Here is a 72,089-nt window from a genome sequence, read left to right as displayed (position 1 = left end):
ATTTTTATGTTTCTTTGTATGATTTGTTGTTTGGCTACCATGTCTATGTGGAACTAAACTTCACGTTCTAGGGTTGTGGTTCTTTCATGACTATTGTTATTTGGATATTGATTTTGGTTTCTTGATTATCATATTGGTTTATTTATTCAATCTTACGCTTAATTATTTAATTGCTTGATCACCAGTTGAATACTACTTACGAATCTTGGGTTGAACTCGAAAGTGGGAATTCTAGATTGCATATAGGATTGAGTAGTGCAAGTTCTTGAACCTGGACGTCGGGGAATGGATTCGCGAATAGGATAGACATATACCTAATTGCCTTGCTTGATTGATGTACAGGAATTATAAATGCGTTCTTGTTAATTCTAACTCCATAGACATATAGGCGTTAGGTTAACTTGAATAGGCGAGTAAGAACTCGACAAATTCTTATGAGCAATATTAACCGTGTCAACCAATAAGCTAGATAAATTAGTTAGTCAATTCAATTGAAGAATACAATAGAAATGTTAGATAGACCATAACCTCGGATTGTTTTCATTACATTGATAACATAAAAATTTATTATTCCTTTGTTCAGAGTTCATTATTTATTTTCTTTTTAGTTTAATTACTTTAGGATCATAATCTTTTGGTTTAATCCTTATTTAGATAATTAGAATAGTCTGATCTAGTTAATAGTTGATAACAAGTCCTGGTGGGTTCGACATCCGACTTCTAGTCACTTTATTACTTGGCGACCGCGTGTACTTGCATGTGCGTTTGGCCGCAATAGTAGATTCAAAGAATTGATTTTGAAAATTACCTACATAGTTATTTTTTTATATGTTAATTTTGAAAAATAAATAATCTGAAAGTATAAGGTAAATATAAAGTTATGGAAATAAACCTAACTAAAAATAAAATATTTAAGGTACCTAACAATCTAAAAATTTGTAGAGTAATTTATATGAAGTTAGTTGTCACAAAGTTGAATTGGTCGACATCTTCACTTTTGTAGCTTTAAAAAACTAAACTATTCCTTCAACAAATAATTCTATGTTAATAATTTATATTAACATTTAAAATTTTGAATCCAACTAATTAGATTTCATCATAATTTTGATGGAATATAATTTAAAGATCAATGGTCACACGAAAAACTTTTCGATAGACGAGTCTAATCTATCTATCTATATTCACACAATATATCATAAAAATATGAAATATTAACATGAAATGTTGATCAACTTTTATCCTCCATAAGTGCCATTCAAGTTGAACAAAAATCGTAATTATAATTAATAATATATTTTTAGTAGAACTAATATTTAATATTTTAAGGACTTCCATGAGGTAGAACTTCTTTCTTTATTGAGTTAATTAAATAGGATCGACATTAATCATCATTTTCATGATTTTACACTTTCTTCTTTTAAATTTATTATATAACTCAAACATAATTCTTAAATTAATATTTATATGACATTTTTTAAAAATTAATACTTATTGAGACAAGGTATATGGGCAAAAGCGCGTACTCTAAGACTAGTCTAATTAAAAAGTTAAAACGTTGTAATAAATTGCATTTGTGAATTTTCTAAAAGTAATTGTAACTTTTTAAAATAAGTACTAAAAACATTGTATTCTTTATAAAATTCTCAACAAAAAAAAAAACGAAACATATTCGGCTACTGGTCTCTTTTAAGTGTATTATCACTTTTGGCCAAGTTGTTTTTGAGCCAAAAGTGCTTTTTTTTGGTCAAAACTCTTGTTTGGCCAAGCTTTTAGATGAGAAAAAGTACTTTTGAGGAGAAGCAGAAACAGTTTTTGAGAAATATAAAAAAGTGGTTTTTCTCCAAAAGCACTTTTCTGATAAGTACTTTTAAGAAAAATACACTTAAAACAGTTTTCAAAATCTTGGTCAAACACTAATTACTGTTCAAAAGTGATTTTTAAATTAATTAGTCAAATACAAACTGCTTCTAATCAAAAATATTTTCTTAAAAAATACTTTTATGAAAAATATTTTTCAAAATAAACTGATTTTAGAAGCTTGTCCAAACAGCACATAACCCAAGAATTTCATGAAAACTTGGCGCAAATAATGGTTCATTTTCTGCAAGTGAAGGTATGAGTACTCTCCTAAACACATCCAATAGGTGGTGATCAATAGGGAAAGAAACTGGTCTTTTGAAAGGAAGGCAGTCAAAAGCGTCAGAAAAGAATCAAATCTACAATCGTACAGTTAAAAAACACTTCCCACAGTTGCACTGCCCCAGAGGTCAGGTCAGTGCAGCCCTCAGTTACTCATTTCTATATTTGGCCCTATGGTTAAACTTGATCAGTTATGGAACTTCAATTAAATTGATCATTTAAAAATAAATACTACTACCTAAGTAGGAGATTTTCTCAAAAATGTTTCACATCTTGGGTGTTTCTTCACTGATTCTATCAATGTTCTTTTTGTGGTCGCTGCTTAGTGTGTGCAAATGGAGGTTACTTCTGGGTGGCTATTGATGAGAGAAGTGGGGGTTGCTTCTGGGTGAAGTACTACTGAGTGGAAGCGAGAATTTGCCGCAGCAACTGGACCTCTTAACAATGTGTTAAAGCATATTGGGAACGCAGTTTTTGATTATGTGACCTTGTTTCTTCAGTAGGAACAATTTGTCTCACAGTTTCCAAAGTTTCCATTTTAACAATTGATCTCCAAATTCCAATCTCACTTGTTATAAATTTGTCTGCTACTCGCGTTTGATGTGATCTTATTATAAATTTTGCCAAGATATAAATCGATAAATTTATGTAGATAAAATTCAGATAATAGTAGTAGTAGAATTGAGGTAGTGCATTCCATAGATGAGACTCCATTTAACTCCAAAACTCTCAATTTAAGACTAAAATTTTTAAATCCGAAAGAAAGCAAATATTCTCTAACAGCTGATAATGAAATTTTTTCCATGATTATTTACTTTGCTAATCCAACACCCTTCCACGCTAAAAATCACTTTCTTTAGAGTTACAGGGAAAAAAAAGAATCTGAATTAATTTCATTTAAATCCCTAAAATAAAAATATGGTCATCATCTAATCCACGACTTATGAGAAAGTGATTAACGCATGTTGACCAAGATCGGCAGTATGAAACTTAGCCTCAATTTCTTCAGAGAAGTTTTAATCTCGTATATAAAGGTGTGAGGAGTAGTAATACATCCTTCTCAAGTCCATTTGTTTCTTTCAAATTCCATTTGCCAACTTTCTACTAACCTTTTCATGAAAATATTACTAATTGTCATACTTTTTTTTTTTTTTTTTGCAATTGTTTGTCAATTTTGACTACAGCTATATTAATCTTTTAGATGAATAATTAAAACTATATAATTCAATTAATAGAAGAGCAATCATGTGACGTTCAGTTATATACTTTGCAAAATGTATATAAAGTTGTTCTTGATGAAATAAATGTCTATGTACAATGAAAAATGCAATACTGCTTTGGAGAAAAAATTAAAGAAAAATACAATATGACCAGGCTAGCTACCCATATGCGGCACCATGAAAAATAATCCTCCATAGGTACACCATGTTACATTTCAAAACTCAACCTTTCTGCACTTAATGTTGGGAATTTTGAGCCTTCAGCCAAATTCACATATACAGAGACAATCTCAAACCTTGCACTTAAACTGGAATTCCTAGTCCCAGTATCTTGCTTGATGTTTGATACAAAGGTTTGAACTTCGAACCTTCAGCCAAATTCACATCCACAGAGACAATTCTTGCACTTAAACTGAAATTTCTAATCCTAGTATCTTGCTTGATGTTTGATACAAAGGTTTGACCACATCGTCCTTGTATACCTGTAACAATACTCGACGATGGAAATAATGGTTTGGCACGAAGCATTAATGCTTCTTCATAACTATAGTACTTGCAATTCTATGAGCAAAATGAGTTGCAACAACAAATATTTTACGATAAACGCAAAGGCCAGTTCATAGTTCGACTTTGTAAATGTTAGCCGTGATAAATACACTTGAATAGGGTAAAATATGTTCATATTAAATGCTCACTTAATAGAGCGACACGTGGAGCCGGAGATAGATGAAGAGCAAGACAAGTGGAAACCTAGTCCAGGGGCAGCAATCTCGGTTGTCTCCGAAGGGAATGATGCTCATAAAGACAAATAAATGCCTATCACCCGGTAGCATTCAATGGAGAATATTCTGCAATATTAAATACGTAGTCCGTTATAGAGAACATGGCATTCATAGCCCGCCATTCTTCAATGGCCCCCATAATTGTCATTTAAGAGAGGCTTGATCCTAGGACCTTATTCCCTAGGTGCAACTATAAATAGTGAGTTCAACAACCATTGTAGGAGACGAATTTTCTGACAAGTTTATGCTATATACTGTTCAAAGCTCAATAACATTTTATTTATTAATATCGTTATTACTGCCTTAGGAAGCTCTGCTCCCGGAACCAAACTCTCTGCTGTCTTATCTCGATTTCAACCCCGAGTCTTGCATTCTTTTTTAATTTATTTATCATTTTGAGATCAAATCGATTCGCTTGTCTATAAACCACGTATAAATTCAGTTGTATCGTTTTACGGGTAAATAGTTTGGCGCCCACTGTGGGGCTTAGACAATTGCGTAATTGAGTTGGTCCTTGCATCTATTACAAACCTATTTTGGTTCTTTGTTTCTTAGCAAAAAATCATAAAAATGGCAGATAACGATGTCAACGTCGCACATAATGTTGAGGCCCAATGAAATCAGCCTCAACACGAAGAGTCGATCAGTGATACCCGCAACAAAGGGGATGAGGCCACGCCGGTCCATGGAGGGCAATATCCACGATATGTTCGAGAGGCAACTCCTGATGATGCTGAAGACGAGCACGTAGTGAAAACAGTAAGAATTCTGAGGGAGGAACAAAAGGCTATTATGGGCCACCTCTCAGGACAAGATCAAGCAATGACGGAGTTGAGGCAGGCGTTGTCGGGTGCTTCCAACAATGCGAATGGATGAGGTCTCGTTCCTCCTGGTCCTCCTGCAAACCAAACAATACAGAGGGTTGATAACAATACCCCGAGAGGTGAGGTCGGCTTCGACAGGGCCGAGGGGAACGGTAGCGCATCCGATAACAACAATAGTCATGATCATCTTCAGGACTGACTAAAACTCTCTTGCTTCTCGTGACAAGAGAAAAGACACCTTCGCGAGCTTCAGGGAATACATATGAAGTATGTGCTGAAAAGTGAGAGGGGCTAAAACTAAGTTTGATAAATAACGAACGCAAGCTACTACCCTCTATATTATCGGGCCTATTTGACCAAGACACACATCGAAGTAACGACAAAACTCAATGACCACTTTGTCAATAGGTGGCTTGAATCCTAAGGTGAAAGAATAAGTTTAAGGAAACGAATAACCTTCACGATAAGAGGTTATTCATATCAGTACTAGGAACTACAACAGAAAAATTAGATTTCCAGTGGCATTCACGGCGAACTAGAGGAAGAAGGCCAGCGATGATTAAAGTAGGATAACGAGTGGCGGGATTAAGTATTGCAATAGAAGAAACATGTTTTCTCATTGCTTCACAGTCTGATTGAAAAGAGAAATCTTGAGGAACAATTTCAGAAATAGCAGGCTCATGTATCGATTTGTTATGGTCTTACTCCTAGAGGAAGATCTAGGGGCCGATCGACTTCTAGCTTCGGAAGAAGAAGGCTCTGAAATATTCTTCTGGGAAGGAGTAGAGCTATGACTTGATAAAGAACCTAGGCTACAGAGCCTACCACCTATCCTACTCCTAACTAGGGCAGAAGAAGGGGGAAGCTCATCAACAATGATTGTTTTACGAGGCTCAGATGATGAAGAAGGGTACGAAGAATGAGAAGTCATTTTTAATGGTGAAAGCACGAAGAAAGGGGAAAAGTTGCAGAAGAAGTTTGAGTATGAATGCAAGAAAGAAGAAGAATTTTTTGGGTGGTATGTAATGTTGTATTTATAAGGAAGGACCGTCATTATGAACCGTCATCATGGAACCATCACTTTGAACTGACGCAGTCGCAGAAAACCCTAAAAAGATACTATAAACTGCGAAGCCAATCATAATAGGACACGTGTCCCGAGCATTAAATGGAAAGGATGTACGTCTCTTGGCTTCTGAAGAAAGCTTAATAATGTTGGGAAGAGGCGGCAAGACATTACCGCCATAATTAAACTTACCACTTCCCAAATATTCAGTCGAGAATATTTAGAAAGTGGGAGGGCTATCTGTATTGGTGAAAAAATAAGCGTGACACGTGGACTAATGATATGATGACAAGTGGCATTTGTAGCAAGTTAACAAAGAAGAATAATGAAGCACGGTTAAAATACCCACGGGATTTACTGAAGAAGGTATCGTACCTAACAACTGGAAGAGAAGAAATAGACACGAGATGCATGAATGACATAAATAAGGAAGATTTATGAACAATTATGAATATGGAAAGAGAATCGGCATTATCCCTGATTATGCGTGATCACCTATTATTACTATAATCGTCATGAGTAATTTCAGTAATGGATAATAAATGCAGAAAATGTCAGTAACGGGTAGGAATTAAGTAAGAGGGAACTGTTACATCTTTTATATCTTTATATAAGAGTCCTTACCTTATTTTGTACTATCATCAGAAGACCTTATTTTGTACCATCATTAGAAGACTCACAAATATATGCAATCCGTCTTTTACTTTATCCCTATTTGATTGAAGATTCTTGTCCACAATTCTTGGGAGAAAACGATGTTCTTCAATAGGATTTCTTTCCCTCGTTTACTGAATATAGAATTTCAATTGCTTTTTACTCTCTTATTTTATTTTCTTATTTTTGAAAAAGTGAAGTAAACTTAGTTTTAGAAATATGATTTTCTTTAATATTGACTTTGACCACAAAAAATATTTTTTGGTTAAACAAATGTATATAATAAAGAGATAAATGTGAAATAGTGGAAAAAAGGCAAAAAAAAAAAAAGTAAGGCAAAATGCTAGATAGCAATCTTGATTAATGAAAGGTGCCACATCACTTCTTCTTGTCCCTCCTTGATATAAATATATAGATTTGTTTTGAGAGTTTTGAAGGAGGTCACCAATATACCTATCTAATCTTAACTATATTCATTTGCACGATTCTAATGATATGACTTTGATTGGACTTGGAATGGTGGCAAGATGAAGAATGAAATTAGAGGATGATTTAGTATGTGCATTCTAATGGTATCATTGGGGGTAGGGGTGGTAAATGGGCTAGTTTATTCTTTAGTCACGTGGCTTAACCTGATGCTAGATATTGTGATTGGAGATTAATTAGTAACTATTCATTTTTTATCTATGAATAAGGATATATATGCACCACTGTTGTAACAACGTTGGTATATGTGACCCCAACCATTAATGAAAGATAAAGTTAGACATTTCATCTATGTACAAAGGCAAATTTGGATCTTTTTCCAAATAAAATTGATAAATGTTTTCTTCACCTTATGATAAGTTATGTTATTTTGTATTTTGATAATTTGCCAAACAGACTCGAGGAACCAGTTGTGATCAGTTCCTTTGGGATAGTTTCTCAGGGGAATATGGTTGATTCGTAAGAGGAACAATGTGGAGATTTGGTTCTCAGGAAATTCTAAGTTTGTCATCATCAAAAAGGGGGGAAATTGATAAGTTATGCGTCTTTTATTTTGATAATTTGACAAACTTCATGAGAGAACCAGATAAGGAGCCTGATACAATTAGTTCCCTTGTGTTTAGAGTAACTAGTCAGATATTTGGTTCTATTCAATGAAATCAGATAAGGAAACAACAGAGGGAACATATAGGGATCAGTTCCTCCAGTCACAGTACAAGTCAACTAGATAAGGAACCTGATACAATTAGTTCCCTTGCATTGAGAGTGACTAGTCAGATGTCTGGTTCAATTCTCAATGAAATCAGATAAGAGAACATTAGAGGGAACAAATAGAAATCAGTTCTTATGGTCGTCGTGCAGTCAAATCTACAACTGTAAAAGTTGTTGCACTGTATCATCTGGCACCAGTACAACAACACAGTTGTAGCTTGCTAAGGCCAAACTAAAGGACACTTTATTGCATCATCTTTGATGACCTAACACACACATATTATCAATATGAGGCAGAAGATTTCATTTCCGCAACACTTGCAAATCCAAAAATCATATTCTCTCAAGTGCTAGCCACCACCTCTGTCAAGAACAATGTTGTTGCAACCTCAAGGACCAGATCCAAAGATTGAAGACATCTTAAGTACTTTGGTTTGTTGAGTCTTTGTTATTTTGTTCTTCATTTGTAATCCTACACTTCTTTCAAGATGTGTCTATGTAGGACAGATTTAAACTACTGTTTGGTTTAGTTTCTTGACTAGAGTTAGTCAAGGTTTGTTGCTTTGTAATAGAGTTATTGCAAAGGGCTAATAATAGAGTTATTGTAAAGGGTGAGAGATTAAGAGTTTAATTCCTAGGTTGCAATAGGTTGTAATTTGAAGTTTGCTCGGTTTAGTGGAGTTGAAATCCTACTAGGGTAGGTCGTGATTTTAATCGCTTGAACAAGGTGTTTTCCACGTAAATATCGCGTGATCTTTATTTACAGATAATTTACTGTGGGAACAGATAGAGAACCGGGTTCCTATACTATTTGGTTTTACAGTCTGTTGCTTAACGTGGGAAATAATAGAGAACCTGGTTTTCTTTACAATTTGGTGGGCTTTTAGTTTCTATCAATTAGTATCGGAACAGATTCTTTTTAAAAGGTTAACACCTAGAAAAGATCTACATAGTTGCTTCACCAAACTTCGAGGAAGGACAATCAACGTACAAACCACTAAGATTCAATGGCCAATACTATGGTTGGTAGAAAATAAGAATGCATGACTTCATCATGGCTGATGACACAGAGTTGTGGGATATAATCTATGGTGGACCTTTTGTTCCCATGAAAACTGTTAGTGAGGGAACAGTTACAATCCCAAAAAAAAAAAAAGAAATAAGTACAACGATGCTGATAGAAAGGCTATTGAGAAGAATTTCAGAGAAAAAAAGATTCTTGTTTGTGGAATCGGACTAGATGAATACAACTGCATCTCAGTTTGTCAGTCTGCTAAGGAGATCTGGAAAGTTCTTTAAACTGCCCATGAGGGAACTACTCAAGTTAGCAGTCCAAAATTGATATACTTACTACTGAGTATGAGCTTTTCAAGATGAAGGAGGATGAGTCTATCCAAGATATGCACACACGTTTCACCTCCATTATCAATGAGCTTCACTCCCTTAAAGAAGTCATCCCAAGAAATAAGTTGGTCCGAAAAATACTTAGTGTTTTACCAAGTTCCTAGGAAAGTAAAGTGAATGTTATCACTGAAGCCAAGGATATGTAGAAGATGACCATTGATGAACTCATTGGGAATCTCAAAACCTATGAGATGAAGAGAAAGAAAGATCTTGAAGGAAGAGAGCCCAAGAAGGAGAATAACCTAGTTCTCAAAGCTGCCTACATCCACTCAAGTAGTGATGAATCTGACATGACTTATCTCACTCGAAGATTTCAAAAGACGATTCGTAGAAATAGTGGGATCCCAAAGAAAAGAAGTTCCAGCAGGAACTTCAAATAAAATGATTGATGTCATAAGTGTGGAAAGCCTAGACACTTCATTAAATACTGTCCTCTTCATAAGTAGGATCATTACAAAACTAACACTGAAAAGGCGGTTAAGAGGAACCAGGTCCCTGACAGAAAGTTCAAAAGAATAGATGTTGCTGATAACATGGTGAAGCAAGCCCTGGCTGCCTGGGGAGATTCCTCCAGTGAATCTGAAGGTGAAGATGACTAAGGAGATACATCTGTGATGGTTGTTGACAATAGATCTTCATAATATGAGTCAATCTTTGCACTCATGGCCAAATCTGATGATGATGAGGACAAGGAGGAAGATAAGGTATATTTTCTTGATTTTTAAAGAAATTTGAAAACTTACTCTAAGAAAAAATTGATGTCCTTAGCAAATGTGTTGATTGATGCCTATCATGTCCTCATTAATGAGAAAAATGCTTTAATTAAAGAAATTGGTGACATAGAACAAGAGATGGATGACATGGTAGTTTCCATTGTAGACTTGAAGGAACAAGTGGAAGAAGTAACTAGAGAAAATACCTTGTTGAAAAACCAAACAAAAAAATGGATGGGCATCCCTAAGGGTAAAGAAGTGGCTAATGAGGCTCAACTTGAGCTTGAGAGTGAGCTTAAGAAAGTTAAAACAAGTCTTGTTGTTGAGCTTGAAAAGAATAGACAACTTCAGGAGGATCTGAAAAGGGTTAAAAATGATCTTGATAAGTCACTTAAATGGACCCGTGTCAAGCCCCGAAATTAAGGAGCACGACCGGTACTCAACCGAGTAAACCCAGTCGAGAAAGCCTAGTTTGCATTAACCTCTCATCATTACTCATGCATGATTTACCATAACATAATAAGATTTTGACTTTCATATTAAATACATTTGGCTCAATGGCCCATATTTTCTTTCTCGTAGTGGTTACACAACTCTATAAATAGTTGTTAATACTGTGAACATAAATACATGACAACACTCAAATCTTTAATTACATAACCCACAGTGTACATGGATCTTCATGACAATAGATACCTATATACATAAAATTAACTAGACCCAAACACCCACTAGAATTGTAGTGGGCTCACCATAAGCTGAGTAGTGAAGAAGATCCCTATCAAAGGTCCATATCATCCTGTAGAAGTATACCTACATCCATTAAAAGATGCAGCGCCCCCGGCAAAAGGGACGTGAGTACATGTGAAATAGTACTCGTATGTAAGGCAATCAAAACAACATATGAAAATATGATAACTCAAATAAGAGGCAAATAAAATACATCAAGAAACTACGAAACATTCCATAGAATCACATTTCAAATCTTATTATACTTGCATCATTCTAAACTTCTTTTAGGATGAACTGATCCATATGAACTATACGTGGAATACATAATATAATGTAATTGTAACAACATGTACAAACAAGTCCAATGAAAGTGGCACCTTCCTCCCTTATTTTACACATATACATTTCATAGATTGTCCTTAGTGCTCACATATCATATTATACACATATGCATCCCATAGACCGTTCACAACGTTCACTTACACAATACAAATACGCCTATTCAAGGGATTGAAAATACAACATGGATATGATGAATCATGATAACAATAAATGGGCTAAGATAGCCGTTAACGTCAAGCAAATTTATTAAGGGCCTCTACTCAAATTTATAGATATTAAGTCGGGGATCCTTTATAACCACCCTCACACAAAGCGGCCCTGCCGCCTCACCCCAACATATACGGGTGGAGGTGTATTCCATAATACCAGAATCCCTACACAAAGCAGTTCTACCGCCTCACCCCAATATACATAGGTGAAGGTGTATCACAATACCACAATCCTTACACAAAGCGCTCCTACGGCCTCACCCCAATATATGCGGGTGGAGGTGTATCACAATACCATAATCCCTACACAAAGCGGTCCTGCCGCCTCACCCCAATATATGTGGGTGGAGGTGTATCACAATACCACAATCCCTACACAAAGTGCTCCTACCGCCTCACCCCAATATATGCGGGTGAAGGTGTATCACAATACCATAATCCCTACACAAAGCGGTCCTACCGCCACACCCCAATATATGCGGGTGGAGGTGTATCACAATACCACAATCCCTACACAAAGCTGTCCTACCACCTCACCCCAATATATGCGGGTGGAGGTGTATACCACAATACCAAAACTCAAGATAAAGCGGCCTTGCCACCTCACCCCAATGTATTCGGGTGGAGGTGTATCACAATACCATAATCCCTACACAAAGCGGTCCTACTGCCTCACCCCAATATATGCGGGTGGAGGTATATCACAATACCACAATCCCTACACAAAGCGGTCCTACCGCCTCACCCTAATATATGCGGGTGGAGGTGTATCCCACAATATCAAAACTCAACACAAAGCGGCATTGCCTCCTCACCCCAATATATGCGGGTAGAGGTGTATCACAACACCACAATCCCTGCACAAAGTGGTCCTACCGCCTCATCCCAATATATGTGGGTAGAGGTGTATCACAATACCGCAATCCCTACACAAAGCGGTCCTACCTCCTCACCCCAATATATGCGGGTGGAGGTGTATCCCACAATAGAAAACTTCAACACAAAGCGGCCTTGTCGCCTCACCCCAATGTAGGCAGGTATAGGTGTATTCCACAATAATAAAACTCTACACAAAGTGGCCTTGCCGCCTCACCCCAATGTATGCGGGTGGAGTTGTATCACAATATCACAATATTTACACAAAGTGGCCTTGCCACCTCACCCCAATATATGCGGGTAGAGGTGTAATCCCAATCACAATACCATATATAAACTCAAAGCGACATAGTTTGTTATTACATTTAAGGTCGTAATTACTCATATCATTGGAATACTTCATGTTCATGATCATCATGGAGAAACACAACTCATTACATTAGCACATGCATGGTAAATCAATAAGTCGATTTCAATGGTACATGGGCCCAATTCCTTTTCTTATGGTTCATCATCATTTAACAAAGGATATCTCCCTTCTATCTCATTATTCACTCCCTTGACCTCTTGAGGTAATTATCTAGGTTCATGACTCTTGGAGACTTAATAATCGAAGTCATTTATATACATTATTTCAAAAGCATTCAACTATAGTTGAAACCATTGGGACATACAACACTTCATAATTCTCATTTAGGCAACGACCACATTTCGTGTTTATACTATCACTTACTTGTACTTTCCAGGGGTGATCATAGAACATTAAGAGCATTTAGAATATTTAGGAACATCACAGTCTTTACTCGCAAAAACATAGGGGCTTATAACACATTGGAAACCAAAGTACAAATACGTATATCTCATAACCTTTCACACCATATATCACTTAATCCGTACTTTCAACCACTTACATTATTATTATTTTATTGGCTCTCTTGGCCATACATATGATTCTTCTTTAATGGCATAATGGCTGTATTTCATATTCCACACTTTCATATCTTTCCTTTCATGGATCATCGTCATAAATATCAACATATACAATATTCTGAAAATCACAACTTTAGGTTTATTAGTAATGAAGACTTTAAACACAATGGATTTCTTTTCAAGAAATGGAGTAAAATGATTGGCAATCAAAGCACAAGTTAAAATCATAAACAAGTAACATATCATTTATTCTTGAAATACTTTTTTCCAAAAAGGACAATACACAATTTTCACTCACGAATATGTAAGAATGCAAAACACATTGAAAATACTCACTAAACATAGCATTAGCTAAAACAGTCACATATGGACATCACTTGAGTTCATAAGCTTTTAGGCAATTCTATTTTCAAAGTCAATTTTAGAATAGTTGAATCAAAGCTCATTTCATAATCTTTCTCACATCATCTCATTTCATTGGCACCATTGGCCACAAGTATAACTTTTACTCTTGGCATGTTGGCCACATTTTATATCCCCAATTCACTTATTTCACTTCCAACCATCTTTATAGGTTATCAACAATAAGACATTTTTAATCAAGACTTTAGGTACACATATGAGCAATTAAGAGTCTTAAGCATATTGAGTTTTCTCACGCAATTTGACATCATAACCTTCATTTGGAACACTACTCAAAGACATAGCATTTTAATACACATATCATTCTTTAACACATTCCCAAAAGATAACATAATGTGATAGGAACATTCGGAATACATTTTGAATACATAATTCTCGACACTTTATTTATTCGGGACATTCGAATTTATTGGGAACAACCCGGAACATAGAATAAGGAACTTGAGACATCCATACTTAAATCTTACAGGAACATCACTGAATTCAATTCTAAGAAGGAAGTTTAGCCAATATACCTTGCTTTGAGCTTTCCTTAAATTATTACAACATTCCAGAAATTCTAGCAATTCCAATCTATTTTGAAACATAACAAAATTGAACACAAATTAGGAAGGTATTCATGGTTTCAGCTCATTTGAGCATTTGATCAAACACTAGGTGTGCAAATTTGGCCACAAGGTTCTTCTACAAGATTTCCTTCATTCTACAACCCAATCTTTACTTATTTGAGCTCAACAATCTTTCCACAAAACTTATTAGTACATACATGTATAAATAATACTCTCATACCCAAGAATCATACTCCTAATCAACCATCTTCTACCCAAATCCGAAATTGAAAACTAGGGTATGAAACCTTACCTCTTAGATGAAGAACTTGTGAGATTTTCTTGTTGGATTTCAAAGCTTGGACAAGATCTTGATGAAAAAAATACTTCATCTACTTCCTCTCTCTATAACACTCTCACTTCTCTCTAAAAAACCTCAGATAATTTCCCCAAAATAAACCCCAAAGCCTATATATCAAAATGAGATTGGGTTATGAAAATAGAAAAATTAACCCTCTGAAAGCAGGTCTGCAGTCACATAATGGACCGCAGAATAGCTATGCGGGTTGCAAAATGTACTGTAAAATTAGTGCCAAAAAATGGGTTGTACTGGTCCATTCTGCGACCAGTTTGCGGTCGCAGAAGCACTTTCACGATCGCAGAATTGGTCGCAGAATCTCATTTTTTCAGCCTTTGGTAATTTGGTCATAACTTCTTGTAGGAGTGTTTAAATGATGAACGGTTTGAAGAGTTGAAAACTAGACTCTAAGAAATTTACTTTTATAGGTAGATCATCTCCTAAGTAGTTATAGTTTGGTAGCATCATGCGTTTGAAATAGAATCTTGTGCGAACTCACTTGAAACTTTATCCCTTCATAAAATTTTCAACTTGACTTAGCCTTGGGGCTCTTCTTAGACCATAAACCATTCTTAATGTACATCATACATATATTATCATGATCAATTGATATCGTTCATATAATAGTCCTTGTCTACACATAAAATAATATAATTAGCGCACATCAACTTTCTTAATAACATTGAAGTACTTCAAAATTTTCCAGGGTGTTACAACCAGGTATCTCCAAAAGGCACAGAAGAACCTGGTCCCTCTATCACCTCGACTGAATCTGAACATAGGGTTGCTGATGTTGCACCAGGTACTCCTGATGCAGGACAAAAAAGTGGAAGTTATAATTCTGTTGATGTCAATGATGTTTCAAATATGGAGGAACCTGGTCCTTCAAATTCTGGAGTTTAAGTACTTCAAGGAGTTGTTGAAAGGATTTGAGATGGAGAATGCTAGGACCATTGATACGCCTATTGCCACTACTACTCATTTAAACATGGTCGAACCTGGATCTCCTATCAATGAAACTATGTATAGGGGTATCATTGGATTTCTTTTGTACTTGACTGTTATCAAATCTGATATTGTTTTTAGTGTTAGGTTGTGTTCTAGGTTCCAATCAAGCCCAAATAATCTCACTTGAAGGCATCCAAAAGAATTTTGAGATATCCTAAGGGAACGTAGGACCTGGTCCTCTTTTATCCTTCACTAGATAATTTTGACTTGGTTGGATATGCTGATGTTGATCATGTTGGATATCTGGTGGATCGAAAGAGAACATCTAGAATGGTACATTTTCTGGGGTCATGCTTGATCTCTTAGGGTACAAAGAAATAAAACCTTGTGACTCTTTCTTCTATTGAAGCTGAATATGTGGATGTTGCCTCTTGTTGTGCTCAACTGCTATAGATCAAGCAACAACTAGAAGATTTGGTGTGTTTACATATTGTGTTCCATTGTTGTGTGAGAACACAAGTGTTCTAAACATGGAAAAGAACCTGGTACATCACAAGGGGACAAAGCACATTGATATGCGATATTACTTTTTGAGGGACAATGTTTAAAAAAGGCTTATTTGTATGAAGGCTTGCAAGACAGAGGATCAGGTAGCAGATTTGTTCACCAGAGAACTGAGGAGAGAACACTTTGAAAGAGATCGTATGGAGTTGGGGTTGATCAAGCTCAACTAAGGACCTAGTCCCTCGATAATTTGCTATGTAAAGAAGGAAAGGTACAATGCTAAAAAGTATTTTTCTCGTGGCATCTAACTCAATTATATACCGTTACAGGTATACACATATGGTCGTTTCAGGAGAAAACAAGTATGAGTGACATTTCACTTCTAGGAGTTTTTGCTCAAATTTTCAAAAACCGTCAAGGAACCCTGGTCCCTGTGACTCAGGTTAGTAGTCTTTTCAATACTTATATGCCTTTTTAAACTATTGAAGTGTCATGTAATTAATTTATTCCCGTCTCTCTCCTAATTTTTGAAGTCCAAAATGTTAAACATTTCTGAACTGACCCGTTGCCCCAAAAAACCATTTCCTTCTCTCACACCCAACCAAAACCGATTCTTTTCTTCAAAATCAAAATCAACCTTGTCTTAAAAAGAATCCTTCTCTCCAAATATGCCAGAAGTGAACCCAACTCTGTCACCTTCCAAAATCCTAATTCCATCTAAATCAAAACTTCAAGAAGTCTTTGGTAGATTTTGATGGGACTTTAACATAAAGGGAGGTAGATCTAATATTCTAGAGAGTGAGGCTGAAATTGTTATTGGGCTTATAAAAGCCTTGAAGGATGGAGGAATTAGTGAATATGCTGGAAAAGGGGGAACTGAATGAGTGACTTGGTCCCTCAAATCCTTCTTAGGATGTTAATTCTGATGATGATCTTTTTCTCTTGAGTTCTGTGCTTAAACGAACCTCTGATCCAGCAAAAATGATTGATGAAACATAGGCTGATTGATGATGAAGTGGCGTGACCTGCTGATGTAGTGATTGTGGAAGAGAGAATGAAGTAGAAAAATCTTCACTTGTGAGAAAGAATTCAAAAAAAAAAAAGCAAAATGGAGAAAAGAAAGTTGGCTGAGAAAGATGAAGCAGATGATAAGGATGAACAGATTGAGAAGAAAAAGAGGGAGACCTGACCGCTCAGAAAAAGAAAGGGTAGTGTGAGTGAGGAGCCTGGTTCCTTACAGAAGCAAAAGGTTAAGTTATCGGGTTTGGAGAGGAAGAAGACTCTGAAGTCTCAAAAAGTGCTGGTAGGCTGAGTTTTTTACTCTGATATTGCTGAAAAATGAAGGAACTTCTTGACATTGTTGAGTTCCAAAATAAAAAATAAAATAGAATCACCTCTTTGTTCCTCCAAGTCCCAACGTTTATGAAGAAGAAGTAAACACTTCTATGTTGTATGTGATACTCTGATGCTATATGTGCATCAGACTGAGTTTGTTCTTGATGAGGAGAAGTTTGGGGAGATTCTTAGTGATATGATTGATGGTTCAGCCTGCACAGATAGGTAGAGAACCAGGTCCCAGACGTCCCTTGGCAGAAGAGAATGCTCAGTTGAAGGCTGAGAATGAAAGATTGAGAAAATAGGTGGAGGACCTGAGAGAGCAGATGATCATTGACCAGAGGACTGTGAATGAACGAATGGACAAGCCAATCAATGTCTTAGCCACTTAATTTTCTTCCTGCCCAATGACCCGTGTCTTTCACCTCTTCCAAATTCCCTCAAATTTCTATCTCCTTCTAATCCCTATATTTGATGACATTGGTAATTTAGTGATTTAAATTATCATATTTTGTATTGATTGAAATTGCTATGTTTTTGTTATAATTACTCTACTATGGGCTGTCACTCTATTTTGTGCAATGATATTCACTTGTTGTTCTTGTTTTTGCTTATGCTATGTTGCCCAAGTGGCATGAGTTAATGTTGTTAAACTTTTTTTTGCTTGTGCTTCTTCTATTAATTTTTTCAATAATTCCAAAAGAGGGAACTTCAAGGGGGACATAATTGATGGTTGTCAAAGGATCTATTGGTCTATTTTGCAGGGGGAATATTGCATTGTTATTCTCATGTTGATTATCGGTATGATCCGTAAGAGAAATATATAAGGAATCTGGTTCTCAGGGGGAATATCAATTCTGGGTTTGTCATCATCAACAAGGGAAAAATTGATAAGTTATGTTATTTTGTGTTTGGATGATTTGCCAAACAGTCTCGAGAAACCAGTTGTAATCAATTCCTTTGGGATAGTTTCTCGGGGGGGATATGGTTGATTCGTAAGGGGAATAATGTGGAGATCTGCTTCGTAGGGGAAATATTAATTCTAAGTTTGTCATCATCAAAAAGGGGCAAATTGATAAGTTATGCGTCTTCTGTTTTGATGATTTGACAAACTTCATGAGAGAACCAGATAAGGAACCTGATATAATTAGTTCCCTTGCGTTCAGAGTAACTAGTCAGATGTCTGATTCTATTCTCAATGAAATCAAATAAGGAAACAACAGAGGGGGCATATAGGGATCAGTTCCTCCGGTCACAGTACAAGTCAACTAGATAAGGAACCTGATACAATTAGTTCCCTTGCGTTTAGAGTGACTAGTCAAATGTCTGGTTCAATTCTCAATGAAATCAGATAAAAGTATAGCAAAGGGAATAGAGAGGGATCAGTTCCTCTGGTCGTCGTGCAGTCAAATCTACAATTGTAAAAGTTGTTGCACTGTATCGTCTGGCACCAGTACAACAACACAGTTGTAGCTTGCTAAGGCCAAACTAAAGGACACTTTATTGCATCATTTTTGATGACCTAACACACACATATTATCAATATGAGGCAAGAGATTTTATTTCTGCAATACTTGCAAATCCAAAAATCATATTCTCTCAAGTGCTAGCCACCACCTTTATCAAGAACAAAGCTGCTGCAACCTCTAGGACCAGATCCAAAGATTGAAGATATCTTACGTCCTTAGGTTTCTTGAGTCTTTGTTATTTTGGATAAAAAACAAAAAATTAATTAAATCGTAAAACAATCACGAAATAACATAGAATACAGTAAAAACAACTAATAGGCATTTTTTATACATGAGTTTTAACAAAAAATAAGTCGGAATACCTTGATTTAAATTTTTTAGAAAGTAAGATTCGGTGATTCGGACCCGAAACAAGCAACCCACTACGAGATAACGCCTTAGATACGATGTGTGACCGAGAATCTACACTTCTTGTTGGACCGGTAGGCTCCACCCGAGTTTTTTTCCGTTATAAATGGAGAGGGGGACCGCTGGCTTTGGCTTTTTTTTTTTTTTTTTTGGGGGGGGGGGGGGGGATGTTCCGTTTTTGGGGAAGAAGATGGTATTTATGCAGGTATAGCGCCCTTATTTACCGCGCTATAGGCGCTATACCTTCCCGTCCATTTAAGTTCAAATATAACGCGGTATTTCACGGCGCTATATCTTAACGGACAAACGGCCGTTAAGGTATAGCGCAGTGGAATTCCGTGCTATACATATTATGGTGGCCAGTTTTTTTCCATATATTTTGGTTTCTGGAGTTATACGTTGTTACTGTTTATTTCTATTCCAAACAGTGATGTATTTGATATTCTTCGTTACTCTTAGAAATTTACTGTGGGAATAAATAAAAAACCGGGTTCCCTATAATGTTTGGTTTTACAATCTGTTGCTTGCTTACTGTGGGAAACCTGATTCTCTGTAAGAGGTGGATTCTTAGTTTCTATCACCTTATTTTCGAAACAAACGGCATCTTAGGCACTGCTTGCTAATAAGGGACTATTTCATTTGCTTTGCTTAAAGTACCACAATTTTTAATGCGCAATAATTGTAGATGGGCATAATGTTAGGAGAAATTTTTAAATACGTTTATTCCCATGAAGAACAGAAAATTTAATGTTCCAACTTCCAATCATTTGAACCAAATTTTTTGTATTATGCACAAAATGTTTGCAAAGTTCTGAACAAAAAAAAAAATTTGTTAAAGAAGAACCAACTTTTCCTATCAAACAATGAAGACTCAATGAACTATAGAAAGTGAATACTCCTATTTTTGTGGACTCTTAAGCAGTAATATATTGCTGCAAATTTTTCGTTCTTTTCTTGTTCTTTAACTTGCGGAATGCACTAGACTCAATTTGCCTGATTCTCTCCCGGCTTACGCTCATTAATTCCCCAATCTCTTGCAATGTCTTCATCCTCCCATCTTCCAGTCCAAATCGCCATCGAATAACCTGCCTCTCCCTTGGATTCAGGGTATCTAAAACCTTCTGTAGGTCCTGTTTCATGAACTGCTTGATCAATGTCTCTTCTGATGTTTTGGCTTCAGGGTCTGCAATCACTTCCTGAACACCATATGTAAAAGAAACCGATATAGGTTAGCACAACAAATAAGAGTCAATTAATTCTGAAGTGGTAAGAATCAAGAATTGCAGGGTTAATTTCACGTATGGTAACTGAATACTATCCATTTTAACACTAAAGTCACAAAACTATCTTTTTCTCCCATTAAAGCATCTGAATTTTATCTACTATAACAGTTAAATTATAAAACTATTTTTTGCCACGTTAAAGTAACTATACTTTACTCGCTATAAAAGTAAAGCCCCAAAGTTCAACCCACTATAACAGTAAAGTCACCTCACTTGATGGTAGGTTTTGTAGTTGGGGTTACCCGGCGCATAAAGCATCCCGCATTCACGCAGGGTCCGGAAAGGGCCACACCCCTAAGTAGCTTTGTAATTTTAGTGGGCGTTTGGACATAAGAATTGTAAAATTCCAAAATAGGGGAAAAAAAATTTTCAAGTGAAAATAGTATTTGAAATTTAGAGTTGTGTTTGGACATGAATGTAATTTTGGGTTGTTTTTGAAGTTTTGTGAGTGAAAATTTTGAAAAACAGCTTTTTGGAGTTTTTCAAATTTTTCAAAATTTCCAAAATGCATAAGATTGGAAATTTTATGAACAAACGCCGATTTCGAAAAAAAGTGAAATGTTTTTGAAAAAAAGAGAAATTTTTTTTATGTCCAAACGGGCTCTTAGTATATAGTGAATAAAGTTCTGTAACCACACATAAAATTAATTCAAGAATAGCTGGATTGGACACAACAATGCCAGAAAATGTGAAAAGAAAGATTTTCCAGGATCATCAAGAACGTAAAAAGAAACAAGAAATGTTTTCCAGGACCAACCGAAGGTTTGAGATTTTGGTTGAATCCAATTTTCTGGTCAAGTGATCTTGGAGCTTTAGGAGTTAGCATCACAGCAGTGAGCCTCTTCATTGACAATCCCGTTGCTTCAGCTAGTTCCTCCTCGTCAGGATGTCTACCATTTTCACTATATAATTGCTTTCTTGCTTCCTTAACTCTATAAGTTGCCTCGACCATGTGAAACTGTCATGGAAAAATTAAAGGAATGCTCAAAATTAGATAAGCCAAGGAAAGTCAACTAAGACATACATGTCTTTCTTTTTTATTTGGAGCAGGAGTGTCACACATACCGGCAACCGAATTGTCCTGGATTGATCAGAAAGCGACTTCCTAACAGCCTGTTTAATCCACCAATGAGCATATGTTGAGAACTTAAAACCTTTTGAAGCATCAAACTTTTCAGCACCCCTTACAAGGCCACGACATCCTTCCTGTAAATCAATTTCCAAATATAAGCACGTTATGTTTCTGATGGTTTTAATCCCTCCGAAGAGCTACAGTCTCGTGATCATATATTTTTTTTGATTTGCACCGGGTGTCCGAGTCTCTTTGAGCCCCGACTAATCCCGGGAGTGCACAGGCCCTCGGCAAGGAGTTTCCCGCAAGTGCACCACGGTTAATTCAGGTTTTACCCAGTCCGATGGCCCTCAGAAATTGTTTGCAACCAGTGGGTTTCGAACTTGAGACCTTGAAAGGGAGCAAACCCCAAGGCTCAAGTCAATTGCCACCAGGCCAACCCCTGAGGGTTGTCTCGTGATCATATATAATTGCCCCATATATACCTGAACCAAATCTTGAAGATTCATTCCTGCTCCTTGATAATTTTTGGCAATGGATATAACAAGCCTTATGTTGCTCTTAATCATTTTATCTTTACAAAGAATTCCATAGCTTATACGCTTCCGTAGGGTCTTCAGGTCAACTCCGGCTGCAGCAGCCCATTGTGCGGAAGTGGGCTGACCCCCACAGCGCTCTGCAAGCTCCTCCTGAAGCCTTTCCAACTTCAGTAGCTCCTGTTTTTTTGTCATCACAAATTAATTAAAGAACAAACACAAAAATAACACTTTCAAGGAAAAGTAGGAAGTGAACTCCTCAGAAAAATAAAATATAAACATAAACTTGAGAAAGAAGCTAGCAGTAGATACAATGATGTCTCAGCACTTTATTAAGAGTTCGCGACTAGATCCTTCATTTGAAGCAATAAACAAAAAGATCCAAGAGCAACTTTTGCGGTGTTCTACTAAAAGCTCATAATTGTTCATGGAAGCAGACAATTTCAGTTAAACAAGAAGTATTCTTTTTGACATGATGTTTACTAAAGTAGATTGACTTTCATTGAACATCTTCACAGCCAGATAGGAAATCAACATCCATAGCAGGGTAAAGAAAAGATTCACAAACTATTCATGCACCTATAGACTTGGATCCTCACTATGTAACAAAAAGAGAAAGAAATATGAAAGTAGTTCTTCAGATTTAGATTTAAGAAACAACACTTAGGTTTGAGCCAAAGATAAGCAACTGGAAAGATATAATTTACTTGGGATGAACAAAGAAAGGTAAAAGCTGGTGCAAGGGTGCTTGTTGCTGCAGCCGAAAAGGAAAATGCTTGTACAAAATCTCAGAAGGCAAAAGGGCAACTTAGCACCTGTATTCCTTCTGATAACTTATGTTCTTCAGATGCAGTGAGCAGCCTAGAAGTACTTGTCGTTCCTCTCAAGTAACGCAATGGATCAGAGTAATCAACATCTTGTACTGACGCACGCTTTTTTCGGCCTGCGAAACCAGACTTCACTGACACAACATTGGCTGCAGCCCTCTCTGCTGCTCTATCTCTTCTAGCCTTCCGTTCATTTTGACGCTTAGATCTTACAGCTATACCATTTAAAAGATCTGTTTGAAGAAGTTCCAGCTCTTCATGTGTTGGTTCCAGGTCCTCAGAATCTGTAAGTGAGTTCCCGAATGAATTACTTTCACTCCATCTCATCTCACTTGCCTTTAGCTCCCCAACTATGCTGTGTCGCCCCGTCTCACCAGGTTGAAACCTCTCAAGCAGCTGGGTAGTATCCACACCTGCCATATTGTTATCTGAGTTGTTATGGCCGACCATCATCACAGCATCTTTTGCAACTTTTAGTGCAGCTTTTGCCAAAGCAACTGCTTCAGCAGCAGAAGCAGCTATTACAGCTTCTTCACCCGTAAGAAGATTTTCAGTAGCTAAAGCAGCTTTAGTGTTTGCCTGCAGACGTACTGAATCAGCAATTTACAAGTAACAGCCTTTTCATATTTCACACTGGGCATATTACAACCAATGAGGAGACAGAGTAAGATCCAATACAAATAGCATATTAGGAACCATAACTAGACACCATGGTGCTAAAGTGAAGTGATTTCGATGGCATAAAAATTTGACTCTGGCCAAATATAATATATAACCTGCTTCCACTTGTGACCTAGAAAGCTACTCAAATTTAAAAGAAAAAGAACTACTCAGTACTGCTTCTTTCTTCTTTTTTTACCGAAAAACTAAGTCCACCTGAAACTTATCTCATCGTTCTATTCAGAGAGATAGAAACACGATTCAGTTTCTCAGCGTTCAAGATTAGTCTCTATATATTTCTAGGCTATCCATTTAAGTCGTACCTCAGTGGACAGAGCAACTCCTCCACTGTATCTCAGTGACTGAGCCTCCAAAGACTGCAACTTTAGCCTCTGTACATCTACTGCTGTGGTTGTGGCATTTGCCGAGGGTGCTTCCCATGATCTGTCTATAGATGGTAACTGTAGCTTCTCAATATCAAGCACTGTAGCTGCCGCTGTTGATGTAGTGGATAAGACACATTGAGTCCGCAATTGATAAGGATCTCTACCTTTTGCTGCATTTCAGAAAGGACGATATTAAGAACCATGGAGTTCTATGTCCTATAATATGGATAATTAACACATTCCCAACCACGCAAGGATATAAGTAATAGTGAATCAAGCTAAAACTTTAGAATCAATCTGCATCCAGGTCTATTAGTAACACTAAACTTAGTATAATGCAAACTGGTAGATCACCAAATAGAAGTCATCACACACTTGTCGCAAAGCAAAAGGCTGCAGCTCATAAATCAAGCTTAGAGAGGCAACAACAACAACAACAACAACAACAACAACATACCCAGTATTATTCCACACCCTGGGGTCTGGGGAGGGTAGTGTGTACGCAGACCTTATCCCTACCTTGTGAGGATAGAGAGGTTGTTTCCAATAGACCGTCAACTCAGGAAAGCATAACACCACATTAATGAAAATATAGACAAGAAGGGATAGTACCAAAAAGCCATATAAAAGCAGAATAAAAACAACAAGATAGTAAGGTGATCAACAATGAAAGAAAACAACGGTTAGTCATAAAAACCTACTACCAACAGAAAGTGAGACTGCGTGCCAATACTACTGTTATGAACACTCGAGACTACCTACTCTACTACCTTAATCCTCAACCGCCAAACCTTCCTATCAAGGGTCATGTCCTCGGTCAGTTGCGTCATGTCCTCGGTTAGTTGCGTCATGTCTTGCCTAATCATCTCTCCCAACCTCTTCTTTGACCTACCTTTACCTCTCCGTATGCCCTCCAATGTCAACCTCTCACACCTCCTCACTGGGGCGTCTGTGCTCCTCCTACTCATATGACCAAACCACCTAAGCCGCGCTTCCCGCATCTTGTCATGCTCCACCTCCACTCTTCAGGCATCTTTATCGTTCTAAAAATGATATTAAATAACCTAGTGAGCCACTCCAAGCCTGCCTTCCCCGCATTCTTCCAAGCTTACAGAGGCAATGACAGGAAAAAATTAAAAGAAATAGTCAACCACAAGAGTTGTGTCTTTTGAAAATACAACTAGCACAGATAGTCCTGATTGTATAAAGCTCTCACTCGGAATAAATAGTGGAGATAGAGTCCCACCTTTCCTAAGCATCATCAATAGACACAAGCAACTTATGATCCTCAGAGTAATATAAGTTCATTCACATCAGAGTTGTCAGTGTGCCTGCTCCATCCAACACCAACTCTTCAATAGATTTCTTGCTGGAGTTCCATATCTCGGTTAATAAATTTTGGGTTTGCTATCTGGGAATCTCTTTCTATGTTAGCTCTAGAGGACATCGATCCTTCGGCTTGCGCACTACCAAATCATTTAGACTCAAACCGGGCGGCCTCCGCAAATGCTCGTGAAAACCCGGGTCAGTCGATCCTCTTCACCTACTTCGAAAGAAGTGGATTTAATCGAAGGCTGGGGAAAGTTTATTGGCAAGAGGGAATAAAAAGCGGAGACAGCTCTCTGGGTCCCTGCCGATGCTGAGGTGTGAAAGCGTGAATAAATGGGAGTAAAGGTGTGCCTTAAAGAGTTCCGATTCAGCAGCTTACCGGTTATTTAACTAACTGCTAGCTTTAGGTTCCCTCACCCTCCCTCTCCCTAAGTGTACCTAAACAGTAGTTGCGAGGTATGTATGTTTCTCAGTAAGTTTCTACTTTTAGGTAGTAACTGGATTCGTATAGACTTCATCAAGAATCTAAAAGTCTAATACTACATTAATTTATATTAATACAGTCCACCTTGCAGCCAACATTGTTTACATGCAGAGGTTGATCTAGGATTTAAACCCAATGGACTCACGTGTTGTAAAATTTTTCTTCAAAATAAAAAGTACTATTAGATGTTTGCTCTCTTAGCCAAAAGCAATGATCACCGTCTGATTATGTAGACAAAGGATAGATTCAGTCATTCAGAATCTTTTATTCCTACATAATTTCTTCAATAACTAAAAAATCAACATCTAATATCAATCAAGAATCTAAATTTTTATAAAGTTGAGAACTTTTCTTCGATTTCTTTTATAAGGGATTCAGTACCAAAGTTTCGTCTTGACTCTTCTTTCTAAAAACAAAATCTTTGAATCTCCATATTCATTGAAGTTATTCACAAAGTTAAAACATTGCTCACCTCAGTCGCATAAATATATAAATTGGCAAGAAAATATTAGCAAAAATCATTTACATAAAAAACAGAGATATTTCCTCATTGAACATTCACTTTTAAACACCATCAGAAAAATAACTACTTAAAAAAATACATTAAATTCAACTCAGTAAAAAAAAAAAAAAAAAAAAAAAGGTACGGAGTATTTTTTGCGGGGAAAGGAAGAGACTTACAGAGTTGAGGGGCAGACTGTTGATGGGTTTTGAAGCTAAGGGCAAAAGTATCAGGCAAGCACTTGAATTGAGGCAATAGGCAAGACATGTTAATTTCTACTATAAATTCACATAAAGGTATAATAAGGGAGTCATAAGTTCTCACTTATTTTCACACCATAGGTACACTATCTTGACGTATATTAAATTATAAGTCCATGAAGCAAAAACTATTCAATAATTCTTGAATTTTGCAAAATGGGTTTGAAATAGAAGCCAGAAAACTCTGCAGAGAAGAGAATGAAGAAGAAGATGGAGGAGGGAGGGAGGGAGAAAGAGAAGAGTGTGTTTCTTTGGAATGTGATAAATAAAAGGATAAGAGAAGTTAGCATGAGGTGGAATGAGGAGTACAAATATTTCTGTATTCATTCTTTATTGGGCTTTTTATTCGGCCTGCCTTATAAAAACCATTCTCAAAATAGGCACACACCTAGTTTCTCTCCTGCCCAATTGGGAGAATATTCACAGACAGGGGAAAAAGGGGGTGCGTAGGAGAATATTCACAGCCAAATTGAATTATCAGCTAAACTTATGCGTCGATATGGAAGTTAATAAGAAATTCCAACGACCTACAAAAAATTTCATTAATATATAACCGTTAATGGTACAACTAATTGCTAGTAGTCGTTGAGAATAATTGGAATTTTTCAAAAAGAAATTCTTTAATATAGTTCACTGATAAAATAGACAATCTACCCGATTTTATTATTTCATGAAATTTTGTTTGAAAAATGGGACAAGAATGGAAAGAACGGGGATGGAGTAACCAGTCGAAACCGTCATTTTTCGAGTAGTTTTCGAAATATTATCCGGGAAGTGATAAGGTTTAAGAGGAAAACCACCGAAACCGTCATCATCACTTTTGAATTTGAAGTGACGTGAGTCCTTTCCATTTAATGCTCCGAGTATCCGGTGAACCTCGATTGGTGGTGAGTGCAACAATATGACCGGTCGTTTGATGTATTTGAGCCCCACTTTCCTATTTGATGTTTCTCATATGTTTATTTGTTTGTTGTTTTACGCTTGTAAGGATGATTGGTTTGGTTTCAGAAAGGTTTGGGAGTGATTTGTGAACACTTAGACTAATTTAGGAAGATTAAGTTGCTATAGTTGACCAATGTTTGATTTTTTAGTAAACGGCCTCGGAATCGATACTTGATGATTCCAATAGATTCGTATGATGATTTTGGACTTGAGCTTATGTTCGAATTTGGACTGGGAGGTTTGTAGAAGGTTTTGGCTCTATTTGTCGAAAGTTAGCAATTTGAAGAAATAGAGAATTCATAAGTTTGACCAAGAGTTGACTTTGGTATTATTGAACCTCGATTGATATTTCGAGATTTGGAATAGAATCATATGGTTGAATAGAAGTTATTTGCAAAGTTTGGTTGAGATTCGAGGTTTTTAATTTGTAAATGGACGTTTGTTTGGAAGTTTTGAAGTTTACGAACTTAAGAGAAATCTATTAGATTTGATCCTCGATTCATTATTGTGATGTTTTTAGATGTGTTTTGAGACTTTGAATAGGTCCGGATAGTGTTTATGGACATGTTGGTATGGTTGGATTGGGTCCTGAGGGACTCAGGTGAGTTTCAACATGTTCGGAGTGAGATTGCAGAAATTAGATGTTGGTAGGTCATTTACACGAAGGGTTGCGCGGATCGCAAAATGGTTCTATGGGCCGCACGTCAATTTCGCGGTCATTGGGGAGTTTGGTCTGGTCAATTTCGCGGTGAATATTACGGACCGCAGAATGGATCTGCGGACTCCATATCTATTTCGCGATGGCTGGAGAGTGGGACTATTTCGTTTCACAATGCTTTCGTGGACCACAAATCATTTATGCGGTCCGCATAGTCATTTTCACGGTGCGGGGCAATATTTTTTGCATGGACTATTTAAAACCGAATTTATGATTTCTTATTTTATTCCCCAAATTTTGGAGCTTATTCTGAGGAGTTTGAAGCTAGGGTTTCACACATAAGCTTGGGGGGTAAGTGATTTATATGGAATTAACACTAGATCTAACATCAAAGCATGGATTTGAATAAGAGAATTTGAGATTTTTGTCTACAACTTAAGAGAGTGTATTTTGGAAATTTGAGGGTTAATTGGACTCGATTTTAGAATTTAATCATATATTTAAACTCGTGGGGTCATGGGTGGTCGGGATCTATCCCTTGACTCGGGTTTGACCATGTGAGCCCACATTGACTTTTGGGGATTTAATTAAAGATTGAAGCTTTATTGTTTGAAATTAATTCCTATGGCTTTGTTTGATGTTATTGAGTTGTTTTTGACTAGATTCGAGTCATTTGGAGGTTGATTTGAGAGGAAAAGCTATTTTGAAAAATTGAAGGTGTTCTGGGATGGAGGTAAGTCTCTTGTCTATCCTTGTAAGAGAGAATTCTCCGTATAGCTAATCTATTTGATGCATGTTGCTTGATTTAGGAGCTACATATATGTACGGTAACGAGCATAAATATGTAGCTAAGTTGTGACCATATCTGGTAGAGTTTGGCTTATGATTATGCCTTGTTTGGATTATGTAAACTTGTTATTTATATTTCATTGATTCTATTAGGTGATGACTTGTAATTGTGCTTAGAAGCATGCTTAAATTTATGACTTGTTAAATTGGTCATAATGAATATTTTGCCATATTGGGCCTTTTTCTTAAGTCGTAGTCATACACTTGTTTTATTGATTCATGACTTGGTTCTTACATGGCTTAATCTATTCATATTAAATGTTAGGAATAGACTGTTGAATATGAAATTTGTTTAATTGAATTGTTGAGATGAATTAAATTACATGATTATCCATAATCATATTTTAGCCATATGAGTTTTTATCCGTATTTCTATTGTTGTGATCTGTTGCCTCGTAATTATATTGCTTCATACATATATTCAAGAGCTGGAGAGTTGAATATTGTGAAAAGATGAGAACTTTGGCACCGTGGACATTATGAGTGGATATTGATTATTGATGATTTGTGCGTGGATCGGGTTGTACGCCACAACGATAATATGTGTGGATCAGGTCGTACACTGCAACAGTCACATGTGTGGATCTGGCAGCACGCTGCAATGATATATTTACTATTAGTGGATCAGATTGCACGTCGCAACGATACTTGGATAAGGTACCGTACCTCCGAAGTCAGGTAATTACCCATGTTATTTTGGGCATTGTGAGCGCAGACACTCAGAATAGTGCTAGTTTGGACACTTGACCAGTGTCGAATATAGGAATTGTGCACTGAGATTTGGTATTGGATTGTGAGCATGTATTGGAGCCTCTACTTGTGCAATGACTCTTACATATATATATATATATATATATATATATATATATATATATATGAATGTTGACTGACTCATATTATGCTTTTGAAAGATTGAGATAACTGATATTGTGTTATCTTCCTTGCTTGAAAGGTATGTTTACATTCCAATTGTACTATGTTTCTATTGGCAGACTCGATTGATATTACCATACTTTATCCCATGCTCTATTTATGTTTCATATGCTTATTGAGCTGTTAATAAATGTCAGAGTCAACCCTTTGCTACTAGTTCTTCGAGGCTAGACTTAATACTTATTGAGTACCGTAATTTTGTACTTATACTAGACTTCTGTATATTTTGTGAAAGCCTTGAGGCTGGTTTTAGTGGTATTCACCCAGCGGAGTAGAAGTGCTATCTGGAGACTTCGTGGCGAGATGCTTACTTGATCCGATCTGCAACACATGGAGTTTCCCCTTCCCTACTCTTTTATACATGTCTATGTATTTTGTCATTTCCAAACATTCGTTGTATTCTGTTCAGATTTCATATTCTTGTTAGATGCTCGTGACTATATTGTGACACCTAGGTTTTGGGAGAGTTCGTTAGAAAGTTGTGGTCATGTTTAGATCCTGTCTCAAATATTTATATTTATGATACCGGTTTTGGGACTTATTTCGCATTCTTATTGTTATCATATCTCTGTTAATGGCTTAAAGTGAATTTTAATATTGTTGTTTAGTGTTGGCTTGCCTAGCAAGTAGGTTAGATGCTATCACGACCTTTGGTGAAAATTTTGAATCATGACAAGTTGGTATTAAATCTCTAGGTTCTAAGGGTCTCACAAGTCACGAGAAGGCCTAGTAGAGTCTTTTGGATCGTACAGAGATGTCAATATCTATTTATGAGAATCTATAGGGTTTAAGAAACTTCCATTTTCTTAATTCCTTATCGTGCGTTTATTAATTTCTAAATTTGAATTCTCTTCTACTCTCTCTCAAATGGCAAAAATGCGTCCTTCAATAGTGTTAGGTGATGGAGAGGCAATACTACTGACTGTAGACATGAGGGATAGGGCCTGGGGTAGGGCTAAGGCTCCCACCAAGGGTCACATAGTGACGGATAGGGGTGGAGTACCCACTAGAGCCTAGGAGCTTGTTCGAGCAGTATCAGTGGATCCGCCTGAGGATCAGGTAGAGGATCAGCATGTTGATGATCATGTTGAGGCCCAATTCCTACTCCACCTAGAGGGTTGTGTTGTGGCACCGATATTTTAGGAGGCCATGGCCAAGATGGTCAGTTTTATTGATGCTTTAACCCAGGCTAGAGTGGTTCCAGTGGCCCCAGCCACATCTAAGGCTAGAGAGGAAGTTTAGACCCCTATCACTCGTACTTCGAAGTAGCCTATTATAGCAGCTAGACCCGCGGTTCAACCTGCTATGTTTTCTGGTGAGCAGAAGAGGATGGAGAGGTTTCAGAGGTTATATGCTCTACACTTTGAGGGCGGTACTTCAGAGGATGCCCGGGATTTTCTAGACAGATGTTACCAGATGATTTGCAACTTGGGCTTGGTAGAGTCCAACGGGATGGACTTCACTACATTTTAGTTTAGAGTGGCTGCTAGTAGATGGTGGCATAATTATAAGGTGCACAGACTAGCAGGTTCACCTCCTCTTACTTGGGCTCAGTTCTCACAGTTATTCCTAGAGAGGTACATCCCACACACTAGGAGGGATGAATTGAGAGGCTATTTCGAGAATCTTCAGCAAGATTGCATGACTGTGACCGAGTATGAGGCGAGACTCACAGAGTTATATCATCATGTTGTTATCTTGATCCTTACCGAGGCTAAGAGGGTAAGGAGATTCATTAAGGGTTTGAATTATGGCATTAGGATTTCTATGGCTCGAGAGTAAGAGATTGGGACTAAGTTTCACCAGGCCGTAGAGATAGCTTAGAGGATAGAACGTATTCGTACTCAGGGACGAGAAGCTATGGTAAGAGATAATAGACCACATCGTTCTGGTAGCTTAGAGGTTAGTCTGGCAGAGGCCATCATGGTAGGTCCGCTCATTCTACACCATATGTAGCCGGTGGAGCAGTGGCTCAGTCATCTTTTAGCACTCCAGTTCCATCGTCTTTCAGTGCTCTCCCAGTGAGTTCATAATGAGATCAGTTTATTCAGGATTTCTCTAGTGGATATTCAGGCCATCAAGGGAAATTTTAGGTTTAGTAGCCTCAGTCGCCTAGAGGTTGGTATGAGTGTGGAGAGCTTGGACACATGAGGGGGAATTATCCTAGACTAGTTAGCAACACAGCTCCACAGTTTTCTTAGCCAGTAGTTTCGACACAAGTTGCTCCACCCCGTAATGAGCCAGCTAGAGGGGAAAGATGTACAACTAGAGATTACCTTAGAGGAGGGGGCCAGGTTGGTGGTAGTAAGACCTAGTCAGCCTTGTTGCTATTCTTTTTGGGGTAGATCCGAGGCGATAGCCTCAGATGTAGCGATCAAAGGTATGGTTTTGGTCTTTCATAGAGATACTTATGTGTTGTTTGATCCGAGGTCTACTAATTCTTATGTGTCATCATATTTTTCTCCTTATTTTGATATTCCTCGTGGTTCTCTTGATACCCCTATTCCTGTATGTACATCTATTGGTGATTCTGTTATGGTGAATCATGTGTATTAGTCTTGTGTTTTTACTATTAGGTATTATGAGGATCTTTTGTTGCTTAGTATGGTCGACATTGATGTGATTTTGTGTATGGATTTTCTATCTTCGTATCATGCCATTATTTATTGTCACGCTAATACTAAGAAGTTGGCTATACTAGGGTTTCCAAGGTTGGAATGGAAGGGTTATCTTGATCACACTTCTAGTAGGATGATATCATTTATGAAGGATCAACATATGGCTAAAAAGGGGTGTTTGGCATATATGGCCTTTGTTAGGGATACTAGTTGCGAGTGTACTACTGTTGATTCAGTCCCTGTGATGAGGAAGTTTTTAGATGTGTTTCCTGCAGACTTACTGGGCATGCCACCCAATAGGAATATTGATTTTGGTATTGATTTGGTGTCGGGCATGAAACTCATATCTATTCCACAGTATCACATAGCTCCATTTGAGTTGAAGGAATTGAAAGAACAATTACATGAGTTGTTGGATAAGGGGTTCATCAGGCCGAGTGTTTCTCCTTGGGGGACCAATGTTATTTGGGAAGAAGAAGGATAGTTCTATGAGGATGTGCATTGATTACCGATAGTTGAACAAGGTCACTATTAAGAACAAGTATCCATTACCTCGCATTGATGATTTTGCTTGATTAACTTTAGGGTTCCAGGGTATTCTGGAAGATTGATTTGAGATCGGGTTATCACCCGTTGAAGATTAAGGCTTCAAACATTCCTAGGACGGTTTTCAAGACTTGTTATGGGCATTATGAGTTCTTGGTGATGTCTCTTGGTTGACTAATGTCCATAAGCTTTCATACATTTGACGAACAATGCGTTGCAGCCTTATTAGGATTCTTTTGTCATCGTATTCATTGATAACATCTTGGTGTATTCCCGTAGCAGGAAGGAGAACGAACAACATTTGAGGATTGTACTTCAAATTTTGAGGAGAAGTTGTATGCTAAGTTCTCTAAATGTGAGTTTCTGTTGGATTCAGTGGCATTCTTGGGCCATGTGGTGTCTACTGATTGTATCAAGGTGGATCCGAAGAAGATTGAGGCGCGTTCAGAGTTGTCCTAGACCTTCTAAATCTATAAAGATTAGGAGCTTCTTGGGCTTGGCAGGTTACTACCGTCGCTTTGTGGAGGGTTTCTCATCTATTGCAGCTCCATTGACTAAGTTGACTCAGAAAGGCATTCCTTTTTGATGGTCTGATTAGTGTAAGGAGAGCTTTTAGAAGCTCAGGGCGACTTTGAGTACAATCCCAGTTTTGGTATTGCTCTCGAGATCGGGAATGTATACTGTCTATTGTGAGGCTTTGCCCGTTAGTCTTGGTTGTGTGTTGATGCAGGACGACCTCGTGAGTTTTTCGTATGAAAGGTAAGTAAGAAAAAAGGCAAACACGAATACTAAAAAGCAGTTAGGATGATTGCCTATGCGCTGTGATACTTGAAGCTTCATGAGAATATTTATCCAATTCACGATTTGGAGTTAGCAGCTATTGTGCATGCACTTAAGATTTGGAATCATTACTTGTATGGTGTGTCATATGAGGTCTACACAGATTATCGGAGTCTTCAACATTTGTTTAGGCAAAAGGATTTAAATTTGAGGCATCAGAAATGGTTGGAGTTGTTAAAGTGTTATAATATCACTATCTTGTATCATCTGGGGAGCACGAATATGGTAGCAGATGCTTTGAGTAAGAAGGCGGAGAGTTTGGGGAGTTTGGCATTTATTCCATCCATGGAGAGGCCTTTGGTCTATGGATGTTCAGGACTTGTCTAATAGATTTGTGAGATTGGATATATTTGATCCTAGTAGAGTTCTTGCTTGTGTTGTTGTCCGGTCGTTATTGTTTGAGCGCATTAAGGCTCGCCAGTATGATGATCCACACTTGCTTGTCCTTAGGTACACGGTGCTGCGAGGTGGTGCTAAAGAGGCGGTCATTGGTGATGATGGTGTGTTGCAACTTCAAGGTCGGATTTGTATTCCTAATATGGATGGCTTAAGGGAGTTGATTTTTGAGGAGGCTCATAGTTCGAGGTATTCTATTCATCCGGGTACTACAAAGATGCATCGCGATTTGAAGCAGTATTATTAGTGGCAGGATGAAGAAGGATATTGTTGGGCATGTTTTGTGGTATTTGAATTGTCAGTAGGTTAAGTATGAACATCAGAAATTGGGTAGTTTGACTCAGAGATTGGCGATTGCCACGAACCTTGGGGAAGTTTAACACAGTTCGGATCAGTATGGATAGACTAACTAAGTCTGCACATTCATCCCGGTCATGACTTCTTACACTTCAGAGAAGTTGGCTCAAATCTACATAAGAGAGATTGTCATGTGCTTGTTTCTATCATTTTTGATCGGGGCACGCAATTTATATCGCATTTTGGAGAGCTGTTCAACAAGAGTTGGGCAAACAGGTAGAGCTTAGCACTATATTTCACCCACGGATGGACGGGCAGTCTGAGCAGACTATTCAAATTCTTGAGGATATGTTGAGAGCCTGCGTTATTGATTTTGGTAGACAGTGGGATCGGTTTCTGCCATTAGCGGAGTTTGCTTATAACAATAGCTACCAGTCCAATATCTAGATGGCTATATATAATGCCTTATATAGGAAGCTGTGTCGTTCTTTAGTTGGTTGGTTTGAACCTGGTGAGGCTAGGTTATTAAGCGCATATTTGGTTCATGATGCTTTGGAAAAAGTGAAGTTGATTCAAGAGCGGCTTTGTACATTGTAGTTCAGGTAGAAGCGTTATGCTGATATGGCTTTCATGGAGGGTGAGAATGTTCTGCTTTGAGTTTCACTTATGAAGGGCATGATGAGATTTGAGTTTCAATGGAGAGGTCAGCCGGTCAAGTAGGAGACTTGGGTGACCGAGCATGGTATGCAAAGCAAATATCCTCGTCTTTTTGGCATTTCAGGTATGATTCTAAACTTGATTTGAGGATGAATATTTGTTTAAGAGGGAAAAAATATAACGATTCGACTGATAGTTTTATGTATTTGAGCTATGTTCCCCTACTTGATGCTTTCAGTATGATTGTTTGTTCTTTAATGACTTGTAAGGAAGGGTAGTTCTGTTACGGAAAGGTTTGGGAGTGAATTGTGAATGCTTAGACTCAATTTGGAAGCTTAAGTTGCTAGAGTTGACCAATATTTAATTTTTTAGTAAATGACTTTGGAATCATGATTTGATGGTTCCAATAGACTCGGATTATAATTTTGGACTTAGGCCTATGTTTGGATTTGGACTAGGAGGTTTCTAAAAGGTTTTGTCTCTATTTGCTAAAAAATGAAAATTTGAAGGATTTAAAAATTCATAAGTTTAACCACGAGTTGATTTTGGTGTTATTGGACCCAGATTGATGTTCCGAGATTCAGAATATGTCCATATTGTTGAATAGAACTTGTGTGCAAAGTTTGGTTGAGATTCAATGTGTTTAAGTTTGAATCAGATGCGTGTTCCAAAGTTTGAAGTTTATGAACTTAGAAAAATTCTATTAGATTTGATCCTCGATTCTTTGTTGTGATGTTTTCAGATGTATTTTTGAGTCCTTGGATAGGTCCAGATAGTATTTATAGACTTGTTGGTATGCGTAGATTGGGTCCCGAGGGCCTCAGGTGAGTTTCGCCGCCTTAGGAGCGAGATTGCAGAAATTGGATGTTGCCAGTTCATTTTCGCGAAGGGTTTCGCAGACCGCAAAATGGTTCTCGGGACGCACATCAGTTTCGCAGTCGTTGAGGAGTTTGGTCTAGTCGATTTTGCGGTGAGTTTCGTGGACCGCAGAATGGATATACGAACCGTAAATCGATTTCTCGATGGCTGGATAATGAGACTGTTTCGTTTCGTGATGGTTTCGCGGGCTGTAGATTAGTTATGCAGTTCGCATAATAGTTTTGTGGTGCTGGGTAGTTTTTTTTTTGGCATGGACTATTTAAGGCCGAATTATGTGAGTTCTTATTTCATTCTTTTCCTTAACCTATTGCTGCAGGGTTAGTATTAAACTTTGTAATTCAATATTTTTGGACATACCTGACCCTCAGGCCTCGAAATTATCAGGAATTCTAGGAGCCTTCATCAATACGTTAGGGTTACCCTCGACCGGAGCCACTCCTATTTGCGGGGTTGGCATACTGTTGTGGTTGTTACTCCCCGTCAACACATTAAACATCATGCCTATTTTGGCATTTAAACTCTGCTATTGAGCCATAAAGGACTTCAAGGTTCTTCTAAACTAGATTGATCCAAGGAATCCTTTTGAGGTGATGCCTTCTGGGAATCCTATGGCGAGGATTTGCCAAACTGTTCAGTGAAGCTATGGTCATCAAGTCCGTATTTGAGGGCAAATCTTTCTCTTGTGACCTTCCTTACTAAGTGGAGCTCTTTTGCTAGGTGCTGCATCTTTGCTAACCAGTATCTCTTTGCCCGCATGCGGGACTTGCTTTTCCTGGGGATTCACGGAGTCCCCCCGGTTGTCTACTAGGTTGTGGTGTCTTGCTTTGATTAGTTAGCTAAATGTCCTTTTCAGTCATTCTGTGTTACAAAATAGCAAGAACTATGTTACGCAATCACTTAGTCTTCTTGATTCTGAACCCATCAACAAGACATGAGAATCTACTTCACTCCACAACTAAACACATGAGAGATCCCTCAACACACCCATAACTCGAGACCATACGCCAAATCAAGACAGAAATCAGACACCCCATAGTCCTTGCTACATCTCAAGTAAACTCTTCTCGTCACATTTGAACAATCTGAACACATATTGTAGTCTCATCATACTCACCATATAGTCATCCAATCACAAATGTTACATCTTGCATTTTCGTACGTTAAAGTTTCGTCTTCAGTTAATTGATGTAGACTCGGGGATGAGATTGTCTTGAGATTATAAACATTTATTCTATTTATAACAAGCAATAAGTAAGTACCGTAAAAAATAAAGAGTAAATGAATCAAAGAAAATGAGTTTCATTGAAGGTTGTTGGTTTGGGATAAAATACGGTACGAGCCATAATACCGTGTATTTATGGACTAGTGCCATACAAGGTACTACATAACCATGATAGTAAGGCGTACAAGGTATGTTAAAAGTGAGTAGTATTTTAAGTAAGTTGAGATGATTCTTAATTATGTGGGTAATTGGTTAATATTTGGGCAATGAAATATTACCTAATTAATTAGGTAATTATTTGGATAAGGTTAAAGGCATCAACGTGGCAGCCCATAAAATGGATAATAAATCCCATAAGTAACTCATATATTATGTAACAAGGTGTCATATTATTAGAGCATACAAAGTGATTCATATTCCCTTTAGCTTTCTGATCAAGGTTGCATAATGATATTCATTTTATCTCAATACATGCAAGCTAAGGCTTTCTTATCTCCTTAAGATTAGAAGATGCAAGATTCACGTTTTAGAAAGATTGCCTCATGATTTGCTACAATCAAATCCATACAAGACTATTTAATACATAGCAACATGAGATTTTGCAATTTTAAGGGAGTACAGTGCAAGAATATCATACGGATTTTTCCTACTCCAGGTATGTTAAGGTTAAGCCCTTCATTTATTTTGGCATGATCTCGTAACTACATGCGTTTGCTAACGAGGCATAAAGAGAAGTTCATACTCTCGAATTTATGTACATTATCCTAGTCTCATAAGTTACAGTATTTTCCCTTATTAGGACGTCATATTCAATTGAGTATTGTCTTCTTTCAGTCAAGAGGCGCATGGTCTATATATATATACAGTATTATAGTATTTTCCCCACCATCAAGCTATAATCGGTGGGAAGGCCCCTATTGGGCAATCTCTGACCATATGGTAAGTTATATACCGAGCCTACTATAGTCGAGCGCCTATGAGCGATCCCAGCTTGGCCGAGTTACAGAGCCTAGTATGGCCGAGCGCCTATGAGCGAGCCTACTATGGTAGAACAATTACACGTTTCAAGCCTTATAGGGTCGGACATCTATTTTATTTACTATATTGAGAGAGTTGAGTCGGTATCAGTAGGTAAGTATATCTCTAGAGCATCTTTGACTCCCAGTTACTTTCAGTTATTATATTATCAGTTCAGTTTCAGCTTTCAGTTATTTTATTGCCTTGTATACTCGGACGTTATTTCGTACTTACGTCCCTTTTTCTAGGGACGCTGCATTTCATGTGTGCAGGTTCAGACAAATAGACGCGTAGACCTCCTCAGTAGGAGTTTCCTGAGTTTAGCTTTATCGGTAAGCTCCACGTCCTTCGGAGTTGCCGGGTCTAGAGTTTTGTGTACATCTTGTGTATCTATGTATATAGGTTATGGGTAAGTCGGGTCCCTGTTCCGATCACAGTACATCCATCAGTAGAGACATGTAGACATATCCTGTAAGTCAGTGCGGTATGTTGAGTTTGTAGACCTTGTATATATATTTTGTTGGTTTGTCAGCTTTAGTAGTTATGACGGCCTTGCCGGCCCAGCTTTATATTGATGTTTAGTCAGCATTGGTATCCATTCAATTTTATATTTTGCTTCGCAAATTGTCTTGCAATGTGGCCCATGGCCAAAGTATGACATTATATGTTCAGATTCCCTTAGTCGCAAGTTGGTACGCAAGGATAGGTGAGGCACCGGGTGCCGGTCTCGCACCCGAGGTTCGGGATGTGACGAAAGTGATATCAGAGCAGTTTTGTCCTAGGGAGTCTACAAGTCGTGTCTAGCAGGGTCTTGTTTATAGATGTGTTGTGCACCACATTATATAAGCAGGGGACTACAGGCATTTAGGAGTTGGTTACCCTTCTCTCGAATCTAAATCGTGTTGTAGAACTAAGTTATAGGAAATTTGAATTAAACTTACGTGTTGGCATCTGTATGCACAGATGACGGTGACTAGGAAGACTACGGCTAGCCAGAGGAGAGATACAAAAGTAGATGAGGAGACTAGCAGGGTACCCTTAGTAGATGGGGCCCAATTTGAGGCCCAGGGAGAGACCCCTACTCAACCATTACCGGCTCCTCCACCACCTGAGGAGATTCCTAGGGAGACCGCACATCTAGTTCCCCCTCTGCTTCCATCAGATCATGACTTGAGGAGTGCGGTGCATTTGTTGACACATTTGGTAGCTACCCAGCAACATGCTAGGGCACCCGCTAGTGCAGGATCTTCTGAGGGGTCTGGGAGTTCAAGGGTCCGAGAGTTTATTGCTTTGAGTCTCCCAGAGTTTACGGGAACAGATCAGAGGGAGGACCCGCAGGATTTCATAGATCAGCTTCACAGGATCTTTCAGGTTATGCATGCCACGAAGAAAGAGGCAATTGAGCTAGCAGCTTTTCAACTCCTAGATATAGCCATTCTTTGGTACGAGGGATGGGAGAGGTCCAGGGGGCGTGATGCATCTCCAGCTATTTGGGAGAATTTTTCAGATGCCTTCCTTGACTAGTACTTATCGCGGGAGATCCAACAGGCTTGAGTCGATCAATTTCTAGCCCTCAAACAGGGCAATATGAGTGTTCGAGAGTATAGTCTCTATTTTGACTCATTGGCCAAATATGCACCATCTATAGTTGCTACTATGCGGAACAAGATTCATAGGTTTATACCAGGGTTGGCCCTAGAGTTGACTGGGGCATGTGCCACTGCTGCATTGTAGGATAGTATGGATATCTCCCGGATTCAGGCATTCACCCAGAATATAGAAAGGGGTAGGCGTCGGCAGCAGGGTATAGAGAGGATTGAGTCAGGACAGTGTAAAAGGATGAGATTTGCCAGGTCTCAAGAGCAGTCTCAGGGTAGTTATAGGCCCCAGTACTTCGAACGGCCACCTAGGCCTCCGCCATCTCAGTTACAGGGTTACAGGTATGGCCGTTATACTCACTCAGGACCAGGTGAGAGCTCACGGGCGTCGGGTTTGTAGCGACAGCGAGGTTCAGGGTAGGCATGGTCATTTTTGCCATGTTGTGACATCTGTGGTAGAGGACACTTGGGCCAATGCCGAGCCATTTCCGATGCTTGTTATATATGTGGACGTCCGGGGCATATGTTACGAGATTGCCCAAATAGAGATTTTGGGGGTATGGCACAACCAGCGAATTCAGCAACAGGATCATCTATGTCTGTGCATCCTTCAGGTTTCTAGTCTCAGTCTTCGGTGGGTAGAGGTCGAGGCAGAGATAGAGGTTCCAGTTCAGGTGGTAACCAGAATCGTAGTTATGCTTTAGCAGGTCGACATGACCAAGAGTCTTCACCAGACATTGTGACAGGTATGTTGACCATTTGCTCTCACGATGCTTATGCCTTGATAGACCCAGGATCTACTTCATCGTGTACTACCCCGTTTGTCGCGGGGAGGTTTGGTATAGTGCCTGAAATACTAAGTGGTCCTTTTGCGGTATCTACACCGGTCGAAGAATCAATTATTGCTAGACGAGTTTACCGAGGTTGTACGGTGACAGTATGTAGTCGTCAGACCTCAACCGACCTAGTTGAGCTAGAGATGTTGGATGTTGATGCTATCATGGGCATGGACTGGTTGATAGCTTGCTATGCCACAGTTGATTGTCGAGCAAAGACAGCTAGAATTCATTTTCTGGGTGAGCCAGTCCTTGAATGGGTAGGTAATACAGCGACACCCAGAGGTAGGTTTATTTCCTATCTGAAGGCGAGGAAAATGATCGCAAAAGGGTCCATTTATCATATTGTACGAATTAGAGATGCAGATGCCGAGATACCTACACTTTAGTCTATTCTAGTAGTCAAAGCGTACGCAGATGTATTTCCAGATGAACTTACAGGTATTCCACCAGAGCGAGAGATTGATTTTGGCATCGATTTGCTTCCGTAAACTCAACCAATATCCATCCCTCCGTATAGAAAAATCACCCAAATCCGAGCTCCCCAACTCAAAATATGACAAAATGAACAAACCCTCGATATTATATGCTTTTGCCTAACTGTTCTGTCTCGTTTCTTATGCCAAATAATCCCAAAACTTGCTTTTGATGCCTCCAATGGATGCCTCATGAAATTCTAGTCAAGTTAGAATTTTGAATCACTTGATTTGACCTTATAATGAAGGAGATATGTTGGTTTTAATATTTGGAAATAGTGCAGATTTTTAAATACGAATTCAGTGGCAATTGCGTAATTAATCTAAAAAATCTAGCGACCCAATTCTTAGTAAAATGACCATAAATTCCTCATACGATGTCGAAACTTGTTGATTCAAGTTGCTATGGTTTCAAAATTACCATACGGATCTAATGCATCATCAAAACAGAAATTGGAGCTTATTTGCTTAATGTGGTATCATATGTGCTTTGACAAAACGACGTCAAAACATAAACAATGAGCGTAACACAATCCAAACCTATCCGAAACTCAACTGAGCCCCTCCGGGCACCATCCGAACATACCAAAAAGTCCCATAACATAACACGGACTTACTCGAGGCCTGAAATCAAGCATAACAACATCAAAACCACTAATCGCACCTCAAATTGAACTTAATGAACTTTGAATCTTTCAACTTCCAAAACTCATGTCGAACCTTATCAAATCAACTCGGAATGAACTCAAATTTTGCACATAAGTCCCAAATGATATAACGAAGCTATTCCAATTCCCGGAACCACAATTCCAACTTGATATTATCAAAGTCAACTCCCGATCAAACTTATGAACATTTCAAATCTTTAAATTTTCAACTTTCGCCAAATAGTGCCGAAACCTTCTAGAAATATCTAAATACATATCCAGGCTTACGCTCAAGTCCAAAATCACCATCCGGGCCTAATGGAACATCAAAAAATTGATCCGAGGTCAAGTACTAAAAAGTTAAACTTTGTCAACTGTTCCAACTTAAAGCTTCCTAGTTGAGAATCATTCTTCCAAATGAATTCCGAATAACCTGAAAAGCAAAACCGGTGATTCACACAATTCATAATACATCACATGAAGCTACTCAAGACTTGAAGCAGCTAAATGGAATACAAATGCTCAAAACGATAGGTTGGGTCATTACATTCTCCCCCAATTTAACATATGTTAGTCCTCGAACGTGCCAAGAGTCGTTCCAAAGCCATCAATTCACTGTGTAACCTTACCACGCACATACCCGGGGGTGATCCCACATCACCCCAGCCCATATAAGTTTGATAACACAACATAACTGAAGATCCTTAGTTCAACCTTAGCTCATAAGACTTAGAACCCAATTTCCAAGATCTAGATTTTCTCACAAGACCTGAATCTCGCATCTACATACTGTATAAGTCTAAACAAGCTGAATCAAGCCATAACCATAACCCAAGACGTAATCATATGATATACCACACAACTCGCATACTCGTAGTAATAATTCTCGATCACAGTAGCTGGTCAAAACAAATCCAATACCGGTAATAACCTCATAACAAGTAAAACATCATTCAAAACCTTCGTACACTGCCGATGATGAAAGAAACATACAAAACTCATAACCACTCATCAGATCAACAAGTCATGGATCCATCTCTCGTCCATTAAGAACCAAAGCCAAATCATAAGCCGACTTTCGATATTTTTCCTCCATAAATACTGTAATCAAATCCAATAGTACAGATTCTATTTCCAATGACCACATCTCATCAAACACAAATGTTCTATAGACATGCCACACCAATACAACCTAAAACCACAAATCGTGCAACCCGTGCACCAATAAGAAATAATCCGGACGCACCCAAAAATGAAAAATGACTCAAATCAGAGAACCGTCCCGCAAGCTCAACAATTACCACCAGAATGTAATTCTAGGAACCCATTACACACAGGAGAACCAAAACACATGAATCTATCATAAAGGATCATATCCCATCATAACCCCGCTCCAATACGTGACCCATCCAAACACCGGTCCATATAAAATACCTCGAGCCCCAATGCTCTAAATCAACAACCACAGGCAATTTGATATCAAGTATACAAGTGCATGACCATAACCATGGATAGCAAATAACACAATATACCACGGCCCGAAAAAAAAATAACCAAGGCACAATCAACTGTTCAACACTCCAATAACCATCTCACTCGAATTCTGATGCAAGGCCCAAACAGAATCGCATCATACGCGCATATAACCAATAAATCACAACTCTTCATAGCATAGAAGAGTAACACAAAGAGTATATCAGAACACACTCAAGATCAACTCAAACCGAATGACACACCCTTCAACAATAACGGTGTTGAGTCAACAAATACGAACTGGTGTAGAATACACATCCTTATTGGCCTACCAATGGGGCCCCGGGCCCCAAATCGACTCCGGTCATCCATAGATAGATAAATAACCCTCCAAAAGTCCTCAATGGCCTAACCATAACACCAACTATTAGATATCTGACTTTGGCCATACCTTCACAGTCTGCAACCAAGGAACAATCTGCCTCTGAGACTCCCAGTCTCCAAACCACCAGCATTAGACTTCTATAATGCCTCTAAGACTCCTAGTCTCCACTACTCAAGTGACTAACACATCCTTCATACATAATCATTCTACGAGAAATACTTCCATAATTCTTCTGTGCCACATACCAAAATCCGAACATCAGCAGTCGATCAACCAGGCGAGTACCGCAATACCAATGAAGCATCCGTAAGTCCAACCACAAAGCGCCCTTTTGAAATGCGCAGTCTTCTCAGGAAATACCAAGTAGTAATATCATTTATCTTGTCATATAAAACTGTCCATGTTGTCTAAGAATTCATGACCCTCTCTTCAACACTGAATCGCTCCCTTGCACATACAAATCTCAATCCCACACGACACACTGCATCTATCATGCGATCATGTGAAAACACGAGAACCACATTACCGGCCATGGGTCACAAGTAGATTACATACTCGATTAGCTGGAAACCTTCCACTTGATCTCATTTAAGAGAAAAATCATAATATACAAAATGCTCCTTATGCCGCTAGGAAATATCCATCTCAAATCATGTTAGAAACCATCGAGAACCCTTTGAAACCCATTTGCACATAACCGAACCATCAGAACTGAATCTCTTTAACTCAACCAAGCCACGTAGGTCGCCAAACACTAGAGTATTGGCACGAAACACCTGTAGAGACTCACTACATCATAAGTACCCAAAGAACCGATTATATCCATTATCGTACTGATCCAACATACTACAAAGTTGTCCTATTCCTCCGAGTTCCTTCCGAATTACCCTCAAGTTGAAACTTCTCCTTGCCAGGACACCACGATCCTTTCCCAAAGCTCACCATAAATAATCCTAGCAAAAAACCACACCGCCTTAAGGCCCATAGGACGTTGTATTACATTTTAAGCACCCCAAAAGTATCATAAACGGACACCCATTCTGAAGAGACCTTCTGTGAATCTAAAGTCGTTTCCTTCACCTTCCTGATACTGAAATGTAAATCCATGATGATTAGAAATACCGCGAGTCTCGACACCATCCAATGTAAATCTCAGATTCTAGCCATATACAAATCCAAACAAAATTCTCAATTGCCACATATAAATATTGAATCCATTAGAACCCTCTCGAGAGTCATCCACTTTGCTTGAATCTCAATTGCACCACCCAAGCGGGCCAAACGACCTGTGCCCCATTAGCACAACAATACCAAAAAAGGTAACCCCGCCTTAACGCAACCGAGTAAACTCCTACTCCATGCGCACTACATCCGTCATGAACAATAACTCAAATCCTTCCATGATTTCCATATACCCATAAAGTGTAATATAACCCGTATCAAGAAATTTCTTTACTCGAGTTATTCTCGATCTCAATCTCTGCAAGTCATATCTGATTCACAAGTATGCCTCAAACCGAAACCAGTACAACACACAACCATGCAATCATATCATCGATTGCAGACTCCCTCACTTGGCTCAATGCCATAGAACACAACTTTCGATAACTCATAATGCCCACACTTTATTACTGCCATAATACCGCAGTGAGATTCAACTAAATCCTCCATAAGCTCATGTAACACAAACCATATAATACCTCAAATCATCTGCTAAGCTCCTATTCATCCTTGTGACAGTCAGGTCAACTTTCTCAACTAATACAAACTTAAATTGCAACACTTATACCCACTGGTAGAAATAAAAGCCTCCACACAACATCATAAGGATTACACATCCGTAGATTACTCTGCAGGTAATAACCCACATGCTTAGCCTCAAACTAACATCTCTCTATACCCTTTCACAGCCACAATTACTATGCAATCACTTAATATTACTGAGTCTGAACTCATCAACAAGACATGAAAATCTACTTCATTCCACAAATGAAATAACACGAAAGAATCTCTCACAAACCTTTGTAACTCAATATTGTATGACACATCCACAGAAATCGAGCATCTAATAGTACTTTTCATATCTCAAGAAAACTCTTCCCATCATATTCAAACCATCTTAACACATCCCGCAGTCACATCCTACTCATCATATAGTCATCCAACCACTCACTCAGCCACCGGTCCCACTCATAAGGACACCACTAGACGTAGAAGTCCAAAAGCACATGCTCACACAACTAAAACTACCAAGCCTAAGCTGCGATCCAAACTGTGCCTCAAGTCATCTAGAGTGTCCCATCACCAAAACACAAAACACACATCTCGCACCCCATCCATGGAATCCACAGGCCATCGATGTACAACTGATACCGAGCTCTCACATGCGCATACGAGTGAGTGGAAGGAATTCAAAGAAATACGCTTCAAGTTGAATCAATGTCGCACGATAAAGAAAGAAATATGGGGTGTTTATCCTTAATACCATGTAGCCTCTCGAAGATAGGTATGGAGGTCATCATACTAATTTGCAAGACTCTACTAGACACTTGCTCATGACTCGTAGAACCTATGAACCTACAGCTCTGATATCAACTTATCACGACCCAAAATACAACTAATCGTGATGACACCTAACCCAACCCGCTGGGTATGCCAATTTAACAATAATCAAATTTCAAATGAGATCTACTGAGAAAATAATGATAATATAACCGAACTATTATAAAAAGAATCCATAAGGGCTAGTAGTACAAATCATGAACTTCTAAGATTCAGATTTTACAAAGCTTGTATGAAATAAATACACCATCAGTTTGAAATGTACATAAATAGATTTTTATAAACCTAAAGCTACCATGAACAAGAGGCAACTATCACCGAAAACGCAGGTCTATCTTCACAGCCAGCTTCCGCCATACAAAACAATTTGAGCTCCAAAATCTGCACGCAAGGTGCAGAAGTGTAGTATGAGTACAACCGACCCCATGTACTCAATAAGTAACAAACCTAATCTTAGGTTGAAAGTAGTGACGAGCTTGGACAACGGTCAGAGTCCAATACCAACATCTAAGAACAACTCGTAACAATATAATAAAATCAACACAAGTAATAACTTAAAGATATGATGCTCAACTCGTTCAGAGTTACAGAAAAATAGGCATGCTTTCCAGGAATAACAGTAAAACTCAAATCTTTCAACGAAATCACCAAAATATGAGTAAATTAGAAAATTGTGATTTTCCCAAAACCTTTCAACAACAGATAAGATGTTTCATTCTCAGATAGCATGAGGAAAGTACATCTCTATGCCTACATGTCAATGTGCATGTGAAGTCATGAATATTAGAAAATCGTGTAACACGAGGAAATGCATCTCTATGCATGTATGTCAAGTATGCATGTCAAATACAATGCATCACAATGATTCACTCACGTACTCACACTCTCAGAGTACTCAATATCACTGTCTCATACTCCCACTCATCACGCTCAATCTATCACGACCCAATAATTAACATGTTGTGATGACGCCTATTATGATACTAGGCAAGCCGACAACTCACACATACTAACATTTTTAAATTCAAAATATACCGAAATAGGTTTAAGTAAGTAAACATCTCATAAAACTGGATGAAAATGCCACAAAGCAATACAGAATTTCCCCAAAATCTGGATGTCGCTGAGTACATGAGCATCTATACAATAAAATAGTCTGATACACTGTCTAAGAAAGTAGAACATAATAAGTAAAACTTAGAGATAGGGGAGGATAGTTAAGGTCTACGGACGCTAAGGCAGACACCTCGAAAATCTCTGAAAGGCTGAAGCTCCAAGATCAACAACCACTATGTCCGAAAATACCTGGATATGCATACGAAGTACAGGGTGTAGCATGAGTACAACCAACTCAATAAGTAACAAGTCTAACCTTTGGACTGAAATCAGTGCCGAGTCCGAACAATTCAGTCCAAATACAGAATTAAACAGTACAGAAATTTATAGAACATATGACAATAATATCTCAGAGAAACATCATAATCTACAGGTACCAATACAGGAATGTAGATATGCTTCCAGGTTAAACAGTTAAACTTAAACAGATAAAATATGTCAAGTGTGAATGATATGAGAAATATGACATCTCTACATCTACATACCAATATGCATATCGTATGTGATGCAACACAATGGAAGCCTCGCGTACTCACACTCTTAGAGTACTCAACCTGACTGTCTCAATTGTCACTCATCACACTCAATCACTCAGGATTGTACGGTACCCGCTGCGGCTTACAACCCGATCCCATCTTGAATCACTAGCAACTACGCTTACTGTAGGTGTGCAGACTCCGGAGGGGCAGATCCAGCCCAAGCGCTAATAAATCCTGTCGTGGTGCGTATCACGGTCACATCATGAATCAATAATGTCCACTATGGCGTGCAGCCTGATCACATCAATATCACTCACAAACAGGCCCTCGGCCTCACTTAGTCATCAATCTCTCCAGTCTCTGGGGCTCACAACACTCATGCTAAGCAGCCCAAATCAATGATACACAATGTGACAATGTATGATAATAGAGACTGAGATATGATATGCAATGATGAATGCGACTGAGTAAATAACTTCAATTAAGAAAATAACTCAACAACAAATAACGACCACTATGGGGCCCAATAGTACCAGCACATAGCCTAAACATGATTTCTAACATAAATCACAGTTCAAGTGCTCTAACACATAGAGTACAGTAATAATATTCAGATAAGATAGCTACACAAATCTATAGAATCGACTGAATCACAATTACTACGTTGCATGCCCACACGTCTGTCACCTAGCATGCGCGTCACCTCAACACCAATCACATAGCACGTAATTTCAGGGATTCATACCCTCAGAACTAAGTTTAGAAGTGTTACTTACCTCAAACCGTGCAAATCTCTACTTCAACAAGCCCTTGCTTGAATCATCCTCTGAATGCCTCAAATCTAGGCACAAATAATTCGATACAATCAACTCAACCTATAGGAATCAATTCCATATGAAAATGCTAAGTTTTTAATCAAAAGTCAAAAAGACAACTCAAAGGTCAACCCCTGGGCCCACGTCTCAGAATTTGATAAAAGTTACAAAATCCAAACACTCATTCAATCACGAATCCAACCATCCCAAAATTACATAAATCCGGCACCAAAATACCGCTCAAATCCCAAAAATTCGGCCTACGAAGTTTTCTCCATTTTCCCCAAATTCTTTAACCCAAATCACTAATTAAATGATGAAATCAAGGATATATTCATGTAATTTAACCAAAATCAAGTTAAAATCACTTACCCTATTTACTCCCTTGAAAATCTCTCCATGAATCGCCTCAATCCGAGCTCCCAAAATCAAATTGTGGAATAAACTCAAACCCTCATTTTTGAGACTTTAAATTCTGCCCAGAAGTCCTCAATCGCGATCGCGGAAAATGCCTCGCGATCGCGAAGCACAAAACTAAGCTGCCCCAGAATTAACTCTATGCGAACGCGAAAAGCTCCACGCGAACACGAATCACTGACTCCTCAGACCTACGCGATCGGGACCCTCTTCACACGGTCACGAAGAACAAAGCGCGTGACCAGCTCCTGCCTCATTACCTCTTCGCGAAAGCAGCTTAGCCAACGCGTTCACGATTCACTGCTTCCTCCAGCTTACACGATCAGAGACAAAAATTCGCGAATGCATAGAACACAATCCCAGCTGCCCAAAATAAGCCTACGCGATCGCGGACCTTCCCATGTGATCGTGTATAAGCAAACCAGACCTGTAACACTAGAAAACTTCAGCAATCTTCCAAGTTAAATTCCACTCTGATAACCATCCGAAATCCACCCGAGGCCCCTAGGACCTCAACCGAACATACCAACAAGTCCTAAAATATCATACGAACTTAGTCGAGGCCACAAATCACATCAAACAACATCAAAAACACAAATCACACCCCAATTCAAGCCTAATGAACTTATGAACTCTTAACTTTTACATTCGATGCCGAAACCTATCAAATCAAGTCCGATTGACCTCACATTTTGCACACAAGTCATAACATAACACAACAGACCTATTCCAACTTCCAAAACCAAAATTCGAGCTCGGTAACCAGGAAGTCAACTCTCGGTCAAGCTTCTCAATTTTCAAAACTTCTAATTTTTCAACTTTCGTCATTTCAAGCCAAAATCAACTACGGGCCTCCAAATTACTGTACGAACACACTCATAAGTCCAAAATCACCCAACGGAGCTATCGGAACCATCAAAACTCCATTACGGAGCTATTTACACATAAGTCAACATCAAGTCAACCTTTTCAATTAAAGCTTCCAACCTTGAGACTAAGTGTCTCAACTCATTCTGAAATATCCCCGGAACCAAACCCACTACCCCGGCAAGTCACATAACGATAATTGAGCATAAAATAAGCAGTAAATAGAGGAACAAGTCTATAACACTCAAAACAAACTGCCGAGTCGTTACACAATCACTCAGTACACTCAGTCACTCAACATTGTACGGTACCTATTACGGTGCGCAGCCCGATCCCATCATGAATCAATAAATACTATGCTCATTGCTGATATGTTAGACTTATGAGGGACAAATCCTGCCCAGTGCCAGTATAAGCCATCATGGCCTGCTACAGCGTGCAACCCGATCCCATCAATAATATATATAAAGCCCATAGGGCCTGCTACGATATGCAGCCCGATCCATATAATAATTATACATATAAAGCCAACGTGGCTTGTTGCGGTTTACAGTTCGATCCCATCAATAATATATATAAATCTCATAGGGCCTTCTACGGCATGCAACCCGATCCCCTCAATATTACTCACAATCCGGCACTCAGGCCCCAACTCAGTCATCAATCTCTCTAGTCTCTCGAGCTCATAAATATCATTCTAATCAGTCCAACAATGGTGATAAGATATAATAACAAGGACTGAGGTATGATATGTAAATGAATGAATATGACTGACTATGTAAATGCAATTTAAGCAAAGAACCCAATAGCTAAAATGACCTCAGTGGGTCCCAACGGGATAAGCATATAGCCTAAATATAGTTTCTAACATGGACCACAACCCAATTACGCTAGCACGTAAAAATTTCATTGATACAAATAAGATTAGGTAACTACACAGTACCACAGAGTCAACAGAGTCATAATTTACACGGTGCATGCCCACATTCCCATAACTTAGCATGTGCGTCACCTCAACACCTAACACATAACTTGTATATTCAGGGGTTTATACCTTTAACACCAAGTTTAGAAATGTTACTTATCTCGAACAAACCAAATCCAATACCGAGCAAGCAAAATAATACTCAAGAAATTCCATCCCGCGTGTACCGACCTCCGAACGGCTCAAAACTATCTAAAAGTAACTAAAGAACATGAAATAATGCCAAAGGAAGCAAACACAATCGATAAAGGTTGAATTTTTAATCAAAAGCCTAAAGTCAACCAAAAAGTCAAACTCGGGACCGTACCTCAAAACTCGACGAAACTCACAAAGTCTAATAATTCATTCAATTACTAGTCCAACCATACTAATTTCACTCAAATAAGACTCCGAATCGATGTTCAAAACTCAAAAATTTACTTTATGACATTTTAGACAAAAATCCTAAATTTCACTTTAAAATCATCAATCAAATGCCAAAAACGAAGATGGATTCATGAAATATAACAAAAGATGAGAATAAAACACATACCCCAATCAATGTGGTAAAGATCGCCTCAAAAATCACCCAAATCCGAGCTCGCGACTCAAAATATGACCAAATGAACAAACCTTCTACATTATATGTTTTTGCCCAGGTGTTCAGTCTCATTTCTTGTGCCAAACAATCCCGAAACTCGCTTTTGATGCCTCTAATGGATGCCTCGTGAATTTTCAGTCAAGTTAGGCTTTTGAATTACTTCATTTGACCTTATAATGAAGGATATATATTAGTTTCAATATTTGAAAATAGTGCAGATTTTTAAATACGAATTCAGTGGCAATTCGTAATTAATCTGAAAAATCTGGCAACCCAATTCTTAGTAAAATGACCATAAATTCCTCATACGATGTTGCAACTTGATGATTCAAGTTGCGATGGTTCCAAAATTACGATACGAATGTAATGCTTCAATCAAAATAGAAATTAGGGCTCATTTGCATAATGTGGTATCATTTATGCTTGAAGAAACGACGTCGAAATATAAAAAATGAGCGCAACACAACCCAAACCTATTCGAAACTCACCCGAGCCCCTCGGAACCCCGTCCAAACATACCAACAAGTCCCATAATATAATATGGACTTACTTGAGGACTCTAATCACGCATAACAACATCAAAATCATGAATCGCACCTCAAATTGAACTTATGATCTTTGAATATTTTAACTTCTAAAACTCGTGCCGAACCTTATCAAATCAACTCGGAATGAACTCAAATTTTGCTTACAAGTCCCAAATTACATAATAAAGCTATTTCAATTCCCAAAATCATAATTCGAACCCGATATCATCAAAGTCAACTCTCGGTCAAACTTATGAACATTCCAAATCTTTAAATTTTCAACTTTCGCCAAATAGTGCTGAAACCTCCTAGAAATATCCAAATGCAAATCCAGGCATACGCCCAAGTCCAAAATCACCATACGGACCTAACGGAACCATCAAAACTCCGATCTGAGATCAAGTACTAAAAAGTCAAACTTGGTCAATTCTTCCACTTAAAGCTTCCTAGTTGAGAATCATTCTTCCAAATCAATTGCGAATAACCTGAAAGCCAAAACCGACAATTTACACAAGTTATAATACATCATATGAAGCTACTAAAGTCTTCAAACAGCTGAACGGAATGCAAATGCTCAAAATGATAAGTTGGGTCGTTATAAAATCTTTAATGCTAGACTTCGTCATCCACTACTGCTCAACTTCAAAATCTGCACACAAGGTACACAAGTATAGTATGAGTACAATAGACCACATATACTTAGAAAGTATCTTGACTAACCTAAGTAAAGTATTAACGAGGTTTTAAGTCAAAAGAGACTCACGTTATATAACTTGTGTTTCTCAATATAGTATGTATTATAACAGAGAAATATCCTAGGAACGGCAAATAAAGTGCACAATTTAGGAAGAAGGTAATAAGCATGTCTTTCAAATAACCAAGTCAAATCATGTATAAATGCACCAAATCCGCGTATTAACACAATTTTCATCAAATAGCCTTAATTCAAATACTTATACATTATCACCAAGGACTACGATTGATAAGAGTCTGTTTTCTCAATAAATTTCGAATATCATTTATACGAATGCTTTTTTATGAGTTCACATGATATTATATGATAAAACTCCCCCTTTTCCATCAATCTGACACTCTCCAGGTGTTCAATAACTCACTAGAAAGTCTCATGCGTCTCTATAATATATGAGCTAGCATATGCAGAAGATTTTCATGAATAAGGCATGTAATATGCATGAATAAGCACAAAAGATTCACTTGAATGGTCAAAACGTTTACCTTTATGCTAAAAAATCATCACATCGGATCCCACATCACAATCAAACCATATACTCGTTGATTTCTCACAACATGTGTGTATGCCATCAAGAGAGAAACATGAGAGGGTGGCCCTAGGGGAATGGATCCATATCCAGACGCTGTACAATAGAAACCTCGTGCACTGCACAACAGAAACTTGTGCTAATAATAATATCAATATCATTATATCCACACGGCAAAAACCTCATTCCATCAATACCACAATAAGTACACGGCAGGAACCTTGTGCAACAATTATCTCAGCTACACTAACAACTCACGTACCATAATCCTAGTCTATATCAGAAACCATATGCACGAGTGTATGCATATGAATAAGAAATGATCGTTATGCATGGTATATGCATGTACTTAATGTATGATTATAACTCCAACTTGTATCTATCCATCAAATAATCATTATGTTTAATTAAGAATCAAAGGCCTAAACATGATCTCTAAAATAAATAAGGGGACTCAAGTAGTTATAAAAATTTAAGGCATATAACAAGAATAACAAGTACAGATGTGTGTGTCATGACCCAAAATCTCACTTGGTCATAATACACATAACCTCAATATGCTAGATAAGCTAAAGAACTGATAATACAAATCGAATAAAATATCATCAATAAATAGTAAATAAGTTGGTAAAAATCCATATAATTATCCCATAGATCGGTAGTAGAAGTCATGAATGATTAAGAATAAGAATACAAATATAAATCTGGTATGAATAAAGATTACATCATTTGTTTGAAATTTTTATAAAAAGAAATATAAGTCCTAAACTACCATGGATAAGTGGTAGTTGTCTATGCTCCCCCTCCAGTTTGAGAATAGATGGTATTGTAGGAATCATACCAGCCTGTGCCAACCCTCAAAATAACTCAAGATCCAGACAATAGTATCCTGAAGCACTAAGGTAGCAATAAAACCCATGGAAAATTGAGCTGGACCATATGGAAAAATTTGAGCTGGTACGGACCTCTGCCTCTACCGGTACGGACCTGGAATACTGGCTCTTATTCAGCTGCTATGGAAGAACGTATTCTCACAATCTGTGAGAGAATAGAAGAGCAAAGATTCAGACTTCATGGCAAAATAAAGTCGCACAATAGAAAAAAAAAAAAGAAAGTGAAGTTTCCTAATTGTCTCATAGCCTTTCAAAGATAAGTATAGAAGCCTGCGTACTGATCCGCAAGACTCTACTAGACATGTTCATGACCCATAGAATTATGAACCTAGAACTTTGATACCAACTTTATCACGATCCAAAACCCCACTAACGGTTGTGATGGCACCTAATCCCCAAGATTAGGTAAGCTAACATACAACATAGATCAAATCAAATGAAACGAGATATATTATAACTCAAATAGCATAAATAGCGAAACAAGTCTCCCAACAACGGGAAGTATAAAGATACTACAACATCAAACCTTCAAAACCTGATACAACAGAATTATGATATCTATAACAAAATACGACAAAATCTCTCAATAATACAATAATGTCTGAATATAGATAATAATATGAAAGGGGAAGGCGACTCCAAGGGTCTGCAACCGATCATGCAGCACTATATCGAGTCTCTTTTAACAACTACTAGGCTCCCTCTTGAAGTCTACTACTGCCAACGCTTGGATCTGCACAAATGTATGCAGAAGTGGAGTATGAGTACGGGACAATGTGTACTCTATAAGTATTAAGACTAACCTCGATGAAATAGTGACGAGATTCAAGTCATGTGATACCTGCTAATCAAATAAACATGTACAATTCATAATTATTCACAACAGGACAATGAAAAAGATACAATTTCATTAAAGATCATATTAAGAGATATCAACTCACCATGGATAATTCTATTTTTGCAAATAAGCCAAAACATATAACAGAGGCATCAAGTAGCATGTTAGAAAGCATATCAAATGCATGATAAGGCATAAGAGATTCACTAAACTTCCACCTTTATGTGCAAAAATTACCATCATCGGATCTATATCAGAATCAATCAAACACCTTTTATTTTCTCATAATTTGCGTGTACACCATTAAGAGAGAAACATGAGAGGACGACTCTAGAGGGATAGATCCAAATTCACACACTGCAGGTAGAGATCTCGTACCATAATAGTAACAATATCATTATAACTGCAAGTCAAAGATAACGTACCACAATAATAATAATATTACAATAATACCAGAAATCCCGTGCCATATCTAAAAATCAATCCACTTAACATGTCCAAGTGTGTCATAGTCATAGCAATCTGAAATAACATTTCATCTTTAAAGAGGCATATGCTCACAAACAATTAATAAAGTGCACAAGGACGTAATAAATAGAGGTGTAGATGTGTGCTCAAGAGTTGAAGCATGATTACGGCCAAATCTCATATAGAATAGCTCATCTTGGCCAATTAAGAGATAGTAATACTAAACATGGTTACTAGCATAAAAGGATAAGCTTACATAGTCATACAATGTATTAGAACATGAATTATAAAAGGCACACAACCAAACAACGCATAATAAAAGCCTAAAGTCTAATTCGGCCATGAATAATGCACAACATCCGCATATACGCTTGTTACCTTGCATATACGTCGCTTTTCACATATTTCAATTAAGAAATTAAGGTCATATCCTAAGATTTTATTCCCTTAAAATAAGGTTAGACGAGATTCTTACCTTAACAAGCCCAATCAACCCTCCAAAAATCACCTTTCTTTAAAAATCATCTCCAACTGACTCGAATCTAGCCAAACAATACTTAATAATGTCAAATAACATTATAGAAATCAAGTTCAATTAATAAAGCTTTAATCTTTAATTAATTTTCAAATAATTAACAAAAGCTAACTCATTCCCACATGGTCAAAATCTAAGTCAAGGGGCAGATCTCATTTACCCATAATCCCACGAGTCCATATATTGCTGAATTTTTCAAATTCAAGTCCAAATCATAGCTCAAAACTTCAAATTTTACTCTTTTAAGTTGTAGGCAAAAACTTCAAATTTTACCTGAAGATTTCATGTTTTAAGTGTTAACAATTCATGTAGATTTTCGCGATCATGGTGAACAACCTGCCCATTAAGCCTCTCTCTACATGAACGCGCCCAGCCTAATGCGAACGCGAATGCGAAGGATTCCTCCCAATTTCCAACTCTCTCTACGCAAATGCGGCTCCCCTTCCACGAACGTGAAGAGCAACTGTCCCCAGCTCTAAATTACTCTACGCAATTCCAAGACCTGCTCCACGGTCACTGTGAACAAACTAATACCGGCAAAAATCTGTAACTCCAAACATGCTCCAGCTGGTCCAAAAGTTACCCGAGACTTCGCAACCCTATCCAATCATACTAACAAGTCTATAAACACTATTTAGACTTATCCAAAGCCTCCAAACACATACTAGATCATCACATCTACGAATCAAAGAAAAAACTACACATTGAACTCTCTTAAGTTCATAAACCTTTAAACTTCCAACCAAGCATCAGATTCATGCCTACGCACCTCAGATCCCAACTAAACTTTACATACATGTTCCATGCAACAAAACAAACTTATTCCACGTCCCCGAACCACAATCGGAGTCCAATATCATCAAAGTCAACTATCCGTCAAACTTATGAATTCTCCTATTCTTCAAATTGTCAACTTTCGACGAATAGAGTCAAAATCTTTTAGGAATATCCAAAACTAAATCCGAACATAGGCTTAAATGTAAAATTACCATACGAACCTATTGGAACCCTCAAATCTCGATTGCAAGGTCGTTTATTCAAAATTCAAATATTGGTCAACTCTTTTAACTTAAGACTTCTAAAATGAAACCCAAGTGTTCCAAATCACTCCCGAATCCCATGAAAATCAAATCACTCATCTGAAACTATTGGAATCCTCATATCCCTATTGCGAGATCATTTATTCAAAAGTCAAACTTTGGTCAACTCTTCCAATTTAAGACTTTCAAAATAAAATTAAGTGTTCCAAATTACTCTTGAACCACGTGAAAATCAAACCACTCTTCCATACAAGTCATAAAATACCAAGTACATATATGAAAAGCATCAAATAGGAGAATATTATTCTAATACTCAAAATGATTGATCAGGTCGTTACACCAGTTTACTTCAAGTCTCCACCACTACCAATTTATTATGAAAAATATCCTTCGACTACAAGTTACCTCTATCTCCTCCAGAATATTATGAGCAGTCACCTTATTACAAGTCACCTCCACCCCTACAAAAATATTATGAGCAATTACCATGTTCTTAACATTCTCCATCTCCACCATACTATAAAGAATCTACGCCTTCCTATAAATCTCCTCCACCTCCACAAAAATACTAAGAGCAATTACTTACCTACTTTTTACCACCTCCACCAATGACCTATGAATAATCATCATCTTATTGCTCACCTCCACAACAAATGAATTATTACAAGCAAACTTCCACTTATGCCTCTCCTCCACCACCTAAGAAGTATGAGCAATCCGCCACCTATGCTTCGCCTCCACCCCATCAGCATCTCCTCCACCAACATACTACTAATTTTAACTATTCAACCATTTTTCGCCATTTTTATGACCTTCAATTTCTCTCTGTCTCTTACTTTTAGTGACTCCATTTCCTCTGCCAAAATTTGATGTATGCTTCACGAAATTATCTGTTTTTACTTATTGTGTATTCAATGTTCTTTTATTTTAATAATTTGTGTTATATATTTATTTGAGTTTCAGTAAGATCCTCAAGATCTCCATCAATTGTTTTCATTATATCAAGATCTTTTCTTAATTCTGTCTTCTTCTTTGTTTAAATCTGCATGGTTTATTTGATTGAATTCTTTCGTTGGTCCATAAGTATATCTCCTGAACATCTATTCAAACATAGTTGAAATGAAGCAGTATTGTCTCTTGAGATTTTTTTTCCTAGAATAGTTTATAATCTATCCAATATAGAATTGTTAAAATTACGAATATATTAATATCTTTTAATGATTTCTGAAAATTTTAAAAAAATTGAAAGGCTAAAATGGCACACTTCATATTTTAATATTTGACATAGTGCATTAAAAGACGGGGATACAAAGCGAGGTATAAGCTCGTAGACATGGCGTGTAAGACCATGAATCCGTTAAATTTTGCTAATTTATAAATTACAATAACTTTATATAATACCATGATGTAGGAATCAACTACCTAACAATCCAAACATCAAAACAAAACAAGAATACTCTTGAAAACAAAGTGTGAAATGTACTTCCGGAGAAGCAAAAGAGTCGAGAATGTTTTCTTAATTAAAAACAAAGTGTGAAATGTAACGACTCACCCGGTCATTTTGAGAATTTGTATTTCCGTTCAGCTATTTGAAGTCTTGAACAATATTGTATGATGTATTATGAATTATGTGAATCTTCGGTTTTGGTTTTCAGGCTATTCAGAATTAATTTGAAAGAATGAATTTCATAATTGAAGCTTTAGAGTTGAAAGAGTTGACCAAGTTTGACTATTTAGTATTTGACCTCGGATTAGAGTTTTGATGATTTCGTTAGGTCCGGATGGTAATTTTGGACTCGGGCGTATGCTCAGATTTGCATTTGGATATTTCTAGAAGGTTTCGGCGCTAATTAGAGAAAGTTAAAAATTTGAAGGTTTGGAAAGTTCATAAGTTTAACCGAGAGTTGACTTTGAGGATATCAGATTCAGATTGTTGTTCCGGGGATTGGAATAGTTTTGTTATGTCATTTGGGACTTTTGCGCAAAACTTGAGTTCATTCCGAGTTAATTTGATATGTTTCAGCACGAGTTTTGAAAGTTGAAAGATTCAAAGTTCTTTATATTTGATTTGAGGTGCGATTCGTCGTTTCGATATTGTTATGAGTAATTTGAGGCCTCAAGTAGGTCCGTGTCATGTTATGGGACTTGTTGGAATGCCCTAACGTGGTCCCGAGGGGCTCTGGCGTGTTTCAGGCCTTTTCTTCTTCATCTTGCATTGCTGGTTTCTACTGAAGTCTGGTGCACCCAGTGTTCTTCGTGATCGCGAATTGAGTGATGTGATTGTGTAGGGGAAAATCTAGATCTTAGTATTTCTTCTCCGCATTCGCGAGTAATTATCCGCGTTCGTGTAAGTTGCTGGAGATTGGGCATCACGTTCGCATAAGAGATATCGCATTCGCATAGAGCTGAGCTGAGAGCTGGGAGTTGGAAGCTTCTTCATCACATTCGCGTATGATCGGGGACACGTTCGTGAAGTGTGGGAGCGTGTGTGCTTCGCATTCGTATGATTTAATTCGCGACCGTGTAGCGTATTTATGGAGGCGGTGTAGTTGTTCTTCGCGATCGCGATGGTTATTCCGCGATCGCATATAGTATTTCTGGGGTAGAGCTTTTTCTTCTTCGTGATCACGGTGATATTTCCGCGATCGTGATTCATTGATTCTTCCAGTGATTATAAGTATTCTAATTTTTGGGGTTTCCGCCACTTTTGCATATTTGGAGCCATATAACTCGGATTGAGATGATGTTTGAAATAATTTCCATCTTATGGATTGGGGTAAGTATTTTCTACTCGGTTTTGGTTATATTTCGTGAATCTATCTTCGTTTTTGGTAAATGCATTGTAAATTTTAAAAACAAATTGGGGGTTTTATCCAAAGTTTCATAAAGTGAATTGTTGAGTTTTGAACATCGATTCGGAGTCGGATTTTAGTGAAACTAGTATGGGTGGGACTCGTAATTGAATGGGTTATCGGATTTTATAAGTTTTGTCGGGTTCTGAGGTGCAAACTCGGGTTTGACTTTTTGGTTGACTATGGGATTTTGATTAAGGATTCGACCTTTATCAATTGGGTTTGTTTTCTTTGGAATTATTTGATGTTCTTGAGTTGCTTTTAGCTAGTTTCGAGCCGTTCGGAGGTTGATGCATGCGGGATGACATTTCTAGAGTATTGTGTGGCTTCCTCGGTATTGGATTTGGCTTATTCGAGGTAAGTAACACTTCTAAACTTGGTGCTGAGGGTATAAACCCCGCATATACGTGTTATATATTTGGTGTTGAGGTGATACACATGATAGGTGATGGGCGTGTGGGCGTGCACCGTGTGAATTATGATTCGGTTGTTTCTGTGATACTGTGTAGTTACCTAATCTTGTATTTATCACGAGATTTCTACGTGCTAGTGTAATTAAGCTGTGATCCATATTAGAAACTATGTTTAGACTATATGCTTATCCTGTTGGGACCCACTGAGGTTATTTCTGCTGTTGAGTTATTTGCTTAAATTATAATTACATACTCAGTCATACCCATTCATTGTTTATTATATCTCAGTCTCTATGTTATTATTTGTCTCATATCGTATTATCATTGTTTGGGCCAATTGGCATGAGATTTGTGAGGTCGATAGACTGGCTTTATTGATTTATGTCATGATTAGCTTATATTAGTGCTTGGGCAGGATCCGCCCCTCCGGAGTCTGCACACCCACAGTGAGTGCAGGTACATACTGAGAGCTAGTGCCGAGTGACTGTGAGGACTGAGTGACTGTAAGAACTGAGTGACTGGGAGGACTGGGTGAATTGATACTCTGAGAGTATGCATATGGTTTTATCACTGTGTTGCATTGCATTCGACATGCACACTTGACATATATGCATAGAGATGTATTTTCCTCATGTTATAAGGTATTGCGTCATTTATGACTTCACATACACATTGACATGTAGGAATAGAGATGTACTTTCCTCATGCTATTGGATAATGAAACATCTTACCTGTTGTTGAATGTTTTTAGGAAAAATCACAGTTTTTCAGATTTACTCATATTTTGGTGATTTCAGTAAAAGATTTGGGTTTTCACTAATATACTTGAAAATCATGTCTATTTTTCGGATTTGTGAATGAGCTGAGCATTATATCTCTGAGTTATTTCTTATATCACTTTTGTTATATTGTTATGAGCTGTTGTTGGCTATTGATGTTAGACTCTAACCTTTATCCCAGCTCGTCACTACTTTCAACCTAAGGTTAGGTTTGTAACTTATTGAGTACATGAGGTCGGTTATATTCATACTACACTTCTGCACCTTGCGTGCAAATTTGGATGTTGATGTTGATGTGTATAGCGGGAGCTGACATTGAAGAAGTACCTGCATTCCGGTCATAGCTGCCTCTTGATCTTGGTAGCTTTAGAATTATTAATTTGTTCATGTATATTTCAAACAGATGATGTATTTATTTCATTCCAGCTTGTAAACTCTAAATCTTAGAAACTCGTGATTTGTACTACCAGTTCTTGGGAATTCATTGTATAGAAGTTCAGCTATATTATACATTTCGCAGTAAATCTCTATGAATTAGATTATTGTTACTAATTGACTTACCTATCGGGTTGGATTAGGTGTCATCACGACTAGTTAAATTTTAGATCGTGATATTTACAAATCTAATTATACTCGAGTGAGCTAAAATAATGGGATGAGCCTCATGTGTTGCGCGTGCATTTTATAAGATAAGAGCCCACATCTCTCTTAGACCGTTTTACTTGTGCGTCGTCCCAGGCGAGTTCCCGAAGAGTTTTAATTTACCTTTATACGCAATTTTTGTTACACCAATATATTTAAAGTATACTCTGATGTGTGTATTTGTTATTTTTGCGTGATTCTTTTTGGACTTCATATCCAATATGCCATAATTATATGTACATGTCCAGTTATAGGTTCTTGCTTTGAGAAAAGAATCCAATATACCATATTTATATGTACATGTCAACTTATAGGTTCTTGCTTTGAGAAAAGAAGAAAGAACACCCCCCCCCCCCCCCCACACACACACACACAGCAAATAGTCAATTACTTTATATCACCAATTGGATACCAGTCAATTACTACGCCATCATTATGATGAACTTCCCCGGACTCATTTGAACCTTTAGAAAAATCCTAATCAAGGAAATTAATATATACCTTTCGCTTCTTAATTATGTGAAATAGGAAATGAATCAACACTCTAAGTAGCACTCTTTGTTGTTGAAATCTTACGGTTAAGGATTTTTCTAAGGTACAAATTGGGAAAAATTAATAAGAAGTAGCTTGTCCGGACTCTGATTTTTTTTTATTTTTTTTTATAGTTTAAACAGTTTATGCTACTTACAAGCTAATTCTATCAAATATACATACCTCCATGTTAAAAATATATCCTAAGATTAAAAGTGCTAAGTTTTGCTAAACATAAAGAACTACAACGACTCTCAAATATATATATTGAAAAGACTATTTTACACCGACCCCGAACACAAGGGACTAGTTTTGTCATTTTCTCCAAAAATGCCTTAGGATTTTTAACTTCCACCTTCATTGAAGCTAAAAAGAGAAGAAAAAAAGCTTAGACCCTCTCTTTTCTCTCGACATTCACCGCCACTGCTCCGCCAGTCCAGCCTTCGAGATCGACTGCTCAGCTACTCCGCCACTCCTCCAGTCGTTCACCAATCACCGACACAAGTAGACTTATATCTCCTTTTAGCGACAGCTTCGTTTTGGTTCCAATTTTTGGTTTCTGATTTTTCTTCCGCAATAATTTCCTTTTTTATTTTTTACTTCACGGATGCTGATTTCACTCTTTTTTTTTATTTTGGCAGAGAACAAAGACATCTCGAGCAGTATAAACATTGTATATGTATCTTCCTCCTTTGATTGTATAATAAACCTGTCATCTCTAAAGATAAAACGTAAGGTTCTATTCTGCGATTTTTTCCAATAGGCAGTAGCTGTAGGTACCTGGTTCGGTTCAACTGTTATTTCTAGAAATTCATACCTTACCAATTCTTTGATTAATCTATTTTGTATAGGTAATTCGGTTAATTTTGGTATTTTATTTTTAAGACGTCAAATAAAAATAGTAATGTTCGTAGGAATCTCATTTGTTATGTAAAAATACCAAATTTTAATAGTTACATAAAAAGAGATTTCAACTCTAATATTCAGGTATGAAATGAGCAACTTGCTCTAAATCGCACACGCAAGTATACACGGTCAATCAAGTAATAAAGAGTGAGTAGAGTATCGTTCCCATGGGGACTTGTGATTAATTATCAACTATATCAAGCAAATTCTAATTTATCGAGTCAAGAACAAGTTCAAAGTGATTTTAAAAAAAATTAATTCTACGAACTAGAGTTGTGATTAAAAGAAGAACTAATTAACTATCACACTTAGCACCAAAGGTTGAATTCAATGAGAAATAATATTCCAGGATCATGGATATGTAACAATCCTGTCGAATCTTCAATTAACTTGACTTATTTAATTTATCCGGATTATTAACCAGCAAGGACAATAATACTAGTAGAAATTTGACAACTTATACTCGTCTATATATTCAATCTATTCTAACCCCTATATTCCTATGAGATTAGAGATAAAGAGAACACATTAATAGTCTCTTGCAAATTGGCTAAGCACGGCACATAGGTATATTTCTATCCATATGCGCAAATCAATTCTCCAATGACTAGGTTCAAGATCGCGTTCTATTCAATCCTATTGCAATCAAGAATTACCTCTTTCAAGTTCAACTCAAGATTCATATATAGTATTTCATTGTTAGCTAGACAGTAAAATAATTAGGCTCAGGATATGAATAAATAACCTAATATGATAAATCAACTCGTCAAATCAATATTCGAATATCAACATTCATGTAAAACCATATCCCTAGAATGAATGAGCAATCTCAATTAATTCCCAAGAATACATAAAAATCAATAATAGAAGGGAAAAAGAAGAACTCAAGATGAATTCCACGATTTTCGATCTCTGTTATTAATTTTCTCTACTTCCAAGTGTGTTCTTGCCTCCCCAAAGACTTCCCTCCCTTCAAAAAGTGGCTAACTCTCATATTTATATGGTTTAGGTTTTAGTTGGGACGAATTTGGCTTCTCCTAATTCGGATTGGAAAAGCTGATTTTTTCTGCTTCGGTCCTAGTCTAGCGAAATGAACCTCGCTTCGCTGTCCGGGACTTTTCTGATTTCTTCTGCTCCGGTCCCGGACTGGTAAAGTGAACCTCGCTTTGTTGTGCGGAACTTTTCAGCTCTTTTTTCACCAATTTTTCTCCCAGTTGATCCTTTTCCCCGCAAGTTTATTCTTACACATAAGAAACATGTAATGAGCATATTTTTAATTCAAAATTGATGTGAACTTGTAACGATCCGACTGGTCATTTTGAGTACTTTAGCCTCGATCCCCTATTTATTGCCTCCCATATGTTATATTGTGGTTGCTGGACTTGCTGGGGTGTCTGGGTTTTGATTTCGGGGGAGTTTCAGAGTGAAATGGGATATATAGTCCCTAATGCGAAGCTTTAGGTTGAAAGGGTTGACCGTAGTTTGGCTTTTGTGTAGACAAGTGTGTCTTGATGGTTTCAATAGCTCCGTATGGTGGTTTTGGATTTAAGAGCATGTCTAGATGTTGATTTGGAAGTCCGTAGGTCGTTTTGGTGTGAATTGGCAAAAGTTAGGAAGTTGAAGGTTTGAAAGTTCGAAAAGTTTGATCGGGAGTTGACTTTATTAATATCGGGGTCGGATTCTGATTTCAAAAGTTAAAATAGGCATGCCATGTCATTTATGACTTGTGTGTAAAGTTTGAGGTCAATCGGAGTTGTTTTGGTAGGAATCGGCATTAGTTTTTTTAATTCGGAAGTTCATAGTTTCATAGGCTTGAATTGGGTTGCGATTCGTAGAATCGATGTTATTTGATGTGATTTTTTGCCTCGATTAGGTCTGTTATGTGTATTGGAACTTGTTGGTATATTCGGACGGGGTCCCCGGGTGTGATTCGCATTGAATCCGGAATAATTTTGGACCTGTGCAATTGCTGAACCACTAATGTTCTGGTGTCATCGCACCTCCAGAGGGTTTGGCCGCTGGTGCGGACATGCAAAAGCGAGGAGCTGATCGCAGAAGTGAAGATGGCTTTGCCCAGCTGGGGTCGCAGGTGCGAGGAGATATCCTCATCTTCGAGTCCGCAGGTGCGGAGGAGTGGTCGCAGATACAGACAGGGCTGGCTTGGTCTATTGTCGTAGAAGTGGGCCTTACCCGCAGGAGCGAGTGCGCAGAAGCGCCTTTTATCCACAGAAGCAAATGCGCTGATACACGTTTGTTCCGCATAAGCGAAAAGTGATGGCCTAAGTGGAATCCACACCTGCGATGGTTTTTCCGCAGGTACGGCGTCGCAAATGCAACTAAAGGCCCGCAAAGCCGAAATCGCTGGGCAGAAAAGGCCTATTTCGAGGGTTTGATTTCATAATCCATTTTTGGACCTAGAAAGCTCGGTTTGTGGTGATTGTTCGGGAGTGTTTCAAGGAAAATATTGGGGGTAAGAAATCCTAACTCAGTTTTGGTTAAATTACACGAATCTATTGTTAATTCATCATTTAATTTGTGATTTGAGTTGAAAATTTTGGAAAAAAATTGTGAAAACTTCTTAGGCTAAAATTTTAGGATTTGGAAAAGCGATTTGAGGTCGGATTTGAGTAATTCTTGTATGGTTGGACTCGTTATCAAATGAGTGTTCGGATTTTATAGTTTTGGTCGGGTTTCGTGATGTGGGCCCGAGTTGACCTTTTGAGTTGACTTTTTATTTTTTGCAAAGGTCATAATTTTATTGTTCGAAATAGTTTCCTATAGTTTATGTTTATAGTATGAAGTTTGTTTGGCTAGATTCGAGCCGTTCAGAGTTGGATAATCAAGATAAAGACCTACTAGTGGATTGAGTTAGCGTGATTTGAGGTAAGTGTCTTGCCTAACTTTGTGTGGGGGAATTACCCTTTAGGATTGGTGTTGTTTGTGATAACTGTGATGTGCGAAAGCTGTGTACGCAAGGTTACGAGTGTGTGCACGGGCTAAATGTGAAAATTTACCGGTTTTAGCTATGTAGATTCCTTTCATTCCTTAATTGAGTTGCCTTAACATGTTATAGTCATCATTTCTAGTCTATCTTCACATGCTCTGCTTGTCTTATCTCTTATTTGTTAATTGTCCTACATGGTTAGTTGAAGTTGTTGTTTCCTCTAATCCTTGTTCATTATTTAACCGTGAATTCTTTACTTGAGGTTGATATTCTTGGAATATCTTGTTGATGAAGTCGGTATTGAGTTATAAAGACTGTGATTCATATTGAGGCAAAGTGTTAAGTTGAGAAATACTATTCTGTTAAGTTATTCACTTTCAGTTGTTATTGTTGAGACTCTTGTGTATATTGTGGTTGAGCCACGAGCTCTTTATTTTGAAAACACTGTTATTGTCGATTTCTTTGACAAGTTGTGATATTGGGCACTTGAGGTGCGATTTGTATTATGTTGTGATATTGATACGCATGCGGTGGTACAAGGTTTTGGGGTTGAAATGTATGCGGTGAGATAAGGTGGGCTTGATACGCGTGGATAGTAGGGGAACTAGTAGAAGTCATACGGTGTGATAAGGTAGGGTAAAACACATAATGCTATTTAGGGAAAATAATTTTCAAAAACTAAATGCAAGGATCCTGCGGTGATATAGGGAATGATTGTGAATTATACTTGTTATTTGAGACTATGAGGCGGTACCTCGGTAGTGACTCTTGTTGGTATTTCTCTACTGCTTCACTTATGTTTTTTGTTTTGTTTTCCTTAGCATACCATTCCTTGTTTTCTCCGTGTTGCACTATTTGCTTTCGTTCCATGTAGCTAACCTTGATATGTTATTTGTTATTTCAATTTCATTGCTATCATTACTACACTGCCATACACGTGTACATTTTTTCTTATTTAATCCAGTAAGGCCTTGACTTGACCTCGTCACTACTCTACCGAGGTTAGGCTTGGCACTTACTGGGTACCGTTGTGGTGTACTCATGCTACGCTTCTGCAAATTTTTTTGTGCAGATCCAGGTAACTCCTACCAGCCCAGGTACTAGCAAGAGATCAGCTTCAGAGACTTCAAGGTATACCTGCCGGCGTCCGCAAGCCTCGGAGTCCCCCTCTACCTAGATTATTTTGTTTTCCTTATCATTTTATAGACATTGATATATAGGACTATTCATGTAACACCCCGGAAAATTTTGAAGTACTTAAGTGTAAAACCCAGTAAAGTTTGCAAAGAAAATAATATTTCATGGTGTCGGACTAGGCTTACGTGTTCGGAATTTTTGGGTTGAATAATGCATCGAAAAGTAAAGAAAAATTTTTGGCGAAAAAGTGCACTTCTGCGGTCCATTATGCGACCGCAGAACCACTCTGCGTACCGCATAATGGCCGCAGAGTGAGGCAGTTAATTTGGGTTAGTTGGAAGCAACTATGCGGTCGACTATGCGACCGCATAACAGTTATGCGGATCGCATAGTGACCGCATACACAAACAATTCTTTTGGCTATTTTGTAACCAATTATGCGACCGATATGCGGTCCGCATATCAGTTATGCGATCGCATACCTTATTCCGGAGCTCCATTTTTGGGTTTTTAAAACCCGACCCTATTTTGTTAAATACACTCTTTGGGCCATTTTTGAGACATAATCTGATATTCTAGAGTGAGAGAGAGTGCCCTAGAGTGAGAAGGTGTTCTTCAATAATTTCTCTTCAATTCTTGCTCAAGTTTTGGAAGATTAAGAAGGGAAGCTCACTAGGTATTCATCCTAGAGGTAAGATTCTATACCCTAAACCCTAATTTCAAAATTTTCTGAAAATGGGTAACTAGCAAGATAATTTGTGGGCATGAGAGTTGTTTATTTTATATGCATGTGTTATCAAAAGGTGTAGGAAGATTGTTGAGCTGAAAATGGTAAAGATTGGGTTGTGGGATGATGGAATTCTCCATAAAAGGACCTTGGAACCTTAATGCACACTTAATGTTTGATAAAATGCTCAAATGAGCTCGAACCATGATCATCTTCCTAATTTTGATTAAATTTGTTATATTTCTATAATAGATTGAAGTTTCTAAGAATTTCGGAATATTTAGAGTGTAAGGAAGCTCAAGTGAGGTATGTTGGCTAAACTCTTCTCTTAGGATTGAATCCCATGATATTCATATAAATTATGTAAGTCCCGAGTGATTCATTATGAGACTGGCCTTTCCGAGAAAGATTGGGTTGAAAGATATATATTCAACAAGCATTCTAAATGCTTTATTCATGTTATGTTAACAATTGAGGATGTGTTAAAATACGGGTTGTGCATTAATAATGTTTCGACTTTTAGTCAAGTTCAAATGAAGGCTATTATGCCAAAGTTTGTGAAATATCTCTATGTGCCTTAGACTCTAAATTGCTCACATATGTACTACACACCTTGATTTGAGTTGTATTTGTTGTTGATAATGATAATGGTATTTGAAATTAATAAGGTGAGCATGAAATACTGAATATGGGCAACGTGCCAAGAATGACCTTATAATTATGGCCATTAGTGCCAATGAAATGAAAAGATGTGAAAGTAATATGAAATGCGATGATTGATATAAAAAGGTTGATGTCTTAAATAAGATATCCTAGCCGGTCAGGTCAAGATCGGACACCATGCCGCACACATGGTGGTGATTGTGCTGGAAATTGTAATTGAAATTGTGATTGTGGTCGATGTCCCTAATGGATAGCCTAGCAGATCGGGTCGTGATCGGACTCCGTGTTAAAGACGGTGGTATTGATACTGAGAGAAATTGTGGTTGATGTCTCTACTGAGATAGCCTAGTCGATCGGGTCATGATCGGACTCCGTGCTAAGAGTACGGTGGTACTAGTTTTGTGAATAGCGGTATTGGTATGGTGAATAATGGTACTGGTATTGTGGACAATGGTATATCGATACTAAAAATCTCCCAATGTGAGATATGTAAATTAATTTGAACACTGTCTTGATCCTAAATTGAGGTTTGATGTTGATTAAGGCTTCCATTGACATTATGATAATCCTGCTTGTATTATTTGTCATTCTATTGAGAGGATGTTTAGTTATACATACTAGTGCTATTCGACGGTACTAATGTCCCTTTTGCTGGGGGCGCTGCATCTTTCAATGGATGCAGGTGGTCCCACAGCAGGAGATATTGATCAGTGATAGCAGTGCACTTTCTTCCTAGCTAACTTGGTGAGCCCTACTTCATCCCGGGGTCATGTATCTTTTGTACTTTGTGTATTCGGTTTGAGGTATAGCCGGGGCCTTGTTGCTGGCATTATCATTGTACTCTTCATTATCTATAGAGGCTCTGTAGACATAATATGGGTTGTGTATTGATTCTGGGGAAAGACAAACTATGTTATGTTGTGGATGTATTACTTGTCCATTTGAGACTTTAAAAATGATGAAACTATTGGAAATGATTTGGTATTGTATACATGAACACATTTTCGTCTAATTAATGATAATATGTATTATCTCTATTCATGGATGAGTTTGGGTAGAATGAAATCTAATAGGCTTGCTCGGTCGGGTTCACTCGGTTGAGCGCCGGTCGCGCTCCTCGGTTTTGGGGCGTGACAATTCAATACTACTATTTAGTTTCTTATGAGTGGTATTCGCCGGGTTATGGGAGTTGTATATGCTGAGTTGCAGTTTTTATCTTATATAGTTGCTGATTTTTGAGACTTTAATTATTGTTTCAGTTATTTTTTCATGAATGTTAGGCTTACCTAGTCTTAGGGACTAGGTGCCATCATGACATCCTACGTAGGAAAATTGAAGTGGTGACAGAACTCCCACAACTCATACAAGAATTAATACACAAACACACTCAAGACATGCACTTTTTATCCTTTATCACCACCCACACTTAAACTCTTGGTCATCCTTGAGCAACTTAACATTAAGCTCATAGGCAAGAAACACATTTCAAAACTTACTCGAGTATCACACCAATGATAATGGTTTATATCAACGCTTAGAATCAAGCATAAGAACTATTGAGATCTTTCTTCAAAATTAGACCCATGCCAAGACTATTTAAAATATTTGTATGACTCTTCTAACATTTTAACCTCAAAATATGACTCCAATACATTCCCTACTATAACTCACTTCTTGTGCCAACTCAAAGCGCCTGGACTTTACCAATCCTTTGTAAATCATGTGCCCTCACCACAAATCAAAGATAGAAATTAGTCCACACACTAAAATATACATTCAAGTATAATTTAAGGTCATAAAAATCATAAGAATTCTCTCACTCTCTCAAATAAATTCATGTACATCCCGAGGTCGTACCATAGGCTTACCCGTAGTGTATGTCTCTACTAATCTAAGCTTGCAAAGTCCAGGATCAATTAGATCTTTTCAGGTTGTAATGTAGGCTAAGAGATAGGTAGGATATATTTGGGTATAGTGACTAACCCTCCTGAGCACTTTAATAAACTACACTTAACTTTCAACTACACACTCTTCATGACCAATTCAAGCAATGCCACGAAACCATGTACAATTTGGCCTTTCTCTCTAAGCACAACTTTGCATTTCACTAGCCCGGATAAGAGGAATAGGAGGTGTATTTTCCTTTTTGTATTTTCTATGACCTTTTTTTTTTCAACACTCTCCCCATTTAGGCTGCCCAGCTAATGATCTTTCAAAACATACGTGCACTTTTTGGCCTTTTTATGGTTCCACTCAAAAGCTACATCAACTTTCACCTTACTCTTCTAGAGACTTAAGTGATTTCGGAGGTAAATGTTCAAGAAGATCTGATTAAGAACAAAAAAGGGAATCAACTTGTAATGTGGATGCCAAAGAAAAGTTTTATAGGCTCAAATGGGCTATCTAAGGATAATTTTATTTATGGTGGCATACTAGCTCAATGGACAATCAAAGAAACGCCTACATTATCTCCTAGATTCACAAAGCTTACTTATTTCGCTTCGACTAACACGGGGAAAGTTCTAGACTAACACAGGATAGCACAAAATATAATCAAGACCTCACATCACACAATGTACATGACTCACTCCGGATGACTTATGCCCGACTCTCAAGTTAAACAACTAAGCATAGTCATCATAACAATTCCAACAATTAGGAAGTAATCACAGGAGTCAGCATATGAGCTTAAGCGTCAAAAGAAAGCCACATATGTTGTCAAGGCATGTAATATAAAGATCATGACGAAAGTACTCAGTTCAAATACTCTGAACCTAAGCCTCGATATAAAACATGTCAATAGCATAGACGTTCAAGTTCTTCCCATTCCATTATCAGTTAAAAAATAAATTTTTTTGTATTTTTCTTTAGACTTTAGTCCCTCAAGAAAACTCTCTAGGTAATCCATTGTTGGGCAAAGTCCACAAATCTTTACAATGTTTGAAAAAAAATCTACCTAAAATACCCAGTTCAAGAAAATGGCATCTCGGAAAAGATTCATGGTTTAAAGAAAACAAGAGATTAATCTACTAAAAAATGACTACAATTATATAATTACAATGGCCATAAGTGTGATCATTTAATTACAAATATCACTAGCAATTAAGCACATGCCACAAAAATCAAAGTCTGATACCACACTCTACACTTAAGAATATTCATTGTCCTTAGTGCATACAATAAATAATAAGAGGGTAAGAGAGACTCCCTGGTAGGCCAAAAGCCGAAGTATTAACAGCTCACGGGATACTCAAACTTCTCCCAGATATAGTCCTTTGTGTGGGCACCTCACACTTAGTTCCAACTACCTGCTCGCTTTTGCACACGCCTACTGGCTTGATTCCATGTTGCTACTCCTATAAAATACAAAAATAACACTACAAAAATAACACAATAAAAAATAT

The 72,089-nt window shown here is 37.8% G+C and overlaps 3 protein-coding genes and 1 long non-coding RNA gene across 4 annotated transcripts; 3 read left to right on the top strand and 1 right to left on the bottom strand.

The window, feature by feature from the left end:
- Positions 1-19,847: 19,847 nt before the first annotated feature.
- LOC104110059 (RNA polymerase sigma factor sigB-like) lies at positions 19,848-26,750 on the bottom strand. Its single transcript, XM_009619481.4, has 7 exons — positions 26,340-26,750; positions 23,783-24,015; positions 22,788-23,378; positions 21,922-22,152; positions 21,430-21,570; positions 21,122-21,322; positions 19,848-20,277 (listed from the first exon to the last, which is right to left on the bottom strand). Exons 1-7 carry the CDS (start codon positions 26,425-26,427, stop codon positions 19,996-19,998), a joined length of 1,767 nt encoding a protein of 588 aa, XP_009617776.1. The 5' UTR covers positions 26,428-26,750; the 3' UTR covers positions 19,848-19,995.
- A 7,360-nt stretch (positions 26,751-34,110) lies between these two features.
- On the top strand, positions 34,111-34,449 carry LOC138897346 (uncharacterized). The gene has a single exon (XM_070183310.1). The coding sequence runs from the start codon at positions 34,111-34,113 to the stop codon at positions 34,447-34,449; it is 339 nt and encodes a 112-aa protein (XP_070039411.1).
- Positions 34,450-39,237: 4,788 nt separating this feature from the next.
- On the top strand, positions 39,238-39,798 carry LOC138897345 (uncharacterized). Its single transcript, XM_070183309.1, has one exon. It carries the CDS (start codon positions 39,238-39,240, stop codon positions 39,796-39,798), a length of 561 nt encoding a protein of 186 aa, XP_070039410.1.
- Positions 39,799-62,547: 22,749 nt separating this feature from the next.
- On the top strand, positions 62,548-63,038 carry LOC117280034 (uncharacterized). The gene is made up of 2 exons (XR_004510495.1): positions 62,548-62,812; positions 62,950-63,038. It is a non-coding gene; the product is annotated as an uncharacterized lncRNA (long non-coding RNA).
- Positions 63,039-72,089: the final 9,051 nt, after the last annotated feature.

Source organism: Nicotiana tomentosiformis, chromosome 8, assembly GCF_000390325.3.
Source record: "Nicotiana tomentosiformis chromosome 8, ASM39032v3, whole genome shotgun sequence".
In the NCBI taxonomy this organism is placed as follows: Eukaryota; Viridiplantae; Streptophyta; class Magnoliopsida; order Solanales; family Solanaceae; genus Nicotiana; species Nicotiana tomentosiformis.
This window is presented reverse-complemented; position numbering and strand designations above follow the sequence as displayed.

Coding starts and splice junctions, on each gene's coding strand:
- LOC104110059 (XM_009619481.4), bottom strand. CDS start 26,427: ATGTCTTGCCTATTGCCTCAATTCAAGTGCTTGCCTGATACTTTTGCC. Junction 21,571..21,921: donor ATCTTCAAGATTTGGTTCAG/GTATATATGGGG, acceptor ATTGATTTACAG/GAAGGATGTCGTGGCCTTGT. Junction 21,323..21,429: donor CCAGGACAATTCGGTTGCCG/GTATGTGTGACA, acceptor TTTCCATGACAG/TTTCACATGGTCGAGGCAAC.
- LOC138897346 (XM_070183310.1), top strand. CDS start 34,111: ATGGATGTTCAGGACTTGTCTAATAGATTTGTGAGATTGGATATATTT.
- LOC138897345 (XM_070183309.1), top strand. CDS start 39,238: ATGACGGTGACTAGGAAGACTACGGCTAGCCAGAGGAGAGATACAAAA.